The 72089-nt window shown below is 37.7% G+C and overlaps 1 protein-coding gene across 1 annotated transcript; it reads left to right on the plus strand.

Moving 5' to 3' along the window:
- The first annotated feature begins 1320 nt into the window (after positions 1–1320).
- Positions 1321–28270, plus strand: ugt8 (UDP glycosyltransferase 8). Its single transcript, XM_032563507.1, has 6 exons — positions 1321–1529; positions 10044–10876; positions 16472–16614; positions 21651–21727; positions 22429–22648; positions 23618–28270. Exons 2-6 carry the CDS (start codon positions 10046–10048, stop codon positions 23982–23984), a joined length of 1638 nt encoding a protein of 545 aa, XP_032419398.1. The 5' UTR covers positions 1321–1529; positions 10044–10045; the 3' UTR covers positions 23985–28270.
- The last annotated feature ends 43819 nt before the right edge of the window (positions 28271–72089 follow it).

A 72089-nucleotide genomic window follows, 5' to 3' on the forward strand; every position in this document is an offset into this window, starting at 1 on the left:
GCAAACTTGAGAAAACACAGTGAGCCAACTTCAGGAGGTGGCATGGCATACAACAAGAAAAAAACATCATTGTAGCCCATGTTCAAGTTATGTCTGTTTGTAGAGGCTCTTGAAGCAGTAATTTCAGCCAACGTCCAATCCTTGTGAATCTCAGTATGACTCTTGAATGAGGTTTTTTAATAATCTTCTCAAATGTGCTGTTATTATTGTTACTTTTTGCACATTTTTTACCACATTTTTTCCTTCCACCTAATGTTTCATTAATCTGCTTGCATACAGCACACTTTGAACATCCAGCTTATTTAGCAAAGATCTTTTGTATTGTTCTGTCTTAAAATTGCTTCTTTTGTCTTATGCATCAAATATTCTGATAAACTGAATTTTGGGATTCTATACGCTTTAGTTATCTAAGATATCATATATATATATATATATATATCTTTCCACTTGTTTCTTTAAATGTGCAAGAGCTCTCTATTTCAGGAGAATTTAATTGTGGCCCTCTGATCGATTTTGTACCACCAAAAACACAAGAAAAAAATACAGAAAAAATGCATGACACTGTATGCTTTTCTTTTAGTAAGGTATGACCAAGACCCTTTTGGCGTTTCGGTTCTGAAATAATTTGCAGATACAATTTCTGCAAATATCAGACTACTTTTTTTGATTTATTAAAATGTATTATATTGCTCAGCAGGTATATAATAATAATAATAATAATAATAATAATAATAATAATAATAATAATAATAATAATTAAAACATTTTGATTGTGCATGTGTACTTTCAGTTTGGTAATTTTGGCTCATATGGCAAACAGCTTGGAATCCATAATATAAGAGTTTCACTTTTTGAATTGAAATGATGAAAAAGTATTTTTTTTATTTTATTTTAAATATTGAGAAGCACATGCATGCCAATGCTGTTGGTGATAAACGGTTTAATCTGAAAATTACCATTTATTATACAAAACAAAAAGTGAATGAAAAAACACCCATAGTAAAAGAGAAATCATAAGACTCAGGCTAAATACTTTTGCATAGGAGTTGCGTGTTTCTTGAACAACCTGTTTGATCCCAGTCGTGTGGCTCAGGTAGAAAAGTAGCACTTTGGACCTTCTTTTCTTTCAAAGGAACTTGTGACCTTTAAGCTTATCCCAACTTCCAATATCAGCAGCCATGGAGTGACTTACAGAACAGCCTACCTGTGCGGGGTCTTACACCCAGCACTTACACCTGAGTCACCCAACCACTCAGTCGGTGTATGTTTTTTCCTTCTGCCACTCCCTTTGTTTCCATCTTGCAACACTGCAAAGTCCCGCCTTTCACCACCCCCCTGAAGAAGGAGAGCGAGTTTCACGCTCTCCTCTGCCATATTCGATTCTCGGGGACCCATTTAAACTTCAGCTAATGTTTTTTTTTTCCCACGCAAAGCCTATTCTTTGGTTTTAACACTTGAAACTCCGCACAGTAAATTCGGGACTGCAATTTTACCTCTCCTTTCTTTCTCCTGACCCGAAAGTCTTAAAGGTAAGGCCATTGAAAGTGCGATTTACAACAGGTGTACAGCACAGTTTGCCTATAGGTAACACAGCCAAACTGTTCGCCCCCATTCTTCTTCTTATCTGCTACGTTTAATTTAAGTAGTTATTTTGTCATGAGTGAGGGGAAACTACTTTGTTCCCATAACGCCTTTGTCAGTTTGTTTATTTTATTTATTTAAATTGCGTTACAACCACATCCTTGTTGCACACTCTCAGGTGGAGCCAGGGTCTAGTGCTGCGTTCAGGAACTTTGCGAATCATCAGTACCCGAAATTTAGCCATCAGCGATTATGTAGTGCTTTTGGGGGGGGGGTTTGTGTGTTTTTTTCATTTACCCTTAAAGACTTATGTTTTAGTCCATAACGATCACTGTCTTAAACATTGGTTTATAGTTTGTAATTTTTCTTTGTGTGTAAAAATCCCACTTACTTGACGTAAAAAAAAGTATTTTATGTCTGGTAAAGTGCCTTTACTTGACATAAAGGTATCTTAATCAGGGCTAATTGAAATTGTGTGAATTTTTTCATGAATGACACATGAGATGTTTTCTAACAGCTTTTGCCTAAATGTCTAGGTTGTTAGTTTTGTCACTGCATGTATTCGTTTAATGTTGATGTTTGAACGAAACAAACTGATAGCAAACGCAGCATTTTTGACGTCCTAAAGTCATCGGTAATACTTTCAAAACTACGATAGCGATCACCTGATGGTACAAACAAATTGTTGCTTTCCGTCTTGCTGGCCTATGGGTGTGTTAACATTTTCTAACATGCAACGAGAGTCGCATGTCAAAGAAATTAAACTGACACTATAAGTATTTCAAACGATACTAAGATCAGGGTTAAAAAATTGCCCTCATAAGAAATAAAAAAAAAAAATTCGTTTATTTATGGCCTTTGATTTACATTATAACCAGCGAAAATGTGAACGTCACAAAAATCATGTGCCTTTTACAACATAGAATATAGCAACTTTTTTTTTAAGTAAGATATTTCCGCTTGAATTCTTTTTTAGGTAAAATGTTACAGCGAGATCCTGAGATTAGGATACAAATTAACTTCCAAATTATTTCACTCAACAAATGATCTTTAATGAATAATCAACCCGTTTTAATGGTTGGACTAAATGCCACTGAACTGACACATACCAGACCTTTTTATTCAGTACAAAGGTCACATTCATTAATATAGGACATGAAATTTTTACCATTAAAATCTGTGACAAAGAACAATGCACCCTGCCTATATTATTTTTCAAGGGAAACATTACAGTTAAATCCCAACAGTAAGATATAAATTATTTACTATTTCTGATGGAAACCAGTCTTTGGACATGCTAATTAGGTATATGTTCACATATCAAATTCATTGTATTTTAGTACAGAAGTACATGAAAACAAGATGAACAAGCTAGTTGGTTGATTAAAAACAATCTATCTTCATGCAAGTTAAAAATGGTCCTGCCAAGCCAAAATCTCACAAATAAGTCCCTGCTTTTATTAACTTGATTAAAAAAAGATAACTTAAATTCTGAGTTTATTCATGTTGTCATGATAAATACTTGAAAGTGCAACCCGCAGTCGCAGATAAAACATTGTTTTTGTGGGAATGATGGAGCTAGTAATCGTAACTCACAACTTGATAAAAATTGTCTGCTGCTGATGCTCTAAATACCTACTAACTTTTTCTTGGTAAACAAGACACAACATTTATATGTTCAGCATAGGTCTTTGGAAGTAGCTAATGTATGGCTGGTGTACTTGACTGCCTGTAGTGACTGAGGTATTTCAAAAGTTTTGGCCATAATCACCTAAAAAGTGTTACTGTCAGTCTTGCTGGCTTGAAATGTCCAAGACAAGCAGAAATTGGAGTAAACTATTTATGCTAGAGTAAAATGTGTAATCCACCTACTTAGTGTGAGCCGACTTTTATCCTTTGGTTATTCTTTGTGGCATTACTTCAATAATAACAAATGTATGTCTCAGAGTCCTCACAAAGCCAATAAGTATTTTTGATAATATGAGTTAAATCCATCTTGACAGGATATTGACACAGGTATAAGATACTTTTGTTATGATGACCTAGATTAAAAATAGCACAGTACCACAGTAATGATAGATGGATTATTAAGGAAGTTGCGTAACTTGATCTAACTGAATTGCTTTTTCCAACAATTTGCCAGTCAGCTTTTAGCTTGTAGTTTTGCAACTGTGTTGCCCTAATAAGAATAATTGGTGGTGGTTCTTTAGTTTCCACGATGTAACCTGAAAGGTCCTCCGGCAGCTACGTTTCTCTTGTGAAGGAAACGTGCAGCAGCTTGCCGTCATCCTGCTAATTGACTGTATACAGTGATAAGTGGGGAAAAAAAAAGTTGGTCTCTCTGGGTTAGGGACATTCACTATCACCTACCTGAAAGGACTTTGAACTAGAGGATTAGCATGTTGGACACTTTTGGTAGTTTGGAGATCACAACCTTCTTAAAAACTTGTGTACCTCGGTACCGATCCACATCTAACCCTCACTGCTGCAGATGAGGAAATGTTTTTGAAAAATTGGTTTTGTGATGGAAGAGATCAGGGAAATTATTAATGTGCACCTTCTTCCTGTGTGCCTAATGCTAGCTTGATTGTATTCTAAAATAACTTGGGTTATTTTGCTAACTGACCTGGGTCACACATTGATTGATTCAGGTCTGTGTTAATTTAACACAGTAACAAAACTATATTTATATAGCTACATGCAGTCTGCAAATAGCAATACGACTACTTTTTAATCTTCCTTATCCTCTCACCTGAAAAACAGTTTGTGACCCAATATTTTGTTAAACTATTTAACTCTTATCCCTGAATCATAAAGCCACCATTCATTGGGGTTATCGATGTTACAAGTGATGCATCTTGGATTGACAATACCTGTTGGACTAGTTCTTGTATTTTGACGACTGGTCGTTTTAAGTCAGCAAAAAATATGTTAGGTAAGGACAGTAGATTTATAGATTTACGTGAGTGAACTCCTGCAGCTAAATGTCTAGTAGCTTCTTTCTAGTGCTGTTGTCTATCTTTGGACAATTTTAATATTTACAGTAGTTATTTAGCCATAGACATAGGTTGGCCTGTGGTTGTCTGTCTGTCAAATGCTGATGAAGCTTTAAAAGATAAGGGCATGCTGAGAGATCATGTTGCCATTACAAACAGTGTCTGATGTGCCATGGCATGGGAAAGTCAGGTGTTTTTTCTTTCCACTTCCATTCTGTTTTCAAAACTATTGAAGATGTTATCTGCTCTGGTGTCTCCTCGTCTTGCTGTTGAGTGTTTTGTAGTACAAGTAATTGGACACGCTGTCATATTGCTGACATATATGCTGCCGGTGTTTTAAAAACTGACCCTTGGAATAATTATACACTGGCATGTTAGATTATTTTTTAAATTAAATTTTCATTATACAGTCATACACTGATTGCAAAGCTGACATGATTTGATTCTTATAACCCACTTTGTATGTGTGTGTACGTGTTTCTACGTACTGTGAAGACACACCACACCTTCGATAAGTCTTGTTGAATTTATTTTACAGTACTGAAAAGATAGGAGCCTGCCACGTGTTTGATGTCAGATCTGACCTTCTCAGAATACACAAGTAAAATTCACCTTTTGCTACTGTGGAAGCAATTCTGCCCCAAATCAAGAAAACATCATTATGGGGTTTAATTATAGTATAATAAAACAGGTTATACATTTCTTTCTTTTAGTGTTGTAATAGATTTGCTTTTCATTGAGACAAAACAGGAAGTTACAATATGGGCCAAGTATTTCAATGGCTTAAATAGAAAAGGTTTTTAACATTCACATGTACAGTATATTGTATGCAGATTAAGCCTTTCTGTTGTACTGTTGGACAGATGTATATCATGGAGCTAAGGCAGAAAAACAACACAATTATGTGTCCTGTGGCTTTTTTTTCTTGGTACAAAATACATTTTCTGACTGCAGGGTGCTTGTGGGGTATATTTTGTTTGCTGACAAACTGGTCATTAGTTACACAAAAACTGCCAATTACTGTGAGATTTTTCTGCTCTCTCTTCGTCAGTGAATATGTCTTTCAGAGAGAGAACTTCTGCAATAATTTTATACAAGATTGTATGTTGCTAATGTTTTTATTGGTAGTTTTCCTTTTTTTTTTTTTTTTTTTTTTACATATATTGATTTTAATTGTTTAAATCCACAACTTTAACATACTTCCATTAAAGGAACAATGTTTAATGGTTAGATACATCTCTAACACAGTAAATATTTCTTCCAAACTGTTAGAAAATTCCACAAAATTTCTTATCAAACGATCCCCTTCATCCACATGAAGCTGCCTCAGGGTAACTAGACCCGATTGTTAGTAATTTAAGTCATGATGCATCAGAGTCCTGTGTAGATGGCGACTGGTTTCTATAGTTACTGTCAACAGTCTGGACTTTCAAGTGCTTGTTGCAATATACTCTGGACAGTGAAAAACAAAATGGGGACCCATCTTGAGTCCTCTTACAAGCCACAGCTGTTTGCAGAGACTAGTCGCATACTGTGCACAAATAGACAACTTATTCACTTCATAGTTTACATCCTACAAAATAGATATTTGGGTAGCAGAAATGATAATTCTGTCATTTCATGTAGATACAGATAAATGCTCATGCTAGTGATAGCTCTTATACATCTAGTACTAAAATACGAAAGACTTGATATGCTACTGGACTGACACAAAGAACTGATCATTAAACACTTTTGCTTTTGGTCTGAGTCTTGCTGACATATCATTAGTCTCTCAATAGATGCTTTAAAGAATATGCAAAGAGCTCTTTCAGTATTATTCATATGTTTCGAGCTGCATTTGTCACAACTCCAAACTTAAAGGTATTTAATAGAGGTTGGATTTGATAGACTGCAGGGTTTCTCACAGAAAACTTGCTAAACCCGGTGCTCAAGGTTTAGCAGTCACCAGTCATTGAGCCATCCGCCATGTTTTTGAGTTAAAAAATGTTTAAACAGGAAATTTGAAAATGTCATTTGATAGTTATTCATTTTTGGAAGACTGAAAGATTAATGCCTAAACACCAACTATAAAGTCTTACAAATGGCAATCATTAAAAAAAAACACCTAATAAATTAATAATGCGAAGCCTCATGGGGCAGAAGTAAAGCCTGGTGGCTTGCCAGGCTTAGAATACACTGAGGGAAATCCTGGACTAAAACCAATATAAGATGTAATTGAAAAATACTTTCTACTGTTCCCCAAGTCCCTATTTTGTGAAGTGTACAATTAACACTTTTCCTTTGAGCTGTTTCTACCTGAGCTATGGCTCTCTAAAGCTTTTCATGGACCTCTATCCTATCTCTCTGGTTAATGCTCTCCTTAGAAGGCCACATCTAAGTACGTTGTACTATACTCTTTGCATTTTAAAATTATGGATTGAACAGTGCTTTGTGAGCTGTTCAAAGATTGGTATGTTTGATTGTATTGTCTCTGATAACTCTGATTTTATTGGCTCCTTGACTTCATCCCAGACTTGTAAGCTGTGTTCCTTGGTTTCATTGATGCTGCTTCTTCTCTGATATTCTGTAACAAACCTATGATGCCTTCTTATAAAAACTGAATTTATGATATTAAAACATTAGATAGCTAAATGCTATCTAATGTTTAAGCATCTTCTGAATGCAAATTATCACTTTGGATTTTGTTTTGGGTGTATCAGAGTACAGGGGGCTGAATTCATATTCATGTCACATGTTTCATTTTCATTTCTCTCATCAAAAGGCCTTTTTTTCCCTGGTCCATCACATAAAATTTAAATAAAATAAATTGAAGAGCATTGTTTCAACATGACAAAATCCTAAAAGGTAACTGCAGGAAACTGTGAACATTTCCTTCTCATGTGGTGTTTTTTTTCTCTTTTTTTTCACTTTTGCTAAAATCAGCATGTCCTCTAAGGTGAAGCAACCTGTAAAAAGAGAGCATACAGGGGCGTTTAAAATAACCAGCATAATTGAAACTCGTCATAAGGTGGTTAATCATTAATACAAATGAGAGCCACAAGGAATGAAAGTGGGCCTGTAGGAGCAGTGACATGATAAAGGCTCTTTGTGGTTGTGTTTGTGAATAGAGCAGCCGGAGGTTTAACTGGAGTGACGTTGGTACTACCCACACCATGTCAGCGATGGCCCTGCACACACTGGAAGGGTTTAATCCAACGACGTCAAACCAAAACAGAAGCTTAAAAGTTCTGAGACATAAAAGCTGCACAAATCTAAATGTTGAGTCTGTTTGGAAGCAGTTGTTCCATTTTTATTTTCCAGTAACCATATTTGAGTCAACAGTTGTTTTTTGTTAAATTGACCAACGGATCCGATGATCAGAAAGCTGACAGAAAAACTTTTGATTATTGAGGGAGGTCAAGTAAATTAAATCTGACTAAAGGAAAAACAATTAGATGAATGATAACACATCTTCTCTGTAAGGCTGAGGTCTTTGTGGAAGAAACAGAAAATGCATAATTTACATTGACACCTTCTTTAACCTCACCCTTTAAATGATTAGATAATGATAAAAGACGTTTTTTCTCACCCTCGGTAGCCTACCTGTAAACTTAGCATTATTTATTGGGATGCACAATCATTTGCATCCCACAATCAACATACTTTAGTTAGACTCATTGTGGTTACACTATCATGATGCCTTTTAGCCAGTGTTGCTGGTCTAGCTGTGTTCATCAGAGACTGTGAAACTTGCTCTTTTATGTCAATATACCTATATAATATATATATGCGGAGAAGGCTTCATGTCAGGCTTTTTTTTACTTAGTTCATTCCTTTTCCACCGTTTTTGTGTATTGCTGGATTGATGAGAATGTATTCCTGCTGTTTTTCTTCATTCATCATAGAACATTTATTTAGAGGACAAAAGATTTCCAGGTTCTTCCACAGACCTTTCTGCTGCTAATTGCAAAGATGTTCTGTAGGGTTTAGTTGATGACCATTGAGGCTGATTTTGTAGTCACTCCTGTGGGGATTTGAGCAGCTTTTGGATCATGCTCTTGCAGAAATGCCAAATGACAATATGTTTACAGTTTGAGTTAAAACACCTGTAGTGTTTGGCAAACTCCACACATTTATGTTTGTATTTTGTAGAAAATATGGAGAGTTGTTTCAGTCGAAATGAAGTCATACTGGTGTTTATTTTGTGGCACTTATTTTGTAAAGCAAAATTAACTTAATTTTTTTTAAACTCCATTTTAATTTCTGGGTTTTTTTATTTCACATTTTTTATATTCAACCAAGGGGGCAGAGTTTCCTCTGTGTCTGTAGGTTTGGTCAAAGTGAAGCAAACTTCAGCATCTTCGTGAGTTTGTAGCTTGTCCTCGGGCAGCTTGCTCTAGTTATACGGACTTGAGCTGACGTACTGAACCGGCCAATGTAAGAGGCAGAATATCTTTGGAGTATAGGAACTTGTCTCAGTTTATTTATAAGCTCTTGACAACCTGAAGGGACTGATAAGAACACATGAACATAGCCTAATTCCCCAGCTTCAAAAGGAAAGAAAGGCCTGTCACCTGGCCTGCTGATGTGGCAGAAGCAAATAAAAATCAGATGATAAATGATGTCGCTCAGTTTCATTAGCAAACCAGCATGTCAGCTTCAAGTTCTCATGTTGCCATTGTCGTTGTCATGTTACCTGTTAAGCAATTTTTGTTACTGGTTACATGAACCCAACTGATTCATGATATGGTGCTGGACAAACCGGGCTTAGGGGAGGGGAACACTGTGCTATGACTGGCCGTTAAGGTTGCAGGGACTATTTGTTTGAATCAGATATGAATTCACTTGGTGAAGTTTTGCACCACCAGACTCACTCCAAATAGAATATCCCCCTGAATATAGGAATGTCAGCTTAAAAGAGCCTAAAATAAAAACAGTTAAGAAACAAAAGTCCATGAAATATGTAAAATAGCTTTTGAAAATAAGTCTCCCAAATAAAACACCATTATGACATGAATAAACAATAAAATGGATGCATAAATCCTGAAATAAATAAATAATTCCTGCTCGGAGAGAGTTAATAGGTTCTGTATCAGAGTTTGCCAGGTAGTTCTCATGAAAACCCAGTGTAACTTAGCTCCTTTAGAGCCAACTTTACCAACATGGATAACTTTATTGAAATTATGTCTTTTTCAAGGAAATACTAATTTTGTTTATTTATGATGAGCATTGTTCTATTGTTTGTAATTACAGCATTTTTTGTATTTTCTAAATTAAAATTTTGTATGACATCATCTTAGATACTACACCACAATGTAAGATAAATTGCATAATGTTGTTCTTCTCATAAATTCTGTTCTTTTCTCATTTTAAAAAGACTAGAAATTTTATGTAGGACATTATTTTTTAAGGATTTATTTTTCTGCCATTTTTATGTTCAACATTGCAAACATATAATCTACTTTTTTCTTATCATTTTTATAGCCATGTTGTTGCCATCGTCTCTGCTGCTCATTCTCAGCTTCCTCACCTGGAGTCCCAGTGCAACACGGGCCGCTAAAATCATCGTGGTCCCACCTATTATGTTTGAATCGCACTTCTACATCTTCAAAACGCTGGCGACGGCGCTACACCAAGAGGGCCACGAAACACATTTTCTAGTTTCAGAGGGTCGTGAGGTCCCACCCTCTCCTCACTATCATCTGCAGCGCTATCCAGGGATCTTTAACAGCACAACAGCTGACAACTTCCTCCAGTCCAAAGTCAGCAACATCTTCTCCGGCCGCTTGACATTTCTCGAACTGTTTGACATCCTTGACCACTACTCTCAGAACTGTGATGCTGTTGTCGGCAATGGTGAAGTAATGAACCGCCTGAAGGAGGCCAAGTTCGACCTGCTGCTAGTGGACCCCAATGAAATGTGCGGTTTCGTTATTGCTCATATCTTGAGCGTGCGATATGCTGTTTTCAGCACAGGCTTGTGGTACCCTGCAGAAGTCGGAGCCCCGGCGCCGTTGTCGTACGTGCCAGAATTCAACTCACTGCTGACAGACCGCATGTCCTTAATGCAGAGAATTGCCAACACAGGCGTCTACCTGGCACAGCGATTTGGAGTCCATTACATTGTGTTACCAAAATATGACCGGATTATGAAGAAGCATGGAGTAAAGCCTTACGCAGCCATGGCTGACTTGGTGCAGGGGAGTAGGCTGTGGATGCTGTGCACTGATATGGCTCTGGAGTTCCCAAGGCCCACCCTCCCTCATGTCGTCTATATCGGAGGCATCCTCACAAAACCCCCCAGCCCACTACCACAGGTCAGTACAAAGATTCGTGCTTATGGTGTGGAAAATCTGTTTCCCCGTGTAGATTTCCTCAATTTTGCTTTTTCGGCACACATTTTACAGATCATTAAACAAATAATAATGACAAACAAAAATCTCCAAAGTGTAGCTTTAAGATGATGATTTCATTTATTAAGGATAAAGGCTATCCATACCAAACTGGTCCTATGTGAAAATGTAATTGCCTCCTTAATCTAGAAACTGGTTTTGCCATATTTGGTGCCATCATGCCTTTTTATGGGGGAAATTTGTCCCACTGTTCTTTGCAGAGCTCTCTTATTCTTGATTACTGTTGAATCATTCACATTTCTCTTAACTGAGGCAAGTGACATCTGAAACTATAAATGTCATTCTGGGTTCTTTTGTGTAATTCTGGATGAGTTGTTGATGAGATCTTGGAATAAGTTTAGTAGACTGGCCGCTTCTGGGAAGGTTCATCACTGTTTTATGATTCCTTGATTTCAGGATGATTGCCCTCAGTGTGTTTTGCTGGAGTCCAAAAGCACCATAGATCCCTTCAACTTCTTCAAACCATTTTCAGAATAATAGATGTCAATGAGTTTGTTTCTAATTATTAATTGAGTTTCTGTTGATCAGGACATTATGTGCTGCTTTTTGAAAACTTTTAGCCTACTTCATGTCTGTCACTCGGATTCTATTAAACACTTTTCGTAGTACTACAGGTAAGGGAATATTCAGAAATTAAGCTCAGCTGTCCAGAAAAAAAAAACACTAATTAATGATTTAACAAGCAGAGTAGTTATATTATCACGTACGGCCAGATTGGTGTTGATTGCTCTTTTCTTTTATGAGATGAAATTATAATTTGAAAACAACTTTATGCAGTTTCTAATTTTAACCTTAATCTGATATTAAATTGTGCTTGATCCCAATCTGCAAAGGGTGAAATACTTTTTACAGCACCATATAAAGCATGCGCTAAAAAGTTACTGATTTGAAAAAGCTACAGTTTCTAAACCATTTGAATTTTTCATCATGCCATTGTTACAGTTCAAAGTTCCTTCATTAAAATGCCAGAGAAGGTTCTTCAGTGAGTAGAGTTTGGAGCAAAGCTGCTCCACACTTGCACCACTCTACTTGTTTCAGAGCACCACCAGCCCATTCTGATTACATTGAAGATAGCCGGCTGCCTGGGAACTTATGGGCTGCAAGCTAAAGGGCAACACCAATTACTGTTATTAATGTCTTTTGAAAGTAGAGTTGGTATAATTAATATCTGTAGTATGTCTGTTTTAACCAGAGTGCAGTCAATTTAACTGAACCCTGATTATTGGCCAACTGATATTAATATTACGCAGAGGCATTTTTATGATCCTGATAAATTGCGGACTTAGTTCAGTCCAGAAACAGGCACCTTTACAAGAACAGTAATATAGATTGTAAATAATTTCATATTAAAATAATATGGATCATACCGTTACCTGTCCTTGGATGGGTTTTTGTATGTTAAACAAATGAGTATAATTTTACTTGGCTGTTTTTATTGTTAGCAGCCTGAGTAATGACTAAGAAAATGTGCTAATTTGCTCAAATAAATCATTACCGCATTTTGTTAGTTATAAAAAAAATAATACTTGGAAGCTGATTATGCATCCTCTGACAGATTGCTCACAGAGACTCATTCTGCCTCATAAATATGATCACTTTATGTAAAGTTCCTGTTTAGCTCCGGTGATGTGTTTAACTCTTCAATTTCTAAGTTCCTCATGCAGTTTTGAAGCACACACTGTCCAAAATAGTGTCATTGTTTTGGTATAAATTAATTCACTATATTCTACAAAACGAGACTCGTTAGATTTTCTATCTAGTACACATCCAGTGATATGAGGCCAACGAAAAACCTCAGTTTTTTGTTGGCCTCAAGAAAGTCAAGCTTGTTGAAGGGAGATGAAAAAGTAAGAAGTTTTTAAAAGTACATATTTGTACTTTTTAGGATTTCCACATTTGATCTTGTTGGGGTTTATTCATTTGCTCTGTAAGAGAAGAAAATCTTGTTTTTGTAAATATCCACAGAAATGTTTTAGATCAACTTAATGAGTTAAGCTTAATAAATCCATCCATTCTGACTCTGCAGAGGAAGCAACTTTGCTTTTGCTTAAGTAACAGCAGAGTTGCTTCCTCCACAGATTGGGCTTTTTTCATCTCTCCCAGTTCCAGCTGGATCTCTCTGACTTAGGAAAAAAACCTTCTAATAATTATCTCAATGCTGAGGCCTGAAACTATCTGCAGAAGGAATAACTGTGACTTTCTGGCTTTTACATAAAAGTGAAAAGATCAATGTACAAAATTAATTTTAACATTGCTCTAAATACAGTAATACTTTGGTATTTCTTTACAAGAATATTATCCTGTGAGAATCTCATACTGGCCTGTAGAGGAACTACATACTGCAACAGAAGTTGTAGAAATGCACACTTCCTACAGGCAGTGCCATAAATATCCAGAGCTAAGTGCTTGTAACCATGGCACTGAAATATAGTGCTGCATGAAGACTTGAGTGTAACTATGCCATTTTGGAAATGTGTTGCCTCGTGTAAAATTTGTTTCTTGCTCCCTCATTGATTAAGGAAAGGTTCAATGTTTTGAAGTAGTACTTTGGAAAATACTTTTTTTCCTTCCCACATTGATTTTTTTTTTCTTACTGATATTTCTTTAGTATCATCAGTCCCTGCTGGTTTTAAGTTACAAAATATATTTACAATAAGGGCAGAGGCAAGAACCTGTTCTTGTTGTTTCACAAAACAAGCTAATTTGTTTCTTTATGTTCCTGAAGTTGTCTAGCATTCAAGTATGATATTTTTAGGTTTTTGTTTTAAAACACTGAATTTCACACCATTAGTAACTTATCCCTGTTAATTTTTTTAGGTAGTCCTTTTAGCTTTTCTTTCAAAACGTTGAGTATATTTCTTCTCATTGTTTTTTATCACTATGTATATCTTATCACATCCTGCAACAGAGTGAGCCTTCATGGCCGAGGTGGGGGTTAGGACGGGCTAGAGCTGAATGCATATGGTAAATCTTAAACAGATGATAATGGCAGCTATGGGGAGCAGAGGCGGGCGGTGACGGGAGTTAGTTCAACGTTTGGGCATTGAGAGCGCAGGCCGTCGGTATCTGCTGCTGGGGGTTTTAGGAATGCCACTCGAGGCAAATAGGGAGCATTGTGCCGTACTGTGTGGAGGGGGTTATAATGGAAGTGGACGGAGAACGCGCTCATTGTTCTGAGGAGAACTCTGGGGACAGTGGGACTCTTTTTAAGAGGTCACTAAGGCTGTGTTGTAGGGATGGCAGGGCCGTTCCGCAGGGACACTGGGCCCAGTGTGCCCATGAGGTTGCTTCGTGCCAGGGCCGACCTGAGCTGCTGCAGCTGGACCGACAGTCCCTTTCCTCTAATTGTCCTGTTCTCCTGTGACTTTAACATCCTTAATTAGTCTGTAACCACTGCTCATCAATACAAACTCCCATAACAATTTACCTGTGGTGCCCTCCCGAATGCTTGGCAACCCCAACCAAGAGGGACAAGGAAAACTTAAAATAAATTTGTCTTTTTTTGCTGTAGCTTTCTTTATGCAATCTCTAGAGATATTTGTATCTACCTCTCTTGACATTCTGCTCGCTAGGTGAGGTAGGAAGAAAAACAAAAGTTGTTCTTCAGTCTTGGTTGTCTTTGTTTTGATAGTTTTAAGACTTGAAAGTATATCTCTGACTGTAGACAGGTTTACACCAATAGACATTTCCCCCTCAATTCACATCCATCTTTCTCTAATCTGGCATGTTCTTTTGGATTTCTTGAGTTCCTTTATGTTACGGGGGACCAGGGAATTTACTGAAAAATAACTATTTCTTAACACTGAATAAACGGTCTCAAATCAAAGGTTGGATTTGCCATGAAGAGATTATACTACTGCAATAAAATGGTTCCATATTTGTAAAGGGTTTTAAATAATGTGGGTTGCCATGTATATTTTACTTGAGAAAATTTCTTAAAAATGTTCTAAAAAAATCATTCAGATAAATATCTATTCTCGTGAGCCGAAATGGAGAACCTCTTCAGTTTTCTTTGAGCTCCTCCTCTTATTATTCAGAAAGAATTCATTGTGTAATGACATCCTGTAATATGACAACCATGATTCCAAGTAGCGGGTGTGCTCAGAAATGAGAACAAGTCCCCTGATGAGATCGAGGAACCAGTCTTTGTCTTCCAGGAACACAACCTGGACAGAAGTAGTTCCCTGCCTTTATGTCCCAATGGGGCTTACTGCTCAAAGAAATCTAGTTCAATTAAAATTCAATAACAAATCTAAAATCCCACAAGCTTTCTACTTTGGTTTTACTTCTTACTATATACTATATATAGTTAAACAATGGTGGAACTTTACGCCAGATCTGACAAGTAAAGTTTTAAAAATGTATCCAGAACAGAAATCTTTTTATAAATTCTTTTTTAAATATCACAAATGTGCTAAGAAGCAGTTTTGAAAATATCTACAAAAATGTTTACAATACCTAAAAAGAAAGAAAACTACATTTTGCTTGTTAACTGGTGTCAGTTGAGCAAAAGCTTAGCATTTCGAGAAAGACAGATTACACACATTTGTTTGTCTTTTTTGACAAAAAAATACAGCTTGTCATTTTTCCTGTGAATATTTTGCTGTTCTAAACACAGCACTAGTAAAACAATTTTTATTTAAAATTTTTTTAAGTTTTTTGTCATTCATTGCTCTCCATATTTTCAGAATAACTGGAGATATGTCTTTGTTAGTTGACACTTTTACGTATTTTCCCATTCATTGTGCAGTTTCTTAAATCTGCTTGTTTTGTTTCATCATTACGATTTCCTCAATTCTCTCTATGAGCTTTAGGATCTGTGACACTGAATTATTAACCACTATCCACCTAAAAGTCCATTCAGTTTTTCAAATCTATTATTTGACCAACTGAAATAATAGATCTTCTTTTGCAACTGGACTTTAAATTTGATATATTGTGCAGCTCTTTTATGCAGTCCTTTTTTAAAATCTAAACTTGTGTAACGTTCACAAACAACATGATCTTTCGTAGACGGTGCATCAGAAAATGTATTTAATTTATTACATAGAGATGATCAGAGTAAAGGTTTTAAGCTAAAATTTAAATATTAAATTTATTCCCAAAAGAAATATTACTGTCGTTGGTACCAACTATAGACTAAACACTTACGCATTCCAACATCGCATTTGCTCTTTAATAAAGTTATTGATAAAATAACTTTTCTCAATTTGTAAATCTAGAAAAACATAACTGAGAAATAAATCCTTTCCTTATTTTTACTATCACTTTATTATTGTCCCTGTACGGAAATTTTCCTTGTGGTAGTTTGAAACATTTTTCCTTAATGTCATCAACAGTATCCAATCAATCAAACCGAAGACGGTAAATTGTAACATTGTTGCAGCTTCGGTTCTTTGGATGATTGTGAAGAGATGTAGAAACAAAGTTTGGGTTATAGATTAGCATTCTGTTCTGAATCTGTAGCTTATTGTGGCTTTTCTGTCTCTGTCCCCTCAGTATTTTCAGGCCCTGGTGAACGACACGGCAGAGCATGGCTTTGTGGTGGTGTCGTTTGGCGCTGGAGTTAAGTACCTCTCCCAGGACATTGCTCACAAACTGGCAGGAGCTCTGGCCCGTCTGCCACAGCGTGTCATCTGGAGGTAATGCTCACATGCACCCGGTCATCTGTCACAGAATAATGTTTGAACAGGATTTTTTTTTATACTCATCATTCTTGATGTCACATGACGTGGAGCCCCGTAATCAGCTATATAGCTTGTCAGGAGCGTTGTAAAATAAAGGCAATGCTTTGTTCCTCAGTGCCGGGCTATTTGCTAAGGTCAGAGTCCGGACTCACCCAGATGTGCGTAATATCTGGAGCCATCTCATGCGCAATGATCTCCTTTACTGAGACTTGCCTCTGCAAAATCTAATGACTTCAATTTATAACAAAGAAACAAACTTCATTTTAATTACTGCATCAGGTCACAAGAGTATAAAATGCTGGATTAGTTTATTTTCTTAACTTCCTCTTTGCTGGTGTATAGTAATACACATGAAGACTGATAACTACAGTAATTGCCAATGTGCTTTGGTAGGTATAACTTACATAGGCAAAGTAAGGTATACCTTAGGTAAACCGTTGGAATAAAAGCATGAGACCTATTCTGACCTTTAGTGTAAGTACAATCTAAAAGTTTTTGAGCAAAGAGAGAAATGGAGGGGCTGTGTTTTCTAACCTCTGAACATGTTAATGCTTAACTCTTATCTTTGTATATTTAGAAGGTTGTTAGTCATTGACTACAGTGACACAGATTTCTGAGTTGTTCTGATCCTGTACAGGATTGGGAAATTCATCATAAAATTGACTGGTCTTCAATATAATATCATCTCCCTAGAAATCCAACAGTAATACTCATCACTCTTCATGACCTTCCCATCTGAAATGCTCTGCTGACCTTTATTTAGGAATATTTGTGAGCACGAACATTATCAGCTCCAATTTTAGGGACAACCTATATCGATCATTATGTTTTCTTTCACCTTTTCTTTAATGTTCCATAATGAATTGTATTATAAGCAAGATTAAGATTAAGTTTTGTTGATGTTACATTTGTTTTTTGGTCAGCATATAACATACAATAACTAAATATCTATGATTAGGAAAAGTAATCCCATACTTTTCTTTCACTCACATTGTTGCTTAGTCTTTTTTTTTTTTTGAATGAGTGAATCTTTGTTTAGACTCCACACATCATGAATAAACACACAAGAAGCAGTGAAAGGACAAAGTTCAAAGTTGACAAACCACATTCCTAACTTTGCAAAGATAGGAAGGACGACAGGGAAGAGAATGCCTTTTCTGTGCAGGAGATAAGAGAAACAATACATGTTAAACGTGTTAGTGTTGCTTGGCTTGTGATTTAAGAAGCTGATATCAATAATCTTGAGACTAGATGTGCTACACATTATTTTTGTTCTTTTATATGTATAGCAAGCTCAGTAGTTCTCATAATTAAGATGCAGCATGCTGTCTTTCTCTATTTTTAATGTAAATATCAGGTTTAAATGAGCTAAAAATTGTTTTTCTAGATTACTATAATTTAGTCAACTAAACTAGGGTTATTTTGGAAACAGGATTCCAGTGATAAAATAACGAGAAGCTGATGTCAGTTACGTAGCACCCAAGGAAGTTGACTGTTTGTTGTGAACATGAGACAGTTTTTTTTATGGTGCCACAGGAGAGAAGTATCCCAGTCACATGGAACATGACACCTTTTATTGCTCCAATTTACTAAATGTTCCCATATTTACACAGCCAACCCTCACATCCACATAATGGTCACATATGCCTTATTCAACTGCAGGGTAGTTTTTGTGTGGCTGCATCATATTTTAATTTTTTTCTTTTACATACAATCAAAATTAAATCCATGAACTCATGCATAAATAAAGACAAAGAGAAGATGTTGTTTAAAGGCTTTCAGTGTTTATTTAAACCAAGAGGATGTAAGAGATGGAGGACCAATGTGTTTGAAAGGAGGATCAAACCAAATGAATTGTTTCATTGATAAATGCCTCCATGAATGCCGGCTTTGATTGGCACGACAATGAGACAAGGCTTTGTTGACTCTGGATAAAAGACTTTGAGTCAGGGAGGGAAGCAGACAGAGATGGACAGATGGAGGTTGTTTTGTAGCATGCATATGCATCATTAACGGAAATGCTTTACACGCACACTCTTACACATCCACCGATCTTGCACTCTGCTTGCTTTCACACAATGACAAGTGTTAAGAGTCTGGGTCATGCAGTTCAGTCACTCTTTGCCAGTTCAACCTTCTGCAACCTTTTGTTTTCTCAGATTCACCCATTAATAAAATGTGTCTATTTTTACTATTTAAACATTGTGACCATTCCAGGTATTTTTCAGAAGAGCGGCATACTTTAACAATTTGATTTGATAGTGGCAAACATAACAAAAAGTGCTCAGCTAAAAAAATTTTTTTGTTATATTCCATATCCCTCTATTATGGAGGGATAGGGTTACAATCATGATCAGTTCCAATGTGATCAAAGATCTGTTGATACCTGTGGGTACTGTTACCAGTGCACAACACCTGTGTGTATTGCTAAAAGCTCCAGTAAAGTTGTATTGATGAAAATAATTTATATGCTCTGAAGAAACTTTAATTTTCCCAGAAATGCTTTGACTGCCCCAAAGAGAAAAGACTCAACATTTTATGGACTCATCAGACTAAGATCTTTCTTTTAATCTCTAAGCAATTTGTCAGACAACCTGACAACCTTCAAATGCTGTAAAGCTTTCTGGCTCAGGGATCATGGTATGCTGGTGTTTTTCGTACTATGACGTTTGGCCAATTTGGAGTACTTGGAATACCAGGAATACTTAGTTTGAATAGCAGGATCATTAGTCGATGTCATGCTACTTCAGCACCCATTATTCTTCACCTGTAGCTTGCTGAAAGAGAGTAAAAAATATATTACTCTTTATCTGGTCAAAAAAAGCTACATATAAAACAACAACCTTATATTTTAACTTTAGATATAAATAATAGTCAAGCACAGCAAAGTTAATTATTTTGATTTTACATTTTTTAGTTTTAGGTTTTAGAAATGGTAGAAAACATCATGATTACTTTATTTTTGCAATTGTTTTGAAATAGAAAAAACAAAAACAGATTGATTATGACATTGTTCAAAATTTTTTACCAGGTGCAGTTTGCAATATGAATAGTTGTTTTTCTTGTTTACAATGACCCAGACTTTATACATCAGTCCTCTTCCCCTCAGAGCCAGGGAGCTCTGAGGGGATCCAGATAAACTATTTTAATAGTTTGTCTGGATGTTATGTAGTCATAGACATCCAGCATCTGGTAGGATGGCCGGGAATTGCTGGAGGATATTTTTAATTTATATTTTATTATTTTTATTTTGTATTCTTTAAATGTTTCAAATACTTGATGAGCAATGTCTTTTGTTTAGTAAGTTGAATTTTTGTTTGTAAGCCATTAAATTGATGAGAGTCCTGTTTGTGTGTTGTTTGTGGACCAAGTTTGTGCATGCTATCAAATTTGTGCCTGTTTTTTTACTTGCAAACCTTTAGAAAATTTGGCCTTTAGATTGTTAATAAAAATAGATTGTTAGACCAACCAAAGCATGTGCATGCTCTATAATACATCCCATAAGCTGCACGACAAAATATCCCACACACCTCACTGGCAATACCGTAGATATAAAATGACAGACATATTATTATCAACAGGTATTAGGAAATTGCTGAAAAGACTGCTGCTGTTTACAGTGCTAGTTAATATTAAACCCTAATACTTAAGAGATGCATTCCATTCACAGTTCCTTCATAACTTGGGAGTCATCCAATTCTTTAACTAAATCTTTGTGAAACACTATTTTATGAACAATGTATTTGGATAGGCAGAATTTTTTTTCTTATCCTATTTTTATCTAAAGAAAATAAATGGTGGTGAACACTGCATGCAAACTTTATAAGTTTTTCACATGGAAAACTATAGAGATATTTTTAGGGAGTAAAGAACTTCTGTAAATATAATAAAATCCCTCATTAATAATTTAAAAGTTTACACTGTGCTAATTTAATCAAATAGGATTATGCCATGGTTTTACTTGCTCACATGCACCACCTGGTGGCTTTTGGTGGAAAAAAGTAGCTACAAAATGTTTAATATTGATATCAAAATCCATCAAGAAAATGTATATAAAAACATTTGACAAAATGTAACATTTATTGCTTGTTTCATCATTGATGAATGTATGTTTTTTACGATGCAAATCACTTTAAACTGCATTGTTGCTGAAAATGTGCTATACAAATACATTTGACTTGACTTGATACAAAACAAAAAATCTTACCCAAGTCCTTTACTCACTGATTAAATAAGATAAGGAGACACTGACAATATCCACAAATCGTTCTGGCATTGTTTTATTGTACGTACATAGAATCTATTAACTGATACATATGCGGCTGAGCTGACAGGCTTGTTAGTGGTTGGTCCATGAGGCGTGTGGTTATGCGAACAATATGACATCATGAGTTATTACTTTAGAACTTGCTTCTGATGTGAGTAATGTATTAATATTTTCCTCTCTTTGCATATTGAGCCTCTGTGTGAATATATAAAAGGATGTTAAAACAACTGTGAACTTCATTGAATTGCAATTTACCTTGTTAAGAAGTTTTGTTAGAGCTTGCAGAACATAAATCAGTTTAATTATATTGTGCACAATAAGGGGATTAATTTAATGGTTGCTTGTTTGACTGTACATGGAAACCATAAAAACACATGTCTAAATCTGAGTACTTTCAACAATATTTACCTTCTAGACATTTTGGATAAATACCTCTGCTTCAAATCTGAAACAGAGATTTATTTAAAAAAAAATAGAAGGAAATTAATTTTTAGTTTGTATTGTTAGGACCTTGATTTGTCTAACTCTCAGCATCTCACATGGCTGAAAAAGTTGGCATTATGCAAATAATTTCAGTTACTCCCATTGTGTTGTATGTGCCACAGACATGGTACATTTGAAAAATATTGCAGGCTGGAAATGAACCAAGTCCGAGTATGTCTCTTCTGAATTACTTGTATCAGTGTCGGGTCCTTTCACTATGATTTTCTTTCTTTTCTTTTAGATTCTCTGGAGTTGCACCCAGTAACCTTGGCAACAACACCAAGCTTGTTGATTGGATGCCACAAAATGACCTATTGGGTGAGTGCATGCCATTTATGTTTATCCTGGTTTTGTGTACTGTGTTGCATGGTCCCTGAAAAGAACATATCATCATAGAGTTGACCTGAATTCAAAGTCCAAATAAACAGACGCTGTAAAATACTCTTGTCAAACGAGCTTGACAGCCTTGGCCATGCTGACATCTCTATGAACTATGGAAAACCCCAGGAGTGCACTAGTAAAAAAAATAAATAAATCAAGTAATAGTTCAAATAGAATTATAGCTGGATATCCAGATAGCTGGATAAGGGGACTTGCCCGGTTGTACCTGATGGACGTTTCAGAGACTCATTAGCCGCTTTGGTGGTAAAATCTAAATGTGAATGCTATCCGTGTTCTAAAGATGTGTGAACAAAGGCAGCAAATATTTACACATTTCCATGTTTGACCTTTTCAAAGGTCAGAGTAAGTAACTGTGTTGGCACAAAGGGAATACATGCTTAGGTTTGCTTTGTTATTACAAAGAGGTGACCAGGTATTCAAACAGGCATGCGATACAATTAAGATTTTATGGAGAAACTTTTGAAATAATGTTTTTAAAAGATATGTTCTACTTAAAATGATGAGTCTCTGTTGCATGGCCTGAGAACTGTACATATTTATATCAAAACAGGACTGCAGGAAACACAGCATGTTAATAGTTACTAATGATTTCAACACCCATGCTTCCTACCATTCAGGCCAACCTCATACTAAAGCCTTTCTGAGCCACGGGGGCTTAAACAGCATCTATGAGGCCATGTATCATGGGGTGCCAGTGGTGGGTGTGCCTCTCTTTGGAGACCACTATGACACCATGACTCGTGTGGCAGCCAAAGGGATGGGAATCATGCTGCACTGGAAAGACATGACGGAGGAAGATCTCTATGCTTCCCTCAGCACTGTCATCAACGACCCCAGGTTGGACTGATTTAGGTCTTCTCTGTTGTGTGTTATCCTTACTTGTACATTTCTTCATAAGCACCTCATGCAATGCTTTGAAATGTATTACATTTTTTTTAATTTTGATTTTATGTGATAGACCAACACAAAGAAAATAATTGTGAAGGAGAAGAAAAGTTATTATACAAATAAAAATCTGAAACCATTAGACAACTATTGGTTTTGTTCTCCAAAAATCTAGGGTTTCATTTATAAATATGGCATATGCAACAACCTGGGCCTGAAACATTTCAGGCCTGAGGTGCCGATACACTCTTCAGGAGGCAGTGGCTACTGCCTCAGGTGTAGCCACTGCCCAAAGCGCAGAGAAGGCACATTTTAATACCACTGACACCCGTGAGCGCTCCATTGTGGAGCGAACCTTCTGCTTCCTAAAATGCTGGCGGCAGTCTGTAACTTGTATTTGTCATGCCACTACTGTGGCTACCAAAAATGATAGCTTTTCAACTCTCCACCTCACTCACATCAACTTCTGCCTTGTGAAATTGTGTTTTACCCATTTCTCTGCGGTTTCCATTGTTGACCATGAAATAACACTGATTTGCTGACTCATTTAAATGCACCAACATTCATGAAGTAGTTTGCATTCGCCTTCCATGGTTGAACATGGGTGTGTAGGGGACAGAACCTGAGGCGGATATAGCGAACGAGTTGCAGCTGTTATTTATATAGTTGAAATTGATTTCTGGTATGTGTGCTCATGGTCTCATAAATCAAGATTTATTTTGCTGTATGCCATTTTCAGCTTTTGGGTGTAGGTAGACTTAGACCCTATGTAAAGTTCTATGAATACCCTTACATATAGCTAGCAGAACAAACTTCAATGTTTAAAGAAAGTGGAGGGGTGTTCTCTGCATCTCTCTTTTTCATAGTAGTTGTCCCCATGTTTTTTGTTAACCCCCAACTCTGCTGTCCTCCTGTTCCCAGGTACCGCCAGCAGGCTCGTCTCCTCTCCAACATTCACAAAGATCAGCCAGGCCACCCAGTCACCAGGGCTGTGTACTGGATCAGTTACATTCTCCGTCACAATGGCGCTAACCACCTGCGCTCGGCTGTGTATGAAGTGTCCCCCTACCAGTACTTCCTTGTGGACGTACTTTTTACTGTTGCAGCTGCCGGCGCTCTCATAGTGTTTTTACTGCGTAGGTTGGTACGTCGCCTCAGGGGCAAGGCCAGTGACCACAGCAGAAGAGTAGATGGCAGCATGACCAATGGACACTGTCACTCTGAGAGCATCGCCAACGGGAAGCACAAACGCAATGGTTCCTTGAAAACCGAGAAGAAGATGAATTAGTGTTTCTGAATGGTGACGTGAGGAAGAAGTTGCCCTAAGGACTCAGTTCTAGGTTTGGTTCATTGCTTTGATAAAAGCGTGGAGCAAAAGCTGTTCTTAGGTCTGTGTCAACGAGGCAACTGCTACTCAGAGCAAGCACAAGGCTGTAGGAGGATACACTACGTTGTGCGGGGACAGCAAGGCATCGGGTGCTCCAAATCTGTGTGTATGTGTGTGTTTAGATGAATGTTTGTGCTATGAGGCAGAATTAACAGATAAAAAAAACTATAACAGCAGCTACAGCGAGACACTGCAAGTTGTTTTTACGGATGAAATAAAGGAAGGACACATCTATACGAGCATCTCATCTACTCCATATTTTCTGCTGTCTTCCTCAGCAGAGGGAGGACCACAAAGCTTTCATCCTAGGAACAAAAGCAACAAATCAAACAGCTTTGGATTGATCCTTTGTTTTAAAGTGTCTGGTGATAACTGTAAATAGAAGAAAAATCTATTTATTGCTGCTCGAATGCATTTTAATGATGCACCTTTTTAACCTTGTCTTATTGTTTAATTTATTTCATCCGTCTGTCAGAGATGTGACAGTATGACGGTGGACGTACACTCCTTATTCTGAGATCACATCTCTCTTCGTATTGGTGAAACAAGCAACATTGACGGGAGCAATCATAAATGTGCTCTGGGTTTGTAATGTAGTTGCATTGTTCAGTGCTCGTGTCTGACTCATCCTTGTCAACATACACAATTTTCCCTTTTCACATGGTAGTGCCAGCTTGTGCATGAAAGGAGCTCAGTGTCTCCCAAACTCTGCTTGACCTCACTGTGTGAAAAGGTGATTTTATTAGTTTCAGCTATTTTTTTTATCCCATTAATTCTGTTAGGCGATTGTGTATAAGTGAGCAGAGCCACTCAGTCCCATGCAGGGGAGGATGAGTCAGAGCATTACTCATTTATGATTGTTGCTACTGTAGTCCCGTTTCTTCATTCTGCTTCCGTAATCTATTTATTGCAGTAAAGATTTCTTACCCTATTGCCATTTTCAGGGCTACACTTGACTTTGTACATCATTTCTCCATTATTTAGTCGTTTCTTAAATTCTGTGTACTAATTTCAACTCATCACAATTGCTAGCCTTAAATTACTTTTCCCACAGTTTCACTTTGATAAGCCTGGAAGACATTGCTGTTGCCGTCCATGTGCAAACCAGCAGACTTTAAAGAACTTATTATAATTTCAACGCTTGAATGAAAGGCTTTATATAAAATCTACAGGGCTCTCTAGATTATTGGCACCTCTACTAGATATTTTTAAGCAGCTGTTGAAGAAATTATTCTTACGCTTTACCATAATTTCTCAATATATGTTTGTCATTCTTCACAATTTTTGTATAATTATTTAATAATCATTGACCCGTTTCCCTTTAGAGTATGTGTATGAAGTCACAGAGGCCTATTTTAATACCTGATGGTGTTTTTGTTTATTTTACATTTAATTTCTATGTATAAGAACTATTCATAGGTAACCCAAAACTTTGTGTTTCCCTGGAGAAACAACTATATCACCAAGATGCCATTTTCTTTTTCACAGTACACAAAACTCTTCCAAATGGAAAAAGAACATGTTATTTGAGTAAGACCAATGTGTTTTGATCTATGCGAGTAAGAAAATAAGCAGAAGAAAACGGCTACTCATTCAAGCTTGAAAATATCAGCACAGACAGTATTAAAAATTTGAGAAAAAACTCAAACTGTGACAAGCAAGGTCACTTAGGAGAAAAAAAGCATTAAGCAGCGCATATCATGCTGCTCATCCCAATCGAAGTTGACCAGTGTTTGTAAACTTCACAATAATGAATGACTTCATACTTTCTAGGAGAATGTATACGTAAAGCAGGGACCCATTTCTCATGGCCACTCTTCCAAATGGGAAAGGGGGGAGGGAAACTACTCCTATGTCAGAAAATGGGCTTTAGTTGCACCATATTTAACCCAAACTCATCTTCCCACTCTGCAGTGGAAAAGGTTGGTAAGAGAAGAGCTACCAACATTTGTCAACAGTAAACTTTTCATGTGTCTGATTATGCTACTTACAGTAAAAGATCAATTATTTTCTAACTTTTAAAAAAAAACCTCTTTACCAGGAGTGCCAATAATTGCTGAGTGCACTGTATGTTTCCCCGTCTTTTCTGAGTGTTTCATCATACATCGTTAATCTTATTATGGGAATGAGATGGCTCTACTTTTAGCCCTATGAGATTCGTTGACATTTTTGTTCTATGAAATTAGAATGTGCAAACAATTGTGTGTTTTTAAGCTGTCTTCTGTTACTTTTTTTTCCCTTTGTCTTGTTTCTTGGCCTTCTTTAGGAACAGATCAAACGAAGCCATAGTGTAAAAGAATAACGATTCTTTTACAGTTTCTTGTAATGTGACACAAGCTAAAAGTATACATAGAGCTGGGAATATTTGGGCAACAGCAACCTCTGCTCATTGGCATCCGGTATAGTATATGCTTTCCGCCCAGACTCGTATAAGCCTCAATCGCAGGTAAAAGCTGGGATCTGTGACACCCTCCTTGCTTTTTGTAAAAGATCCCTGAAATAAATTTCTCTTTCGTTTCAGTAGGATAATGTCACTCTGAACATTTTCTGAAAATCCAACCTTTAGATTGAGAGCATTTATTCAGATGGGGGCCAGGGGCGTGGGAACACTTAACTGAATTATAGCTCCAACAATTTTTGGCACCCCTAATATTTCCTATATGATTAATTTCTATATTTGATTTACTTCCTTAAGAACCGTTTGTAACCCCAAGCTTTTTGTTTTTCTGCAACAAACAAATCTGACACAGAAGCCAATTTCTCTTCAAAGTTGGAAAAACGACAGAACCTAACGCTACACTAATCCAGATAAATAAAAACAATGATTACAAGATGATAGCTAATCAGCTAAGTTCTTATAAATACCCAATCAGAGCAATAATTAGAGTATTTTAAAAACATAGAATTGTGACATATGTATTGAAATGAGGATCCAACTTTTATGCAGAGTGAAAAAGACAAAAAGGAAAATAAAAATAAAAATTCTCCGATACCCACAGTTGTAAAATTGCAGCAAATGTTCAGAAGTTGTTCTAAGCGTCTTACACAAATTTACCCGGGGTGGCAATAGATTTTTTAGGGTGCTGTAAGTATTAAACTAAAGAAAATTTTCATTTGAACAACATAAAATAACCAACTTAAAGGGGGGAAAAACTTGATTTCTCTCTTTCTGGTTCTCTCTTTCTCTGTGAGCTACATTTACACTTGCAACACACATCCAAGCCCTGCTGAAAAACAACAGACTCTTATACTTGAATCAACTTTCTCAATAATCATCTGTCATGGTATCAGCAGTCAGGCTCTGGTAGTAGGTGGCGTTGTAGGTGCTACACAGGCTATGAACAGGGTCTGAAGTTTAGAAAATGTTTGATATTTCTTCCTTGTCATGTTTGCAGTATTAATATTGTAGCCCCGACCTGTAAAAGAAGCCGTTGATATTTTTCTTTAATGTCTAGATTCATGTCACTAGTTCTGCTAAGTTTGTATGTCATCAGCTTGAATACTGCCTCCGTTGGTGCACATACTACCCTCTCTTCTTGGACCTCAGATGTAAAAATTCTCCTTTGTCTCTCACGCTGTTTAGATTTTGTTTTACCCTCTTTATGGAATTATATCTTTTCTCTCCTGCCCCCACCCCCCTTCCATGCGTGTCTTATGTTGTAAATAGAATGTGAACAAAATACTAACGCTGAATAAAAGTCAAATATTTTGTTCACAGACCTGATGGAAACCTTCTTTCCTATCTCGCAAACATGGAATGCAAACTTTGGGTGTGGAATGTCGGAATGTGGCGCTATCTTCACTTACAGTAAACCTGCAGAAATTATTCACAAATATTGCTTCACTGCAAGTAAAATACATGTGGTTTAAAAAAAATGTAGGGCTAAAAATGTTGTTTACTCAATGAAAACAACTGAATGTGAAAGAATATTTTAACCGAATGCAACTTCACTAACAACGAAAGCTAAAACCGAGCATTTCAGAGTAGACTTTCTCAGTTCGTTGTTTCTCTCTTCTTCACAGACTTTGTCTCTGCCTTACAACAGTTGATCGATTGTTTTATCTGATAAATTAACAGAGAAGCAGATAATTAGGATGCAGTAAATCTTCATTTTCAAAAATGTGTGCCTCTAGATGTCTGAATATGTTCTCTGTCCTACAAAAATATTAAACCTCCTCCTCCGGCTTAAGTCTTCTCTTTCAGGATTGTCTTATATTTTAGCTCCATCTGTCTGCCCATCAGGTCTCACCACCTGTCTTGTCCCTTGTCCAAAGCTGGAAGAAAGTATCCCCACAGTTTTAAAACCTTAAACTGCTTTGAATTTCTCAACTGCCCCCCACCTGTTTGCTACATTCCTTGGTTTTCATGATGTTGCTTGCTCACTAATGTTTTCTAACAAACCTCTAGGTCTTCCAAGAACACCTGCTTTCACACTGAGTTAAAGATACACACAGATGGACTGTTACAGACTCCTGAAGACAATTGGTTCCTCTGGATTCTGTTATGTATGTGAATTCCAACAAGCATTGTACTGCTCTGATTCACAGTGAGGCACTACTTTGTGTTGGTCTGTCACGTACAATCTCAATAAAATGCTTTAAAGATTGTGATATTAACATGAAAAAGCTGCAAATGTTCAAGTTACATGAAACTACATATTCCTTCTCTGGACTAAAAGCTGGTTTCCTTTAATATATTGACGGAACAAAAATATTTAACTTTGTGAGACGTGACAAGATGTTCAGTGGCTGCAGCTGCTGGAGCCCATCTTCGTCTGACAAGGGATGTCTAGGCTTTCTGTCGGGAACTGTTACCGAGCTGCAGGAGGCTTTTGAAGGTATCAAATGGTTGAATCATCTAAAGTGGCCCAACTGCGCACACACATGCACACAAGCCAGGCAGATAGAGATAGGCTTATCTAATGCTGTTTGCTCGTGCTGAGTGAGGCAGGGGTAACAAAACACCCTGCCTGGTACCCTACTTCACTCACTGGCCCTGTTAATTATTCACCCTGCCTGGAGGGCCCTGTAGACCTCATACACACACACCCACACGCCTGCACACACACACAGCATGTCAAATGCATCTGCAGTATGTTTAATTTACGTTCTTGAAGTTGTTTTCTTTTGTTGCTGCTGATGGCCAATTCAGACACTCCTGTTAACTGAGACAGGAAGGGGCAGGGTGGGGATTAAAGGTCTGGACTGTTAAAGAGGAATGTGATATCACAGAAAGCACAGAGGGCATCATTCATGACATCCTTCATTCATTCTTGGCCACACTCCCCTCCTCACATCTTCTAAGTGCCTATTATCTGTTTTTCCTCCTCAGACCAAAGCAATTAAACACTTTGTGCGGAGCTAAGTGGGCGCACATCGTACGGGGCGAGTAAAGTCCCCACTCCTAGCAAAAGATCTGAGTCGTGGATTTACCAATAGTTTGACAGCAGGGCGTGCTGCAGTCCTGCAGGAGGCCAGGCTTTAAGCTTTTGTGTGGGTTTGTGTGTTTTATAATGCCCAGGTGGTGTGGGCCAGATTTGAAATTGTTGACTTAACCAAAATGGCCCTAAATGAGTGATGGTTTTCCTTCAGTGCTTATCTGTCTCTGTCGCAGTATATTCCAAGAGCTCTACTTATAGATCCAGCCAGAAGTGTGTAATATTTCTTCAAACGGGTTTGACGGGACAGAAAGGCTGTCTCAGCACCCAACTGACCTTGACAATGCATGACAGCAAAAAAAAATAAAAATGACAGGGAAATATTTTGAGATGATTTTTGAAATAAAATTAGAGCTTTTTATATTATACAAGTCCTTTTAATATTTAAAGATGTATGATGAAACATTTTCCTTTTTGCCTATTTATTGTCAAAACTAATTTGAAAGATTAATTTTAATGTACACAATAAAGTTTCAAAACTTGACTCTTCTTGTCAGCTGACAAGAACAGTCACTCCTCGTGCACAGAGGAGCTGGCAGGAGGTGCAGGTCACTATGGAGGAGTTGCAGAGACCCACAGCTCATGCAGGTGGGAGAAACTGTCGAAACAAGTGAGACGAGATTTGGTTTGCATGGCACAAAAAAAAAAAGCCACTGTTGAAAGAAATTCAAAAGAAGATCCATTTGGGCAGTTTCTGGCAGTGCAGAAAACGTGTGGAAGAAGGTGCTCTGGACAGATGAAACCAGGATTGAGGATGATGAGCCCCATCACAAAATTCTTTACGTTGTAGAAAACTTAAGACTGTACATCACTTAACGCAGCATGTCTACCATGAATAAGGTGGTTTCAGCATCATGCTGTAGGTCCTTTTGTGTTGGTGGTCTCAGTTGTTAAAAGAAATGGGCATCTAAATAATCCATATTATAAAATAATCCATTTTAAATCCATATTTAAAATGTTTTTGCATTACAGTACTTAGTGTTTTCTTGCATATGACTAACAGCACTGGACAGAGGTGTGGCAGTGCGTTAGATATGTAGTGTGTTCTGATACCTTGTTCCCTTCCAGTAGAATTTTGCAGATATAAATTTACAATAGTATAATATAGTAATAGTTACGTCATCATGCAATAATGAGACTCACTGTCATTAATAAGAACACCTTTTCTGTGGATGTTAGGTTAAATGGTGATTTTGAGCTGATTAGGGACGACGTGTAAGCAAGCATGGAGTACATGTCACCCCCTTTACACTCATCCATTATTCTGAATAAGATGAAGCATGTACTGATAATGAAAGCACGACTTCTGGTGCATGTACAACATTTTAAAATAGAATCAAGTCAAATCCTGCAGGCTGCTTTCATGTCCACTAGAGGGTAGTAGCATGTCATAAAAAATATTGAGTTGTAGCACTTAGATTTTATTTATTTATTTGATTCATTTCTTGACTTCTCTAATAACTGCTTCCCTGGTTTGACTAAATATCTGAAGAGCCTGTTGACTAAACTTCCAACTCAGATGCTAAAAGTGCAAAGATCTTACAGTAGCTGTCATGAGAAAAAGTGTGGCACAACATGTGAAGTGTGCCTGTTATTGCCATTCTGCTCCTGCGCGTCAACAGCTGTAACTCCAATTAAAGCTCCCCTCCTCCTGTAAAACACTCTTTGGACCCACTCTCAGCATGACAGATGTGTCCGTCGTTGGGCAAAGAGAAGCCTTCAAAATCAAAGGGCCTTCAAGTGAAGATTTCAAATAAAAGTTAAATGATTCTTGTGGAGAAACGGGCTCTCTTCGGCTGCTTCAAAGATAAGATTGAGCCAGAAGGAGACGAAGGAAGGTAATAAATAATTGCAGCCAGAAAAATATAATTAGCATGTGCTATATTTGTGCATGCGGGCCTCATATATGGCTATATAGATAAATAAATCTGTGCATGGGGTGAAATGTGTACTTTTTATGCACTAGCACGCATGTGTTGGTGCACATTTGTATGTATGTGTTTGTGTCGGGGGTGTTTGGGATGGATGAAGCCCTGTCACTGTGTCTCCATGGAGATAAGAGAAGCCCGACAGGCTGGCAGAGAGAATGACAGCTTTTATATCAATCATGCTGACTTATAACTGTACGCGTGTGGACAAGTGTGTCTGAGCGCTAAGGGGTTAGGGAAGGGTATTAGGCTGGAATCAAAAATAAATCAATGTCATGTGGTTTGTAAGTCAGCAACTGTTGTCAGTTTGGCCTCACCTCTTGCTGTAATCTCTAAACTCCAGTGACCACGCAGCCCTACACACACACACACACACACACACCCCCACACACACACCCACACACCCACACACACACACGCACGCACCCCCCACGCCCACACACACACACCCCCACACATGCACACACACGCTCATCCCCGCACACAACAAACAGATGCCAGCATGTGTCACCCATCTCTAAGTGCCTGGACAACGCCCAGCAGGAGACGCTCAGCCAAATGTTGCCCTGGATACATCTTTTAAGCTTCTCTGTGATTCAGCTCTCTGATTTACTTTCTGTTCCTCTCTGGATATCTCTTCCTTTTTGTTTAGTTTTTTTTTGTTGTTGTTGTTTTTTTGTTTTACTATACACCCACGACATCTTCCCACTTTCTATCTCCAGCCTCTCCAGCCTCCATCTCCAAGCATCCTTCCAACCCCGGAGCCTGGCTGAATCCGTAAGCTGATGCAGCGTATCTGTGAGGAATTGGAAATTCAATTGGAGAAAATCAGGCTTTTGAGTTTGCAGCCAGATATTTAATTAGGGGAGTGAATTATAGCTGTGTCGCTGCAGGGACGAGGCGCAGAGGTAATGTGACCGAATAAACAATAAATAAGAAAAAAGAGAGAATAATCACAGTTTTCCCTAACATGCTTGAAGAAAATCTTAACACCTACTCCTGATTTGCAGAACTTTCCATACTGCCTCACTTAAACCAAGAATAAAACATGTTATTCTGCACTATATGTGTTCGTGTGTTTAAACAATCGTTCCTCTAATATTATCTGAATTCTTTCCCCGGTAGCGGGTCTCAGCCCGAGAGGCCCACAGTCAGACAAAAAGATAAAGAAAGAGAGGGGACTCTGGAGATAAGACGGGGCTGAGATAAAAATCTAACCTCCACTGTGATTAGGTACTGCCCTCGTAGGCAGATCTGCACTGATAAACACACTCACCTAGAAAATCACCCACACACCTTCATACCATTTAAATTTTGTATTATGTTTGATCCTTATCAGTTTCATTTTGTTTCATTTTTTTCTTGGTTTTCTATCTGTTTTTGTTTTATCACACAGTGGCACTCACATTTACTGCCTGCTGTGTAAGAAACCTTAAAAGAATGCTGTATTCCAGGAGCAAAATATGTATTTGAGTACATTTACATCTAAATCCAGATATTTATGTGTGATGTGTAAAAGGAAAATACATTTCACCGTCTGACATTTGAGCTTCATTCAAATATTTTGAATATCACTTCTTTCTGCTTGATGTCTTAAGATATTCAATGCTCTCAAATTATGTTATTTTCTTATTAAGCTATCAATTAGTGAAGTGTACCAGTTATTCCTGGAGTAAAGCATACACACAGCATGATGCTGCTGTACTTCAGTCTTGATGCTGTTTCCAGGATTTTATTGCTAATGGTAGCAGTAATGCTACCATTATCACTATGGCTTTACACTTAAGCTTTAATGAGTGGAGGAAAAGGACTCAAAGTAGTGGAGAAAGTAGTATAATATAACTATAATAAAAGACAAACTACTTCTGCAAGTACTAAGACTTCAGTTATTTAAACCCCTACTACCAACCAACTTGTCTTTGCTCTTCTTCAGAGGGCAAGGACAAGGCTGCTGCCTTTTGCTTTGTAGATTATTTTTGATTGCACATTACAACACTTTAACCACATCTTCCACTCATGGATACAATGCACCACCAATTTTACTGCCCTTACCTCCTGTTAGAAACTTTAATTTAACCTTAAATAAATACATACTTAAGAAATGTTTATATAAAGGGTGTTGTTGTGGCCTTTGCGCCGGATAATAAGAATTGGGCGTTTGTCCGGGATAACCAAAAACCTTACCAGGTTCTCAGATGTCCCACATTGGTAATCAGCACTGCAAAGAAAAGATAAATGCCCAACCTAACCACAAAAGTGTTAACAATTGTTATATTTGGAACTGATTCATAAGTCCTGAGATGGTAGTTAGTGTAATAAAAGTTGGAGAACCACTGCTCTGAATCTCTTATGCTCTCATCTCTTCAGCTCCCCCTACAGCTTTTGTACTGAATTTATGTATGGGAACAGAGGTGCTCGTTAAAGTAGATTAATTTATAATCTAGTATAAGGATTGCCAACAATAGTCCTAAACGCACATTGCCCTGCATGTTTTAGGTGTTTCCTTGCTTAGCACACCTAAATTAAATTGATACCTAATTAACAGGCTTTTGCTTAGAGGTAACTATCTGAATCAGGTGTTTTAATGGAGAGAAACATATAAAACAAGCAGAAGTGTGCTTTAAGGAACCCAAGTTGGGTATGACTGGCCTATTGAACATGCTCTGTATTGATTTGATTATCTGCTTTGGATGATTATCCTGTCAAAAAAAAACTAAAACAACTGGCCACTCATTTTAAGTTTATGGACAGACGCTAGTAGATTTTTCTGAAATCTGGTGCCCTGCAGTCTTCATCTTCCTAAAGCTTATATGTCAAAGCAAAGAAGTCCATAGCATCATAGATCCTCTAAAATTCTTAACAGCGAGTTTCCTTTCCACATACATGTCTTATGTTACCCAACAAACCCACCCACCAGTTTGTTGCTGAAAAGTTCAAACTTTGTCTCATCTGATATAAGGCTGAACAGCTGAAATGAAAGTCCCAGGAGGATTTTAGCAAAATTTTCACAACAGAGTTTGAGATGGTAAGATAGAAAAAGGCCATTTTCATGGCATGTCTTCTAAAACAACTAGTTGGCATGTAGAGTGTGCCTAATAGTTTCAGTGGAGACTTAGTGACTCAGTTCTTTAATGGTAAACTTTTGAAAAACAAGGATGGCAGTCGACATCTATGCATATGGAAGGTGTAATGCTCTGTTCTGTCATACTGCCGTCTTCAAAGAGGCCCAGACTGATATCTGTATTACTAAACCTGTCCAATGCAAGGCTTTCAAACATAACTCATTTTACTGTTCGGCGGTAAAGCATGGGATAACGTGGTTATCTTCTCTTATATCATAATCTGTTGCTCCCACACACTGATGCGTCTGCGGCGCATGTGCAGACATACGTCCATACATACTGTCGTTCTTCCATCCAGTCAGTCAGCTGGCTCTCCATCATTGCCAGCAGTAGCCCCGGTGCTCTTTGGTTGGTTGCAGGTTGATGGATGAGTCTCCCCTGAGCAGCTCTGTTAAAGCGCCTCTCTATCAGGCCGCGAGCCCGCATGGACCCTCACATTTGATTAGATCCCAACGGAAGCCAGTTGCTCCCCGTCATCACTCATACAGCACACAGGCACGGGAATGCAGTGGCAACGGCTGCAGCCAGTGGAGCACGGAGCTTGACGCGTTGAGGAAGCCATTTCAGTGCGAAGAAAAGATATTATGTGACTCGTGTACAACTCTGTTTCATATGGGTGGCAGCAGAACTTGGGTGGAGATAGTAGGTGGAAGAAGAGTGTCATTTTCATTCTTTGTAGGTCGTGTTTGAAACATAATGCCTTATGCGTGATTCGATCAATCAAAGTTCTCCACCTAAATGTTTAAAAAATGAATGAGAGTGAAGACAATTACAGCACTTCTAAAGTAAAAAGGCTTCTGGCGCTCTGACTCTCTCTCCCTCTTTCATCTTCCATCTCCTCTCTGTTGGTATTTACATGTCAATGACTTCTGTGTAAGTGCCTTTCTTTCTTCTTTTCTCTTTTTTTCTGTCTGCTATTTACATGTCATTGCCTTTCGCTGCTTGGTGGCACTGCGTTGAAATGAAAGTAATTTGCTCTCTGACAGTCGGGCCATTTTACCAGCTATTACGCTCATCCATTCTGGTCAGTGAATATTAATGACAATGAAATCATGGAGCTGTGAAGAAATTTTGCGAGCTCTCGTGTTAGTGACGCTGGTGTGGCCTCCGCAATCACTGCCCCATTTACTTCCATTTACATTTCTTTAATTTATATGCAGAATTTCCTTTCCCCCTCCCCAACATCTTGTTTTGTAGTGAGTTAATTGTGTCAGCAAGAGTGTGGAAACTGAACAATTCTTTGACATCTAAATTTGGTAGCAGTTTGGATAGTGGTAATAAATGTGTTTATGTTTGTTTTAATGCTCCACAGTCACCAGCAGAGCATTGAAGTTTTCATTGCGCTTCAACTTTATTGTGTTTTATCATTTTACAACCACACAATTTGATGAGGTGATTTCAATCAAATTTCATGGGCCAACACTGGGTAGCTTATACTTGTAAAATAAAAGTAAAATGGAAAAGGGACGTGACTTTGCATTCAACCCTCTTTACTCTGATACCGCTTAGATAAACTCTAATGCAACCAATTGCAATCAGAAGTCACTTGATTTTTCTGTTCTGTGAATGCGGCACATCTATGAACATCAATTGTATGTCTTGTCTCATACCTACAATTTAGCTACAATGTAACACAACAGCACAGACTATGGAATCAGATAAAGTGTATGATACATTTGTCTTGAGATTAAGATCCACCACTGACCAAAAGGACATTGACATGTAAAAGATAGACATGTGAGAGACACTGGAAAGCGTACCCATAACTTTGGTACTTGTATGTGTATGTGATCGTATGTATGAAAATGAGATTCCTTGACAAATTTTTCAGCGCTGCCTGAGCTTTAACCATCACATTTTGTCAATGACATTGGCAGAACCCATTGACTTAATGTATTTTTAAACTCCACTACATCTGCAATGAAACAGACGAATGCACATAGAAATAATCCATGACTCATCTAAATGTCTTGTTTCCAGTTACATAAACACGTCTTAGCTTAAAATAAAACACCCTGGCAAGAATACATGTCTGTTTTAGATTTATTTATTTTTTTTGCACCTATGTTTGTAGACAAAAGCAAAAATATCAAAAACATCAGTAAAACTAAAAAAAAAACTGTGAAAGCAATTTGGGGTCACTTTTGTTGTGAATTTCATATAGAATTAAGCCATTTAAAAGCCTCACTGTGTCATGTCCACAGTCCAAAACCTCTCATAAAAAATAAAACCATCCTTCCTTGAGGTTTTCTTCTATTTCTTTTTCTGTCGCTCTGTACCTTTTATCAACCACCAGATATACAATGCTAGTAAGTGGAACTAGAATGCTGTGTTATGAGACAATAGTGATCATTCCTTGTTGGATTTAGTTCTACACTTTGAATAAGCAATGCTTTCATCTTAACATGGTACTCAACCCATGGTACAATTAACACTGGTGACACTTGGGCTGCACTTGTTTCTAGCTACTTATGAGAAGTTTTGGTGTCAGCTCTTTACAGGGTAAACAAAAATGTAAGGTAATAAAGGCATAAATAAAGCAAATAAGATATGATAAAGAGCTACGAAGTCAAAGCATCCAAAAAGGGAGTAGTTCTAGTTCATTTATTTTTGCTTCAGATACCCTACCATAATGGTCTCGATACAAGCAGAGCGAAGAATGACAACGAAAGGTGAAAGTTTTCTGCCACTTCACATGATGCGGCAGCACCAAAAGTTGAACATTTTTCAACTTTCTTGTGTTGCGTTACCTGCATGCAGAGAAGGAGATGTGACATCACATTTAGTACGCTGTGTTTATGGAAACAAATACTGATGTTACACATGATGGCATATATATCTTCATAATGAAACTGCTGAACAATTTATACCAAGAAAAATTGTGACCAGCTCTATCAGGGTTCTTGGCAGTAAAATTTGTAAATATGGCTGTGGCAAGTTTTTTTCTTTTGAAGAAGACCAACGTAGTAAGTTCCTTGTTAATCAACATCACTTACATGTAAGAAGCGTTGCGTTACACAAAGTGTGATTAAAGAGTTAGCTGAAACTAGCAGCTCAAAACAATGGAGGGAGCAAGCAGTTATCAAATATTAAACATGCTTGTTTTCCCCCACTGTTTACATTTGATCTCACAGCTCCCCGCCTCCTCCAGTGCAAACTTGTCACAACCAATGATGTAAAAGTTGGAATAAATACAACATAACTGTTCAGACTGAGGTCACTTGGAAAATCATCAGGTAGGGCAACATGTCTGACTGAGGATCACATATGAAAAATGCCTGGGACTGATTTTATTGATTTATTTTTTATTTATACGTATTTGTGTCGTCAAATATGGGTTGAATATGGGAAAAAAGTCAGATTGAGCCACTCAGTGTGAATGTAACCATAAACATTTTGTTCTTTTGAATGACCTGAAGAGCTGCTAACATCTGGAGGTCATTCAGAGTTGCCATGGTCCTTCTTGGGTACTTCTCTCAATAATGATCTTCCACACCCCTATTTTACTTAGGGGTCTCTACATAAAAGGGGCTCTTAAAATAAATGCACAGCACAGAGAACATTTGTATTGGGGAAAATTTTTTTTAAATCATGTGCAATTTTTCTTCTACTTCACATTTATTTGTTGGGGTCTATGAGAAAAGATGAGAACAAAGAACTTAAACTCAATATATTCCACAAAATCACAATTTACCGTTGTAATGTATCAAAATATGAAAAAGTTCAGGGGGTACTAATTTCTGAAATTCAATGTATGAGATCTGAAATAATTTATGGGCCTCAACAGTTTCAAAACCTTTGCATCTCCAGCAAATTACTCCCAGTAACAACCATTTCATGGCGAAAATTAGACACCTCCCTCTGTGGGAGTGCAGACAAGTCTCAACTGATAATCCAGTTTAAAAATAAAGGCTAATTTCCTTTTAATCAGTGGACTGGACCAACAGTGATCCAAGGTGTTGGATCACTGTTGCAGAAGTGATTTGAGGATAGCTGCACACGCATCAAGCAGGATTGATGAGGAGGAGGAGGGACCTGCAGTGTCGGCAGCTCACATGCCTGGATGAAGAAACGTTAACACACACTTGCACACCAACTCTCTGCTGTGTTGTTTTTTTTAGAGTTCCATAGGTCATTAATGATTTAGTCTTACTGGCAGGACAGAAATAAAGACTGCTTATCACTGAAATATTGATGGAATTTTATGAATTATTAATGGGGCTGATTTCTGAAATAAAGATGCAGTTGACCTGCTATTGTCAGAGGTGAAGGGGATCAGTCCAGCAGCTGTGTTCTACGGATGGTGTCAATGTTTGTGTTTGCTTCAGGTTTCATATATATTTTACTTTCTTTGTGTGTGTAAGTAAAAGTGTGTCTCCGTGTGTCTGATCCAACACAGAAATAGTCTGTTGAGAAATGCATTTTTGAATGGGAGCAGGTTTTACTCTGCTCATTCATTCTTTTGATGTATTTACCTTTGAACTATAATCCAGATAAATTGTTAGAAGTCACTGAGTCACAATCTGAGTACTATATGTCACAATCATGTTTCCAAAACAACATGGATATTATCATTTGGTTCTGAAAAGCAGTCTCTGACTGAGAAAAAGAGATACTGGATATACATTTTGAAAAGGATTTTAAAAAATACTTAAGTTTTAGCTCCCCTAAGATATTTTGTTTTAACAAATTAAAGTCTTTTTACTTGACTCAAATAAAAAGCCTTGATGATTTTTATAATGTAAAGTCTTTGGAAATTCTCCTACATTTCTGTGTTTTCCAGGTCTAAAAAAGAGTTAAATATTTTTCAGTAACAGTTGTGGTCAGAAGATTACCACTTATCATGGGAATAAATATAACATTTAATTTTGGGCTTTAATTATAAGGAATGGTGTTCTTAAGTTGCAAAAGCTCACTTTGTCTCCTGCTAACATACTTCTTGTCCGTGTAACTGAATATCTTATATATTACCTTTATATTTCTTTCATCTGACCATAGAACTTCTCAAAAAAATATTTGTCTTGTTTATGTTGGCAGCAGCAAATTTCAGCAAAATTTGCTGAAATCAACATGTTCAAGTAAAGCTTGAACATGTTGATTGTGGATCTGTGGCTTCCTTCTTGATTGGGATCCTGCAAGATCATAGAGTGAGCAAGACTTACATCGCCAGATAAACCAATTTCCATTTAACTGAAGGTTAAATTTCAGATTCTGGCAAAGTGACAATGTGTCCAGATAATCTGTAGTGTACTGCATAATTTCTCAAGCTGCATTTGTTGAAATGATTTTAAAAGAGTTGTCAAGATTGGTCATTTCTTTCCCAATATGACTTTCCAGTGAGTAAATCGTTGTCATTCTGGCAAAGTGAAACTACCAGTTGTAGTCTATCACATCTAATATTAATCTGCAATAACTTAATGTAGATAAAACAAAGCAGACCTAGTTAATAAATGGAGCAAAACAGTTAATTGCAAATGACACTCTACTTGTTGATTGTGTATTAAAACAGAACCACAGCCTCTACAAAATAAAGCAAATTCAAATCTAAAAAGTTATTTTAAAAATGTGTTTAATTCTCAGATGGCAAGAGAAGTGCTGTTTCTGTGGTCTACGTCAGAGACCATATAATATTACCTAAAACTGGCAACAACAGCTGAAGTTTTGTAGATCCTCTGATCCAACCATCTAGCCATCACACAGTATGACAAACATTATCATATCCTTAAGTCTGCACATTTTCCTGCTTTTGACACGTGAACTTCAATGGCAAAATGTTTACTTGCTGTCTAATACGTCCCAACTACTAACAGGTGCCATTTGCTGTGTTGCTGTCTTCCCCTGTCAGTGGCCATAATGCCAACCTGGATAAGTGTTCTCTCTTACATCAGGTAAGAGCAAAAACATGGTATCAATATATCATCAGGATCCAATTATCAGTGACCTTAGCTCAGTTCATTTTAGCTTCCTTTCTAATTAAGGCTGTCATTGTCCCCTCTAAACACCTCACCCTATTCCATTTCTATTTTTACAATAAGCTTATTAATGCACTGATTTTTCACCTTCCAATCTTATCTCTCGCTGGATTTATATTTGATGATGTGTTGGCGATGTGATACATCGACAGAGAAGTTAAAGGGAGGAGTTTGGCATGAAGATGGAAGCAAATGAGACAGTAATACATGTTAATGACTCACAAAAATGAGACCCTGGAGGTGAACAAAAAGGTTTGGGTGACAGGAGAAATGGCAGGTGAATGTGCACTTCAGTGAAGGACAAAGAACAAAAAATATGAATATTCTTCAATATTAGGCCTGCAAAAAACTTTGCTGACTTATCCTTTTAATAGGTCATGGATGGACATATGATATTTCTCCAAGGAAATGTAGAAAGGCAAAGAATAGAGAGATAAGAAACTTTAGGAAGTAGAGATATGAGATAGTCATATCTCAGGAATATCATTGAAAACATTGCATTTTAAATTAAAAGAGAAACAGATTCATTTCACACAGACTGTCATATTTCAGATCAAGACAATGGCTGTCATGAAAGCCTGAATCTTCCATGGGTTTCTTAACCGTGCATGAAAGAATCACAGCAACACTCCAGGTATGTTTTTGATGAGGGAATGTCATTATAGTAAAGTTCCATAAAGTCCCTTTAATGGAGTTATTAGTTTTTCTAATATGGACAACTACCACACACTTAGACCATGTGCTAGCCATTTGGGTGCCCCAAGCACAAATGCTTTGCATAATCTTTGCATAAATTTTGTTCCAATACCTGGTTACAGCACTCTGAGAACAACCAGCTTCTTTAGCATAAACCTATTGTGGAGTGTCATCCTCTGTGTAAATGGCTGTCTACCAGACAGCTATCAAGCCTGCAGTGGTTCCCATGATTATTTAGGTCATGACATGACCATGACATAACATTTCTATATTAAAAATCTGATTTTTAATTCACTTTACACAATATTCTAATTTTCCGAGAAGTTGAACTTTTGTGTTTAATAAGCTGCACACCATAATCATCAAAATTAAAATAGGGAAAACTTAAATTGGTATCGCTCCACTTGAAACAAATCTAAGCTTCTGGTTTTGATTAGAATTACTTTTTTATTACCTACTTCACTGATATGCCCTGCATTTGTGTTTGAGCAATATAAAACTGAGTCATAACTGTAAGAGTTTGTCTTAATCCTATTTAATATAAAGTAAGCCCACAATATATTGCTGAAAGTCAGGCTTTTGAGTAGCATAGATCCCAGTGGAAGGGTGCAGCATTTGTAACCTTGTGCAGCGCGGTAAAGTATGTGTTTCTAAGTGATGAGGATGAATCCCAAGCCACCAGCTAATGGTTCCCATAGATTTATTGGAAGCACTGGGGGTACTTAGTTTTAGCCTCATGAGACAGGTTGTAATACATCATCTGCTCAACCAGGCTACATACCTCAAACTTTACATCAAAACTCTTAGAGAGACTGTCGGAATTTACATGGGAATGTGTTTGAAAAAAACAACCAAAAAAATAAAACCCTTCTCAAGCACAGTTGGTGTATAGCATCCAATTCTGATTTCAGATGATGTGAAAGCCTTATGTCAACCTGTGAAGTCATAGCACTGAGCATTTGGAGCTTTCAGGTGAAGTAGTTGTCTCTCCAACAATAGTGTTTTCATAACCAGCCAACTGGGAGGAGATCTAAAGAGGGAGGCAGGAGCACTAATCAATAGGAGAGGGCGGACTGGTGTCAAACGGCAAAAAAACAAACAAGCCATTATCCTGACACACACTCACACACAAGAGATACATTGGGTATTTATTTTAAGATAGGTCTAAATGCATGTATTGCACAAGGTGAGATTGTTGTTAAATTTGTAACAAAATGTGTGCATGTATGTGAGGGAGAGACATTCTGTTTTTAGTCATTCTTCATCTTTTTATGCTAACTCTGATTACGATAGCATAATGCCTAATTATAAGTGTGTTACATTAAACCCTAACCTAAAACAAAAGCATTTAGGCTGCAATCCAGCCTTTATAAAGTCATCAGACTCCAGAAAGACAAAATCTTCTTACAGTTTTTGTCAGGATCTGTGTTTTCTGTGTTCATTTAGAGTTTTTTGTGTCCTTAAGTCTCTTCGTTGTCCTGTCCTCCCCTTGATTAGTTCCCAGGTGTTTCTTGTTCCCTGATTACCCCCAGTGTATTTAGTGTCACCTGTGTGTCTGTTCTTTGTCGGGTCCTCGTCTACCAACAGTCAGTCGTTTGTTTGTTCCTTCATGTCCATTCGTGTACCTGTGCTACCAGTGCTGAGCTTTGTTTTCCCGCTCTGCTGTGCTGACAGGGTTTTGGACTGGTTTGAATATTCAGACATATTCATCATTAAAACCATTAATTTACCACATCCTGGGTCTACAGCGTCTGCCTCACCACTCTCACCACCCGCACTTCATGACAGTTTTGGACCAAACAAATGCAAATCCACACATACTCAGTGTTAGAATTCAGAGGGATACCGTTTAAAAAAACCCCGTAAACTTTTAAGAATAAAAAGTACCATAAATCGACTGCTCCTTAGTGAGAAACCAATAATACATCATATTCAGAAGAGTCAGGTGTTTTTCATTAATGTAGGAGTATTAAACATCTCATAAACAGCATACTGACCATTATATCTAAATGAGGTGTTTGGCTAATGCTCTGGCTAATGTGCTGTTTTTCAATGGCTTAAAAAATAAAACAGCAGAAATAAGAAAACCATGTCTCCAAACAATTTGGGAAATTAAAGATGATCTTATTGCTTTGTAAGCTTCTCATGGGTAAATTTAAACATCTGAGTTAAAGGAAGCTTGCGGCTTTGTTTTAAGGCAACACCTGAATCATACTGCTTTGTTGTGTGATATCAAAAAGAGAACTGGGTCATCCTTGGATTCCTGAAAGTCCTAACTTCGTCTGTTCTAACAATTATATTTAAGTATAAGCACCACAAGAATGTCTGGACAACATTCTGAACAACATTCAGAAAGGGCACGGGTTCTGTGTCCCAGAGAAGAATGTGTACCAACACCAAAACAAGAGAAGAAGACCTTATGAAGATGCTAGCTACAGCAGGTATGACAGTGTTATCCACAGTGAACACAAGATTTGTACCAACATGGGCTGAAAGACAATGCAAAACAGAAGAAGCCATTAATCCATAAGAAACAAAGCAGACATACTGCAGCCTGCCAGTAAACTAAAGGACAAGGACCTTCCTTTTGGATAAATGGATGTTTTGCTGCAGGAAGGACTGGTGCACTTCACAAAATAGCATAAAGCTTTTCTTAAAGCACAAATGCATCTTTCAAGTGAACATACCACTAGGTTAGTTCTAGAAAATGTTTGGAGGTGACCTTCACAAAGTCCTGATCTCAGTCCCATAGAAAATTTCTTGGCACAGCTGAAAATGTGTGTGGGAACAAGGCATCTCACTAATCTGAATTAGTTACAAACAAACTGCTGTAAAAAGCGTGTGTAAATAGGATTTTTTTATTAGCAAGCAGAAATGATTTTTACTGGGCTACTAAAGTGTACGTAAAGACCCAACACATTCTCACTCCCGATTCGTCATATATTGACGAGTTGGGACCATGCATATTGACGCATGGTCAATATGTGACGACTTGGGAAGGTTCCTTCAGCGTCACATGTTGACGACTTGGAAAGGTCAAATGTTTTACGTGGATTATTGACGCGAAGGGTTCTCGTAACAGCTGCCGAACCTTCAAAATCCGACGATTTGGTTAGGTTTAGGGCAAAAATTACGGTAAGGCATAGGGTAAAACCCCTCGCGTCACATATTGACGTGAAAGGGGTACCCCACGCGTCAACATTTGACGCCGACACACCTTCCCCTGCGTCAATATATGACGAGTAGGGAGTGAGAATGTGTTGAATTCGTATATGTCATCACAAGCTGCTTTTCTATTGACCATAAAGTTGTGAAATTGGAATTATGAAAATAAATGTGATTAATGGAAACACTGCAATTTCAAAGAAACTTAAATTTTTTTGATGAACAGTTTTTTGCTTTAGGTGGCTTTTCAGCCATATTGAAATTTGTGTATTTTGCAAAACTGCAATGAAAACACCTTTTGGCATCACACAAGTCATGCCAGTTTGTATACAGCAGCAACATGCTTATTTGTAGGCATTAATCTCTTTGGAATATGTGTAGCTGGTTCCACAAGAGGTCTCACAGGATCTCACAGTTCATCACAAGTTTAGTTTGCCATTCTAAAGTGTTGAATCCATTGCTCTGCAAAATCACCATCTGCAATTTTCCAAAAAATGCTGCATACGTCGAGGCTCCAAAGTTTAAGGGACTTGTCACTCCATTGCCAATGCCATCATCTCCTCTGATGGCAGATGATGAGCACTACTGCTGTGGCTGAAATATGAACATTTTTCAAGCAAGTGGCATGGTACATCCATTGATTAGAGAAAAAAACTTTAAACTTTCCACTGGCACAGTCATCAGTCAGAGTTGGGCAAACCGATTTCTCTGAGCCTCTCTAAAACTAAATTCCTTCATCTCTCCTACTTGTAGACCCTCTGCTTGCATGTTTGGGTTCACACTTTCAAAATGATTAAAAATTGAGCATGCGTGTAAAACAAAGTTGATTTGCATGAGCAGATTCCAACTCACTCCTGTGACTGCTCTGCATCTGTGTGGGCATCTGTGCAAGAGCCGTTCACATGCTAACCGGTATGTATGTGTCAGCTTTTTTTTTTTAGCAGTGTGGGTGTACATTTTCCCTTTTCCAAGAAAAACATGGTTGAAATAGCACACATCAAATGCGATCAAATGGCATAAACTCTGATATTACTTGTATTGATCGAATCTATGTGGTGGCACTTGGAGGCCCCCAAGGCATGAATCGGTGCATGAGCGTGTTTAAGTGATTTGTGCTTTGTCTGATGTCTATGCTTGTCTGCATTTGTCTACTTGTGTGAATGTGTGTGTTAAAGTTTGTTCTTAGCAGTGCTGGTGACAGAAAAAGAGAAAAAGAGAAGCGTTATTGATTTTTAGCCTAGCTGTGCCACAGCGAGAGAGATCTGTTTGGGTGGAACTGTGATTACCTCCCTTTCCCCATGTCCCTCTCTTCTGTTACCTCTCTTCACTTAGCATACGAGCAGGCGCTCTCCATCCGTACAATCTCAATCGTTGGGTCTAAACAAAGCGTATGATGTGCTCTTGCTGTCGTCTATTTCTGGATGCCAGCATGTCTGGGAGAGAATATGTTTCAAAGTTTCTGCAGCTTAGAAATGAAGTGTTTATATTCTAAGTATACCACACTTTCCACACAGGGATTTGTGGGTCTGGGTTTGTGTGTCTTTGCATTCGTGTTGCTGTGCATACACTTTCTGAAACAATGACAGCAGTATGTAAGGTTTTAAAAGATTTTGGAGCGTATCAGTTGCTTGGTTACCAGAATCTGTTTGGTAGGTTGCAGTTTTTGCACCTGATATTGCAGAGACATTCATGTATTAGTGCTATGAAAAGGCATGTGGCTTCTAATAGGTTTCTTTTGTTGTTGCTTTTTTTGTAACATATTTTTCAGCTCTTCAAGTTCTAATATTGGACAAAGATAACAGGAATAAATACAAACAACAGGTTTTAAATTCTAATTTCATTTGCTAAGGGGAAAACATATTCATACCACCCTTACTAAATCTGATTAATAACTTTTGTTGACAAGCCGATCACTAGCTACAACCAGACCTACTTGCTGTCTGACCAATAGAATCAAGAAACATAATGGAAAATTCTAATTGAATACATCTGAACTAGCCTAAAGGATCTTAAAAATGCCCCGATCCAATAAAATTCCAGAAGAAGAAATTTTCAAGGCTTTGTGACTTCAGTGAACCGCAAGAAATGCCATTATTCAGAAAATGTGAAACCATGGAACAGAGGGGAACCCTCCCAGCAGTGACCAGCCCACCAAGAAACCTTCTGGAGCACATTAATGACTAAACCAGGAGGTCACAAACTAACCCAGGACATCGTAAAGTACAAAAGGCCTCTGTTGCATAAAACATTATCTGGCATAAAACAAACATTACATTTATGAAAAAGAGCATTATACCAAGAGTCAAACCTGTTGATGAAAGTGTAATGATATGGTGATATTGCTTCAGGACTGTGATGACATCCTGTCATGGAACCATGAATCCTGCTTTCTAGCAGAATGTCTGACCATCTGTTTGCAACCTTAAGCTTGAATGCACTTGGATCATGCAGCAGGATAATGATCCAAAGAAGACCAGCAAGTCTGCTTTTGAAATGTTTAAAAATTGTGTAAAGACTAGTGAGCCAAAATTGATCAGTGACATAATGTGGATTGATCATTGCCACCAAGTTTGGTCCAGTTTTGTTTTGAGGGGTAATAGTTTTTTTTACATTGGGCTACCTGGGTTTGTTTAACTACACCAGCATTTTAAGTATGACTGAAAATCCCCACAAAACAGAAATCTATAAAGGGGCAAATACTTCTTCACTGCCAAAAGTATGCTGCAAAACTTAAGCCAGTCTGTTTAACACAAGGGAAATGACGGAACCGAAATCAGCGTACAACAGTTTCTCAGCACATCTGTCTTTCTCTCTGTTCACCAGCCTCTTCCCATGCTATTAAATTGGAACAGACGGCTACACAAAGCCAATCTGTGTTTCTCACTATGCGTAGTCAGATAAACAGATAAATGATTAGTTGTAACAGAGGAGAGGGAGTCTTAGTGTCATCATTATGAGTGAGAGAGGGATCAGGATTAAAAGAGCAGCATTGTGTCTACCAGATTATTGCTTCAGTACGAGTGTGTGTGCATTCTGCATGTGTGGTTGGCTGGTTTTCTCATTACAGGATTAAAGAGCATCTGGTTCAATGTTCCCACTCAACCCTGCCATTCAAAATCACCGGGGAAATAATACTCTGTTGTCTCGCTTAGGTGTGCTTGAGTGTCTGTCATCCAGTTTCCTACGTACCGGCCTTCACACATGCTGTACACATGACTGTCCTTGCATGCCATCTGGGAGATCAAATATGGATTGGATTGAATTGAACTGGACACAAGCTGAAATGAAATTGCCGTGTCTTGAGGCTGTGTCAGGGAGAGTTGAGACGATGTGTGCTCTTGGCTCTCAGAGCAAAAGAAAAATAAATTCAACAACCTCTTGACTCAAATACATTTCTGGTTATATAATAGAAGATTCAGCAGGATCTGCTGGCAAAATCAGACAGACAGACAATTTTTGCTAAAAAGCAAGCTATCAAATAAGATCATTAGTGTATAGTAAAGCTCTTTTGATGAGGGTCCAAACATCTGGAGATGAAGTGCATTTTGTAACACATCCAAACCTGACGAATTATTTAAGATGTTACACCATTACATATCTTGAACATACTGGGATGAAGTGTGTAAGTTTAACAATTTTTCTACTGCATAGAAATAGAGCAAGCACATTTTTGCTGGGGTACTATTTCTCATATTTTGGCAAATGTTTTGGGTCAGATTCAGCTCTGCTGCCACTGCCTAGCCCAAACACAGCGTCCATGTGCAATGTCAAAAGTTATCTGATGCCTTGAAATTGGCCTCTGTTTCTTTAAGAAGCTCCTGCTCTTTCCGACGTTCCACTTTCAGCATGACATCGTAACAATGTCTTCCCTGATGCCATTTACAACCATTCTTAGGAGCGTTGGACTGAGAAGTAGCTCATATGGAGATGAGTGTGGACAGGGGTGTTCTGTGAGGCAGAAGTTTGGCTGGTGACTGCAGCCAAATGTCTGCTGCAGTCTCCAGCAGCTTTGTGGAACTATGAAGCGCTTTGTGAGAGCAAGCATTTAGACTCCCTCGACTGGCTGCCACAGGAGGTTTAAGGATTCCGCAAACATGAATGAAAGAATCAAAGCAGCACTCCAGGTTTGTTTTTGATGAGGGAATAATATTATAACACAATAAGAAGCTAAAAAAATAATTATCCTACATAACACCTCCCTTTAAGAAAGCACTATTATTTTTTTTCTCATTTTCACTCACCAACAGTAAATAAATAAGAGTAACTACCATTTCATTTCATTTGCACGAACTGTATTTTTGTTGGCAGTCTGCACAGCAGTGATACATCATAATGATCGCTGATAGTGGTGTCATGCTAAAATCAGTATTTTCGTTTGTTTGTGTACTTGGGAGTGTTTATTGGTTTGCCCCTATTAATCAGAAGCTATCACTTGTGGCTAATGGAGATAGATTATCAAGCGCAGAGACGTGACTGTCTCTGACAAAGCCTGCTTTCTGTGTGTGTTGCTTTGTGCTGCCGATATAACACAACAACTGTGTGACTGTCTGCTTGATGATTGGAGTCACCACGGTTTGTGTCACCTATGCTCGGCAAAGATGGTGAGGGTGTGTTTGTGGAAACACAGGGGTTAAACACAGTCATTTATTGCCATCTGTGTATGTGTGCGTGCGTGTATGTGTGTGGGGGAATATAATTAGTTTAGACAATGCTTGCACTCACTCTTCACATTTATTCTCTAAACACGCAAGGTTTTAAGAGCACCTGTTCAAGCTACTTCAACATGCCCCGAGGTAGGAAAGACTTTGCCTGACTTTAATTCCTCAGAGATACCTTTACTATCTTTGCTGCACAGTGTAAAACATAAGCAAAATACTAATATTATTTCTCTTCTGCTTACTTGAGGAGTGTCCTTGCAAAGCTTCCCACGATACTGCTTGCCCCTTTTGCATCATGGAAGGGGATTATTCAGTCCTGCAAAATTAGCACACTGAATAATAATTTTTTTAAAAACTCAGCAAACTCAAAATCTCATTAATTCAACAGAAAAATGAATGTTTGCATTTGAGCAACAAACTGTGAATCATCCTTAGGTGCACACGATCCCTTGCAGGTGCACTCTCTTAAGGAAACACGCACTTGTGTAAAGCCATTTTACTTTCATTAAGCGTCACTCAAAATAAATGAGAGCTCTCATTTTATTGGGTTCTGCCAGACTTGATTTGAGTGCCTCTTCAGCATAGAACCTCACATCAACAGGTGCATTGGACACTTGGATATCCTTCATCCTGACACCAGTGATAAGAGAGCGAGAGGGTGAGCTCTACTTCACCCATTGCTCCTACATCCCACTTCTGCTAAAACGTGTGCATTCACTCCAGAGGTAATTTATTTTTTTGCCATAGGGATGGAATGCAAAGACAATGTCATGTGGAACATCAAATGAAGATTTGCACACAGCAAACACTAAACTAGGGTTCAAAGTGTGGCCCAGGTAGCATTTGCAACCACAATTCAGGAATGATACAAATTTGTCCAAAGTAAGTGGTAAGAAAAGATTTAAAAACATTTATGGCTGAATTTTCATTGGTTTTGTAAGTGTCACTAAAATGATTTATGTCATGAAAAAATGTATGTTTATTTCTAACAGTTAGGATAATGTATAGATAATGTAAGTAGTTTTGTAGATACATATTATTTAAATGTATCTATGTCTAAAGCTTTGTGTTTTATTTCTATAGCTTTCACGGCATTTAATAAAGAGCCCGTCTAAAGATAGCCGTGCCAGTGTTGTCACTTTGGAGCTACAGGTCTTATCAATAATTAAATACAAATAATAGTTAAAGACAAACTAAATCTTAAACAGAAAATGTTAACTACAACACAGTGTATACGGCAAGTTTTTATTACTTATGTGTATTGTGTATTTAGTTTATTGCTACGCAGGTTCAAGTGAAAATGTTACACTAAAGTTTTTATGGATTTAAATAAATTTGGTCCACAACTTTTTTAAACTTGAAAAATGTGGCCCCTTTGGCAAAGAGTTTGGACACCATTGCCTCAAACAGAATGAAAGTACTTAAAGTTTTAAAGATGTTCTAGTGTCACAACAGTTGTAACAGTTCTATGTACTATGGTGTGTTATTTTTAGTGTCACTATGGATTCTTTCCTGCAAACAGTAAAATAGCCTCAAGTTCCTCCCTTTGGAAATAATGTATTGCCAACGGCTTTGGATCATCTCTTTTAAAACATTACCCCCTCTGCTCATCCCCACAAGTGACCATGTCTCTTAGCTCCTCTCACTTTTCTGGAATTTTTCAAAATTTGCCTGTTGTGGGATTTAGCTTTCAGAGAGAGGTTAGTTACACTTTAAACAGGCCATTCATACTTGCAATTAATCTGGCAACAAAGCTAAACTAAAATAATTATGCAAAGAAGAGTGGTCAAAATTCCTCTACGGTGTAAAAGAGTCATTGCCACACTTGATGGAAGATTTTGCAACCAAAGGTGACATTATCGGTTATTAGGTTTAAATTGAAACAGTCTTTTTACACAGAACTAGAATGAAATGAATAGCTTCTTTACATTGTTAAAGAAATTGTGTGTGTGTTTTTTTTTAAATTACTCAGGTTAGTTTTATCTGAAATTTAAAATATGTTTGTGGGCGTTGCATGAGGCTGTGGTTAGAGTGGACAGTGTATACAGAGGTTACAGACTTTGATGTGGCCCTCTTGAGTTCAACTCCCATCCTGGGTCCCTTTCCCACATGTCTTTTCCCCTTCTCTCTGTCCTCTTCCTAGTCTGGTAACTTGCACCTGAAAATGTTTTTTTTTTTATATATATATATATTGCACTTTATGCTTATTTTTGTGAATTTGTAAGCCAAAGCCACCCTAAACAGCCATGTGATAAACCTAGTTTCAGTTTTCATTTTCTGTTTTATGAACACCACCTGGACCTATTTCATTCCAGGATCCACCCAAAAATTTGTGATTCTAGAAGATGCAGTAATATAAAATAGGATTTAACTGTATTGAAGAGGCCTTAAGATGACAATAGATTTACACACACTAGTCACACCAGGAGCATCTTGACTATGGATAACATCTCAGATAAAACACAATGTAACATATTTAAAATTGTGAAGATTCTGCATCATCAGGCAGAGTACAGGCTGTCAAAATATCCATTTGACATTCTACTCATGGCTGCACAAAGAAGAAGCGTATTAAAAAGTTCTCCAATGTTGTTTGGATCACTAATGGTATTTTAAGGTCATCTACAACAACAATCAAGTTTTCTCGTCTCTAAGCTAACAAAGTAATAATAATAATATATCTAAAAAAAACAACCTCCTTACTTATTGTTCTGTTGTCTTCTTTCAGCTATTGATTGCCAGCTGTCTTGAGGGTATAGGCAGACTTAGTGATGACCTTTAAAATCTGTGTGTGTGCTGTAGATTGAGTATGTTTGTGCGTTATTACCTCCGTGTCCAACCTCAGCATGTGCTCTTTATGTTCTGTCATGTTATCATATTTTCTCCTGTTCTCTTCATCGATTACCTGCCATCAGGATGAAAAGTGGACTTTTGTTTCTCGGAGTTAGCAAATAGCATGCTCTCCCTCCTCACCCGTGTCACTCTGTTTCATTTTGTCTCCCTTCTGCTTGTCTGACTTATTTCTCAAATACAGGATTTCAAATGTCAATCTCTTCCGTCTTATCTCAATTTTCTTGGACTTTTACACTCTCTTTCTGTGATATTTAGTCACAGTGGTTCTTTATTTTGTCTTTTGAACTGTAAAGTTGTTACAGGGGGCGGCATCACCTTTTTAGTGCACTTAACTGTTTGCTACTTTTTTCAGTTCCTCAAATCCTGGAGAGTAAATCTGACCTGCCATCGCACATTTGTTATGCATGGCTTCACTTGTTTGTGTCTGCTTTCGCATGCCTGTGTGTGCACACGTTTTTTTCCCCTTTCCCTGCATGTTCTTAATATTGCTGGTATGCACGGCTAAGCACGGGGCAGTTCTCTTACTGGGATGCTAAACAGTAGCAAAAAAGAAGGTTAAGTAGGAAGGTCACCTGAGCATACCAAGGGAGATATCCATCACAGCAAAACAATAAATTCCTGTGGACAGCATGGTTATTTATTTTTATTTCTGTGCAAAGGAAGACAGTTTCTGCAGGTAAGCTGGCAGCCAGCCTGAGGGCAACTTGACACATCCACTGCAGACATTTTAAGGCGAACACAGAGTCCCAAAGTAAACAAACTGACTGGGCGAATCTGTTTGAATAGTTGCTTGTTTGGTTGCTGGGACAAGATTTGCGAAACTCTGTTAAAATTAGAGGAATTCTAATCTGCATGCTCTTACAGAGTTTTAGTAGAAATGTAGAAAAAAAAAAGCATCAAAAGTCCTTTTCTAGTGCATACAAATTGTTTTGTCAGTGCAGTGGCTACAGTGTAGCAAAGGCTACCAGGACTCTAGGGGGCAACCATAAAAAGAGGCAAGACGAAAAAAAAGATTTTCACCATTTTTTAAAAACTAGTAGGTGATAATATGATTTCCTAATATGAAAATGTCTGCACTAAATTAACTGCACATCAAAAAAATTAAATACTGCATCTAAAAATAATGATTCTTTGCTTAGTTCCGCCCACTCCTTCTCCACTTGTTGGCTTGTTCCGGCCAGCGCCAATGAACGATACGGGATACGGCGCTGGTTGCTACACCGCATGCGCCCCCTTCCCCTCACCTCTTTGTTATTCCTCACTGACATTCCCGCTGTGCGCTCTTTCCAGACGATTGGGCGAATTTTGTTACGCAAATATCTTCAGAAAGCATCATGTCGAAGCGTCCCAAGTTGCCTGGTGCCCAAGGAAGAAACGAGAAAATAAAAGAAGAGAAAAAAACGTGACAGAAATAAAGGTAAAGTAAAACTAATGTGATGGAATTACCTGTAGCTTTAGGTGTTCAGCAGTGTTGTGTAGCTATTTAGCAGTGTAGTGTAGCAGCTAGGTTAGCTAGCCAGTCAAACGCGAAGCTACAGCCTAGCAAGTTTGTTTTATTGCTTTCAGCTGTCAGCTCAAAGTCCACATTTTTATGATAGTTGTGCTGTCCTCGCCCAGAGATTTCGAGTTTTCAGCAGCTAGACAGCCAGACAACGACGCTCCAATAACCAAACTTGTTTCTTTTCTACTTGTTTATTGAAGAGTGGCCTCTGACCACTGCCATCACTTTGGCCATCGTAAACTGAAACATACAAGACTGAGTATTAGCCAACGAACATAGCAAATTAGCTATTCTAGCTGCTAGCTAAAAATAAAAAAAACTTTTTCCTAAATGACTCCAGCGTACAATTATTTACACGAGTTATATAAAACAAAGAGACAATTATTGCTTTTACAATTAACCAATACTTACGAACAAATCTTGTCTGAAACACAACGTATAAGGATAATAATCAGCTTAAATCATGGACTGTTCGGTGATGCGTTGCACCATCTTGGATCTATATTCTGTTTTAGCGTCACCAAAACATAACAAAATATCCACCGGGGGGCGTTCTAGTGCGGTTTTCAACCTTGCTGGTCCAGCTTAACTTACAAAAGGCAGCACAATAGTTAACACACAAGCCAAGCAACACTAGAAATCAAAATTACACCATTTTTTTTGCATTAGGTTGCAACTGTGCCAAAACATTTAAAACGTGAAACAGAACAAATTGCCTTCATACAACACAACTTGCAAACAATGCAGCACCATTGCTTGTCACTGATCCCAGCATCTTTAAGCAGGTTAAAGCAATCAAGACAAGTCAACTGTGTGAGCTCATTTCATAACAGTATCATTATGCTTAGCATTATTATAACTTTCCCATATACTATTGAAGTGCATTTCTTCATTGCATCTCAGAAGAAAATCACTTTGTATTTTACATGTGTAGTGAAAATAGGACATTTCTAATGTTTTTACTTTCATTTATAGACTCAAACTCCTCTTTTTCTCTTCAGATGCATTATTGAGATATTTAAATCACACCCTGGGACCTTCTGCAGCATTTCAAAGCACTCTTACTGTTGGCTCCCCCTCCCAGGAGCAGCGTCAAGTGCTCATTCATCGAACAGAGATATAGGCTGCATGCACCGACAGACCCTGGTGATTGGGTATATCCTCTGAGTGATCAGGTCAGAATATTTTTGGTTGGCAGATAATTTGTGTTTTGGTGAACATTTTCTAAATAAGAAATACATTTCAGTGTTGAGTGTACATAAATGAGTGAAATGACTGTTGGACACAGGGGCAAAGGGACACCACACAGAGTCTTGTGTAGGTGTATTTTTTGATCTTTTGTGCATTTATTGTTAAGTCACATTGTTTTATAATGTTGAGCAAGAAAGGTGAAAAGGGAGATGTCTGTTAATGAAGTAATGAAAGTTAAAACAATGATTCCCCTTAAAAAGGCTATAATATTATATGCAGTTATACTGTAATATCAAATGGTAAGAACCCCTTTGGAGCCAGTAAAGTTGCTTAGAGTTGTATAATTTGAAGAAGCTACTGCAAACATTCCTACTCAGCTTATCTAATTGTGTACACTTTTCACATGATTCTAACTGAACGGTTTGTTAACCTGATACTAAGTATTTTAAATATAATGAAATTCTGTTCCCTCTTCCAGATGTATTCTCTTTATTATTTCCCAGGTAATTATCTAAAACATTTTAGAACAGCAGGATAGCCGATTCTGAACAAAATCTATAACCTCAATCAAACCAAGTCTAAACATAATTTCCCCCTGTGTGTGTGCGCGCTCTGATATTCTACATAATGTGCTCCATGAGCTGCTGGGATACTAAAATGTTAGTGCCTCTAATTATCTCTGAGGCATCAGCAGTTGACTGTTGTGGATCTTTTTAATGACAGTGAAGCAGCCAATTATTGCAGGATGAATTCGACACCCATATTTTACCGGTCAGGTGAATAGGATCCCCTATAAAGATCTTAAGGCATTAAATCTATCATGTCAGATTATATGTGATGTGCGATGACAGTGTGCCAACATTCAAATGGTCATATCTTCTTCATATTTTTTATTTGTCTGTGTTTGACATCATTAGAAAGCTTAGAATACACACTTTCAGAATCTGTAAATAACTCAAAACGCCCCTGGGTAGACTTCTCCTGGTTTTATCATGCCTAGTCACATATGCTTTGTTTCAGGTCTTGGTTTCAAATTCTGTTTAAATTTGTTCTCAAACATAATACCTTTTCTTCATCATGGTGGATTTTATAGCTATTGTAAATTTGAACATTTCATAAACCTATCTCCTGCAGTAGTCTTTTCATTTTATTTCATATTTTATTGACTTTATCTCTGTTATCCTTCCTCTCATGCTGGTGCTTTCATCCATCAGGTTTTTAAACCTTTTTTCTGTTTGCCCATCTTCTCTAACAGTTCTAATCATTATGGCTTACCCTGTTATAACAACCCATAGCTCCATATCGCCTTTCAAACTATTACATCTTTATTGGCTGTACAGACATGCCCACATATGCCTGCTAGAAGAGCATAGAAATGGAAACGTATATAAATATGTGCAGGATCATAGCTGGTTTAAATTTGTCCTCCAACATTAAAATTTAACCACCTGGCAGTATGTTATTACAAGCCTTTCATGTTTCTAGAAATGATAAATAAGAGACATGTTTAATATGAAATGACAGTGGTGAAGTAGCATCTGACTAACAGACAAAACAGGAGTAAAATCCTACAAGGATTTATATTGACATGAACCAACCGCTTATCTTTGCTTTGATAGCCTTTTAGTTAGTTCAGGGTTTCCCCCAGTGTATTGTAAGCATGGGTGAGGGAGTGCCTGGTGTTACTTGCACCCCAGCCAGGCTAAGCGTTGCTTGTTTGTTTTAAATAGGGTTAGGCCATTTTCCCATTTTCCACGCTCTGAATTGGCTTCGTGTGCTGCAGTGTCTGGTAATGCACTTCTGAAGTTACATACTTTGGCACAGACCTTTCACTCAAACTGGATGATTTGGAAGGTGTACTTGCAGAGCAGCTTCACTTATACCGGCTTTTATATGAACTCTCTATGAGGACTAATTTCCAGGGAATATGGCTGATGTCAAAAATAAAAGCTTCACCGCTTGCTCAGCCTGCAGGTGGTCAAAATGTCCTGAAAATACAATTCAACATACTGTATAGCCGCGCTTTTAGTGGTTTGTGTTGAGCATGCAGTAAGACTGATGTGAGCGCACATATTTCTGTAAACAAATAATTATGTGTGGGGGGGTCTCCATTTATGTCTGAAACATGCTAGCTCAGTATGTCTTCTGCCACATACTTGGTTCTATGTGTACTCTTGCAACTTGATAAAGTTGATGTAAATAAACCGAACAAGCAGTCTGTCAGGTCTTTTGCATTCAGAGTATTCCTTATACTACATTTGCTACCATAACCAGCAAATCAACATACTGGACCAATGTGCAGACATTATTAAACAAGAAATACTTTTGCCCTAAGAAAATTTAGTTCACCAGATCAACACAAATAATTGTCATTGCTAAGATGATGATTTTTTTTCAGCAAATTGATTCATTGTCCATTACAGGTGTTATTTTTATTTATAATTAAATCACCCAAGGTTATATGGGGCCATACGCAGAATATGGTGTAGGAGCCCTTCTTCCTGTTAAGAACATCCCCACCACAGCATCTTAATACAGATTTGTCGGAATCTAGGAGAGAGAGCCAAGTTTAATTGGCTAAGCTTAAAAGCAATTAGTGATAATTGGTTATTATTTGCTGAGATGTATTTGTGAACAAGCCAAACTCAAAAATTAAACTCATAGCATCAGATTATAGCTGTGGTAACACAACAATTAAACCATGAAGATAAGATTTAGCAGGTCTCAAATGAGACCGCAAATCTCAAGAGATTTTTCTGTATAAATAAATGACTAATAATAATAATAAAATAATCTTTGCTCTTTTACAAAGTAAACTTGCCAACTCCTATAAATCCTACATTTAAATTAGTATTTATTAGTGAAACATGAAAATGACTATAAGGTGGAAAGACAATTAAGTAATGGGTTGTTTTTGTGCTTTTATGTCAGAGCTTTCTAGTTTGTGACTGGTGGTGTGTGTATATTTCCCCTTGCCTTTACTTTCTTATTACATTAAAGAGAGACCCTTCAATATTTTAGATACTAAGTACACATCATGTATTGGAGCCAGGCCCTCATCATGGAATGTCTTCACCCAGAGACTCCAAGCACCAGAAAACTGCAGCTAGATCTTCAGAAACCCCAGTGGTTACTCTTATCCAGACTACACCATTCTTATGTCTCTGCTTTGCCCTCTATGGTGCCATCATACTTCACTATCATCTTTGCAAAGATTTGATGTGTTTGCTGTCTGTGTGACTGTGTGTTTATGAAGGCAAGGCCCCCTGTGTGGCCCAGCCAAAAGACAGCACAGTTTTCTTTTTTGACCTCGCTCATACCTTCCCTCAGGGGCTAACGATCCAATCAGAGCATAAGCCTATTTCCAGACCCTGCCCTTGGGAGCAAGAGAGATCCAATCGGATAAAGGTTCATCTTGGATCAGAATTAGCAGGGGAGTCGGATAAGGGACCACACCGACTGTAAAAAACGTCCAAAGAAATACAGGAAAGGATGACATAAATCTCTTATACTGCATTTGCTACCATAAAGTTTAATCAAACATCACATTTAATGAACGGTACTTACCACATTATGAGTGAATAATTATAGCATTTCATATACTCAAGAACACTCAACATGTGGAAGTTTAGAATACACAAAATTAAAGATAAGTACAGATTGTTTTATGGATTTGTGCATTTGATTGAATGCAACTCATCTCCCATGATGATTGAAAGCTAGCTGGATAGCAAACAATTTGAAATGACAAAGAAAAAAAGCTTCTTCTCAGATTTAAACAATAGAGCCACAGTAAAGTAATGTTGTTCAGTTAAAATACACAAATGTCAGCCTAATAGTTTAAAAACTTTTTTGTAAGAAACAAGTAAAATTCATATTTTCTTAATTCCTTTTGACCTTACTCTTGGCCTGAATTGTTATAACTTGCCAAACTCACCATTTGAATGCACAATGTCTAAAACATTAACGATGAGAGGAGTCGTTGTGGTTTCTGAACGGGTGCTGCAATATTCAGAGGGAGAAAACCAGTAATTCTGCAGGACTGTAAACAATTGGAGCTGAATGTATTATAATTTGCTGAGTTGATGGATAAAGAAGCTCTGACATTTTTGAGATTCTGAAAAAAAGATATCGTAATGCTACCCAACTGTTGCAGCCTTGCTGCCAATGCTTTCAAACTTTCAAACTTTATATATACAGTATATATATATATATATATATATATATATATATATATATATATATATATATATATATATATATATACAGTATATATACGTATATATATATATATACTAAATTTGAGTGAACATATTTTGGTATCACGGTATTTGAACACAATTTCAAAACATTTTTAAGAAAAATACAATTACATAAAGGGTGAGGGTGGCTATTATGTAAAATTAAGTTAAATTTTTTACCAATAGCGACTACCCTATCTATGTTGAAAATTTCAAATCAATTTTACTAGTATTCCTTCTCAATAATGCAAACATTTAGACTTGTTAAAATTTAAGCCTTTGTAAAATGTCCCTCATGTCCCTGCTAAAGAGCAGCTTAGTTTGCTTATGCATTGGGCTGGCTCTGCATGGGAGTGATGGATAAAATTGGCATAACTTACCCTCAGCTGAAAAGTAATCCAATGCTTTGAATATACAATTTTTTTTGCTCATTGTAACACCAAGTATGTTAACAAACCCATCTTATTTTCCACCCCTAGTGTTGATGCTGTTAAGCTTCCTCCGTACCTCTTCTGCTGAAATTGTGATCTACGAGGCATCTTCTTCTGTTTAATTGCTTTTTGGCCTCAGGATGTAATAACTCTACCTGGTGCAACATGCCGAAGTGTCTTTGTGCATGTTGATATGTCTGTTAAACAAAAGATGTGTTCAGATTGGGCTAATGTGAAAAGATGCAGTGCTGTGGTTCATAAAATCTAAATCTGCTGAAACTTTGCTTTGGATCAACGGTCCATACTTCAGCTGCTTCCTGTCAAATTACTGCACATGCCCTGGAATCATGTCAGAGATATGGGCAAATAGAGATGCTTTTTGGATTTATAAATGTATTTTAGAAAGCTCTGACTGCCAAAATGATGCATGCATGTATATTTGTGTGTTTTTCTGTATTGCCAAGGGCAACAAATGTCCTTTATCACTGTCAAAATGCCAAATAAGTGATCAACACCTCTCCACCTGCTGTTGTGATATCTATGCCCACACATATACACACATAAGTCAGCAAGCAGACTGTATTTTAAACACCAAGAAGCAGCTCATGTAACACAGTGTACTGTACATCATATTCATGTGACAGGATGGATTTAGTTTTATTTTTTCTAAGATTTGTTTTAATCTGTGCAGTATATCCTGTTTTTACAAATGTGCTGTCCACATTAATGCATTTGGCATTTTATCACCAGTTAAAACAGTTATTTTCTGGTATAAATGGAGATTTTCACCTCTGTGACACACACACACACACACACCCACACACACACACACACTCACTCAGCTGTATTGACTGCTGTCTTGGAAAGCCTTAGGCAGTTGAGTGGGTTGTATTTCAGTAAATTCTCTCTGGCAATTTATTATGTCTACTTTAGACAGTGATACAATGAATTAATTAGCAGTGGCAAATGAAAGGGAACTATCATGAGACCAGGCACATGAAGAGAGAGAAAAACTGTTTTATGGACATGGAGAAGCACTGATAGGCTATTGATAAGGAATACAGTGAAGGGTGTATTCCAAAAATACAGTTTAGATCACATTTTCTAGATTGCTGTTGCTTTAGATTACAGTGAGGTAAATCCACTGCATTTTAAGCACTATGCCTTTAAAATTTTGTTTTTTTGTGTGTGTTTGTTTTTTTTGTTTTTTTTACCAGTTATTTGTTATTTCTTACATTGTGTGTGAATTGTGAGACAGTTATTTTTGTTTTTAAGCATATGCACTGACTGATGGCACTTTTTAAATTTCGTTGTTCTTGTGACAATGACAATAAAGATTTATCTTAGATTTATCTTAAAATTCAAGCCATTTTAAAATACAACACATTTATTTTCTAAATGAGCTTTGTCCCATTTATACCCACATACTGGTTGGAAGCCCACTGCAACTGATACTGGTCAGGGGTATAAATGGACTGAACTTATATAGCGCTTTTCCAGTCATTTTTGACCACTCAAAGCGCTTTACACTAGAGTCACATTCACCCAGTCGCACTCACAAACACGCACACATTTATACACCGATACGCAGATCGGTAGGCAATTTGGGGTTAAGTGCCTTGCCCAGAGGCAATGTGGCAGGAGGAAGCTGGAATCGAACCTACAACCTTCCGATCGCAAGACAACTACTCTACCAAAGAGCCACAGTCGCCCCACAGTACACTTGGACAATTTGTCACAGACCCAACACAGAAAAAATACAAATAATTATTTGCACACCTAAAGTAAATAAAGAGGTATATCTAGATGCATGTTTTTGGACTGTGGAGGAGAACTGTGGTAACCAGAAACATTATTGAAGTATACAGAGATGATCTGGAACTTTCTTGATTTCAGATTGCAGCAACTACAATCTTTATTGGGGTTTCAAGTTGCAGAACAAACAAAATGGTACGCACATGTGAATTTGAAGGGAAAAATAATGTTTTTGTTTTATTATTTTCAAGTAAAAGTTTGAAAAGTGTAGTTTGCATTTTTAGTAAGCATCCATGAGTCAGAACTTTGTTGAGCCACCAGTATGAATTGAAAGTTGATTGAAAACATACATTTTCAAGTTTTGTCACGCTTTTTAAAATGGATTTAGGGCTTTGACTAGGTCATGCTAAAACACGAATATGTTTTGTTTAAACTTTTCACTTGTATGATTATCATCATCCAGCTGGAATATTCTGCTAATGAAAAGTGGCCCCACTGCATGATGCTGCCAATTCCTTGTTTCGTGGTGAACATAGTTTAATTTGATGAGTATTTTCTTTTTCTTCCACTATAAATAGTGTTTTGCATCTACATAAGCATCTGACCAGCCTACATTCTTCTATAGGTTAGCTGTGACCTGTACTTGGCTTGTGACTCTTTATTTTCTCCATCACTGCTATTAAAGCCAGATTGTGGACCTGTACAACCAGTAGTTGTCATTTTAACAGAATTTCTTACCTGAGTTGTGGATCTCTACAGGTTCCAAAATTATGATGACCCCTCTGTTTAATGATTTTTTTGCTCTCCATCTGCCTAGATGGATGTGAATGTTTTTGTAGCCCTTTCATGTTGTTAAAAGCAAATGGTGCGTTCCATTTGTAGATGGAACTGGGAAATTCTACAGAAAAAAAAAATGTAATGCCCTCTGTAGTCCGAATTACCACTGGGGAAGTGGGAGCAACTTCAACTACCCCCAGTTATTACTTGTAAGACCAGCTTAACGTTTCAGTATGCTGTATAAACTGTGGTGGAAACGTGTTTATTTTACGAAACCCTCATATAAAATGCGTCTGAAATCAGTATTACAGGTAGCACCTGGTACTATAAACAAAATGAAAGTTCTGTTTGCATGTGAAAAGAAACTTTAAAGTAAAACTCACCCCCTAATCAACTTTTTTTACTGATAAACTGGATGCCCAACCTTAGGATGGTTTATCACATTCGGGTGAGAATACTTTAGCAAGGCAGTATGAACTATACAATTCTGCATAAATACAAGCACTATGACCTTGCTAATGAGTGTGTTTCTCCACAATTGAACGTTGACTGAACTGACCTGACCAATATTCACTGTAGTACTTTTAAGGTGATGTTAAGATAAATAATGCAGCACTATACTTTCTTCTTGAAAGGGATTTCATTTGTGTAAATTTTGAAAATCAGAAGTAAAGATACTTTTAATGTGGTGTCAGTCAAACGAAACAGGCCAATCCTGCCAAATGTCCACAGGACATTTCCTGTCTTTAGGATGCATTTCTTTAAAATCTCTTTAAGAATCAGGCTCAGTCTCCCCAGTCTGCCTTCATGAATACATGGCTAAGTCATGGATTTTTTAGCACTCTGCAATGAAATTCGCTCTGTTATTGATTAATAAATTAAGGTCTTTTGACATTTCACACAGGACCCTTCTGGCTTTGAAAATTATTGCTTAATTATACTATTGTATTATTAAAGGCTTTCCATCAAGATTTTAATACGTCCTTTCATCATAAATGTATGCATTTGACGTGAGCATCTTAATAAATTCCAGAGTGCTTTGCTGGTGATGCAAAATCAATGTAATTCAAGCTTGAATATTTAGCGGGCAAGTAAGACGTGAAGCTTTGGAAACCGCACTTTTAAACACGCATACATTTTCATTTTCTCCTTCTTACAGCAATTACCAGGTCCTTCGTCTTCTGCACATGAACAAATGAACATCAGGCACGGCCTCTCAAAATCTTTACGGTATTTGAAGTATTTTTCTAGATTGTTGGATAAGAAATAAAACCGACTTAATAATAGCTTGGTAAAATTGAATGAAAGTTGTCTCATTTATTTGTAAGATAAATGAAAAAGAGATAGTTATCTGTGTAGTGGTGTGTCATAACAAACCAGGCAGATTCATTACAACACCAAAAACAGATACTATGAGCACATTTATAATTTAGATATATAGGTCAGATTGGGGCTCATTAGTGGTTCACTTCAAGTGCCCTAACTCTGCAGGGAATTGTAATCATTTAATATATGTTCATGAATAAGATTTGCTGCTAGTGTGCTTGCTATGGCTGCAGCAACTCTCTGTCCAACTGCTCATGCAAATATGGTAAATTAATGACGAAGCGATGCAGCCAGGGTGGCGGTGGTAAATAATTCAAGTCTTCTGAGCAGCCTTCCTTGGAGATTTCTGACTTCAGAGGGGAAGAAGAAAGGGACAGAAGCAGGGAGGAGCGAAAGTAACTGAGCGAAAGATTGCAATACATTAGATGATGGGAACTAATTGTGAGTTTCCCCTTCTTTCTTCCACTAACTGTTCTTTGTGTCTTTTCCTTTTGAGTTCAATCCCTTCTAGTTTTTTGCTCAGTCTTTCAGTTTTTTTCCCCCTCCCAGTCACCCACCTTTTATCTAAATGCTTTACTGTCAGCCGTAGCTTGCACTCTGAGTGTGTCAGTTCTTTTTATTTGAGTTCAGGAGCTGAAAAGAAGAGGAAAACAGAGGGTAGAAAAAGACAGAATACAGAAGACAACAGCTCTCAGAATTTAGCGAGAATATCACTGTTAGGCTTTCAGTAATGGAGTTGGAAGTCAGATTTCTTTGTCTCTACCTTTCTCTCAAGGACTTTTGCCATCAGGTTATGTCTTCTAGTATGGGGAACAAGATTAATCACCGGTTTGGGTGCTAATCCATCTCTGACACACAATACTGCTTTACTGTATGAGTGGGAAGTTCCTTTTTGGCTGACTTCACACAGGCACAGTAGTATGTAAGTCCTGCTTCTAGCATATTTTATTATTAATTCAATCTTCTATGTTAAAACATCGCAGCTTTGCACTAGCTGCGATGTTAGCTAGTGTTTCATGACTCACTTACAGCTTAAATAATGCTGCAGATGTACAGAACCTTTCGTTTCATTGTTGTACCTGTCACCCATGCGAGATAACTGTCAAAAATGTAAGAAAAAAATTCTCAAAAACCTAAAGTATTTTATAAGCTAATGTACTTTACACCTATCATTCATTTATGGTTTTTGATGATAAACACCACGACAGTCACAAACACTTTTTGAAATGAATATTTCCTGTATCATCAGTAACATTTGTACAAAAGAGGTTTGTGGAAACAATGATGCAATTATGATCCTCCTATCATGGATTATTTTGTTCTTTTGTATCAGATAAATCAATCTGCTGAGATCATGGGCACTGTGTGCTTTACTTGTGCGCTGCTTTACCTGCTGTCTGATGACTCTGGATGTTTTGTTTTTTTGTTTTTTTTCCTGCAGTGAGCCTTGATATAGCCACACTCTCAAGTGCTTGTTTCGTAAATGTCATGTTAGATTCGTTTGTTGACGTGTTTCACCCCTGAGGTATTTTTCCATCGCAACACGCAAACTTCCCCATTCACTCTCAGAGCGTTAAAGTTCCTCACCACTTTGCTTAGCATTTGTTGCCACGCGATTGTGCAGTGTAAGGGAAAGAGGAGATAAGCTGCAAAAGCAGGCTGCGAAGTGACATACAGGTGACCAGTTTGTGTGATCAGCAACAAGGGACAGTGATCGACGATCACTGATAATGCAGTTTTTCACGGAAATTGGCCGATTATGATCGGTGGCTCATCGATCGGCACATCTCTAATTAAGACCTATAAATCCTCCTGCCTTTTGTCCCCCTGACACATCACCCACTATTTGAGAAGTACTGCATTAGATCTTTAATCAGCAATTTGGTCAGAACTCAACACATTTTCTTCATCTTCTTTGAAACTTATTTTCATTCTGTTACGTTACCATCTGCAACTTTTCATTTTATGAGAACTTTTTGACATACATAAATTCAAAGTGCATCTTTTTTATGATTAATAAGTAAACCAGAAAATTAACAGCCAATTTGTGTGATCGGTATCAGTGATCGGCACCCATGAGTGATTCATATCTGCAGCAATAATAATAATAAAATCATTTCCAAAAAATTTACCATACTTTAAAACTGACTGTTTATCATCAGTCAGTTTAATGCCAATAAATCATCTTGCAACTTGCCCTTTTTTTTACCTTTTTCCTCCGACTTGTCTGTTGACCTCAATCAGAGGCCAAAGATGACCTAATTAGAACGGAAAATTCAGAATGCCTGCATTATGCCATTTGTTCAATCTACTTTACACTTTGAAGGCAACACCGAGTCTTCTTTTGACCTTGCCCATTTAGTTATGGTGTGTGGATGTGTTGAATTCCATACATGTGTAAAAAAGTATGGATAGTGTGTTTATAGATATGCATAGTGTGTGTGTGTGTGTAGAGAGAAAGAGAGTGAAGAAAATTGGGACATATGGCAGTGAATTCCCTGAGATCCCACCCAAAACACTGCAGTATTCAAGGCATAAATCACCTAGATTGCTGAAACAAGGATACCGGATAAGGCTGCACTTATACCTGTGTAAATATGTGCGCACACACCCCTGTATGTCCACGCACACCTTTCCCACAAGCCTGCTAGTCTTTCTTTGCATTCACCCAGATGATCATGATTGTTAATGTGCATGCATGTACAATTTTGTGGACATTATGTAGCTTTTAAACTAGGTTTGTTGACATTCAGACTTGCACACACACACACAGTCTCTTTGTGTGTGTAGTGATTTGCGTACCAGCATGCTATAATGGGGCTGCACTGCAAATCCTGCCCTCCAGCTCAAGTCCAAACTACCCCCGTCTTTCTCTCGCTTGCCTCTTTTGCAGGTTCAGCGCAGGTTCTCTAATGCTATCAGTCAAACCATATGGTGAAAGCATCAGTTAAATTGCTGCTGTTTCAGTGCTGCCTGGCCAGCACTGAAAGCTCAAATGCACATGCACTGGGTGGCTTCCGTACAGACCCAAACAAAGCCATATGGCCCTTTTCTTTTTTAATTTACCGTAAATAACCCCGGTTCAGCTAAAGGACAAGAGAAACCAACAAGACCTGTTATGTACAGGCTATGGATTACAGAGAGATGGCTAAAAAGGAGCGACAAAATACTAGTACTGTTTTTTGATCTGAACTCAACAGATTTTCATCATCCCCTTCAAAACCTTTTGCATTCTCTTATGTTGCCATCTGAAACTTCATTTTATGAGGACTTTTTGACATGGACAAATTCAAAGTAGCATGCAGTTGTGAAGATTTGTTTTAAGAGTATCAAAAAATTAGAAAAAAATGTTCTCTGGTGCCATTAAATAGTGCAACTAATTCCTTTCTGATGTCACCAAATTAATGATTGTGTATAGTTTATTCTCAATATAAATGCAGATGTTCTGTGAAACCTTCAGAAATTTGTTTGAGAATAATAAGGAACAAACGGTGTCATAAAAACTAAGGAATAAACCGACTGACCAGGAATAAACTTGCAAAGAAGATTAAAGTTTGGTTAAGTTATATAAACAATATCCCAATGGCATCTCTTGAGAAGTTGCAAAGATCAACTTATCAGGTGCAAGCATCTAATGACTTTACAATTATTATTTATCTACTACACAAATCTAACCTTTAAAAAAATGAAACGAAACCCATTGTTCAAAGAAATCTGTAACCTATTTAGTTGAAAATTTGACACAAGCCTTGAAGCGGAAACCTTATAATAGAGGTTGCACCAGCTAGTTGATTTTTACATTTGTTATTTGGTTTTTTATGACTTTTCATGTTTCAGGTCGACTAGCCACAGTCATGAGACAAAACCAATTTTTCTAAGATGAAAGATTAGAAACTGGGTGGAGAATGTCAGATAGTTTAATTGCATAAACAATGTGTAACTAATTTCTCGACGAAGTACTGCAAACCTTGGCAAAAGCTACCGGAATAATGTGCGTCGTGTTCAAAGTTGGACTTTTTGCACGTTGAAGCTTCTAATCTAGCAGCTTTACACTTGCATAAAAACACAGTCTAACATCTGGAAACATAGTTCAAGCTGCATTCTGAGATTCTGACAGTCTATTCCTGTTATTGTCGTCACATATTGTCCATCCCACAAAGTCAGAGAGTTGCTGCCTGGAGTCACCAGAGCAACCTGCTGCGCATCAAGGGTGAGCCGCCTGGAGCAGCCAGTGGGTGTGCTGAATTTAACTGTACTTTAAAGCAAAATTCTAGAAGAAATGTAGTTTATAGTGGTTTCAACATGCACATTTGGTCACCCAACAGGCAGAAATTCTACAAAGTTTTTGTGCAACTTTGTGGACCCTTGTGACAAAAGATCATCACTCTGCTCCGATGCTGACAAAGAAGCCCAGGATAATGTTCTGGGGTTTGTTTCTATTTTTATGTGACTATAACCAACAAGTTGCTGAGAAGCATTCTGTCCTGTGTTTGAGATATGGTGGTGGTAGTAGCATGATGCTGTGGAAATGCTTTTGTCAGCAGACAGATAAGCTTGTGAGTTAAAAATTAGTAAAATTCAGAATAACCCTCAAAGAAAACATGTTGGACTGTAAAGGACTTGATGCCATTCAGGAGGAAATTGATCTCGATACAATACATGAAAGTCAGTGGTTGTAAGATGTCATACCCAGAAAATTCTACAGTTTTAAAAGGGTGATGTAGTTTTCAGGCTTTCCTTCTATCTGAAACAACTTTAATGTTGCCACTTATAGCAAAGTTAAAAATTATCAACTAATTTATTGCCCTACTTTGAAGCATGGATTTATCCTGTCTCCATGCTTTTTACTCACAAAAAGGGTCAGACTTGTACCCAATGAGGCCTGCGTTCATACAAAACCAGACAGGACAACTGCATTTCTAACTGCCTGATCCGGTACTCATGATTGTGCACTCAGGAGTGTGTACATGACTGGGTGTCTGTTTTGTGAGAACATGACTGTAGATGTTTCTTATGCTCCAAGCCATTAGAAGGGGCTCATATAACCAGCCTTTGGGCTTGAGAGAGACACATGCTCTATAAATACACACCACTTAAGGGCCTGTGGGGGACGTTGTATACACACCCACGCCCGCACACGCCTACACACGCACACAATCACACACACTACAAAGCAGTACATCCTCTGCTCCCTATTAAGTCTTCAAATGGATGTTTATGTTTTTACTTAATAGCAGCAGACCTCAAAACTATGCTCTTCAAATCAAAAACTTCAAAAAATACATTGTACTTCCACAAACCCCTCTTATTGCTTACCTTTTTATTTCATAGTGCACTCCTGTGTGTCTTTGATCAACAAAATGAATACAATTTGTCACTTGTAAAAGGCTTCTGAGAGGCCAGGGTGGCATTTTTAGAGTATCACAATAAGGTTTGTTGTTTCTCTAGTCATAATTCACCACATGTACTGAGAAAATTCTGCTATAAAACCATTAAAAGTGGAACAGATGCCCTTTTTGTGTCCTTGTGTCCCACGTGTTTCTCTCCATCTGTGTGCATACACACACATTTGTGCACGTTATGTCCATGCTGTCGATGCATGACTGTACAAATCCTTTGGCATTTGTACTTTTAGACTTTTAGCACCTTGTTTTGGCAGCATGTTCTCTATTTTCATCCAGTACTCCAGTAATGGCCAGAGTAGTGTTAGACATGCTCAGATACGTAAACACAGGCACACACACCCACATAAACACACAAGTGTCTGGGCAAATGCACACATCTGCATACACTTTAAAGTTGAGTCCTTCTCTGTGTCGATGGTCTTCAGAGATACAATGTCCTCTCCTCACCTGGCCCCAGGCATCTAAGCCCCATTTCTGTATCAGAATGTCAAAGCTGTTCTTTTCTGCTGCCCATTTAGAGAATCCCAGTAGAATTTCTGCCTGTTGGTGGGTCTCTCTGCCAGTCGAATAGTCTGTTAAAGCTTGCATTTCCTAATAAAAGCTCCATCTGTCATTCTGTCAGTCTGCTCAAACTGCCTGTCCATCTGTGCCTGTGCATATGCATGCTGGTGTCTCTTTGCCCTTTCTTTGTCTCAATTTCTGTCTTTCTGTACATTTATCAATTTTTTGCCAGATTGTCAAATAGTCCCATCAGATTGAATGCCTAACAGTTTAACTGAGGAACTATTTATGCCGCTGTCTGCATGAGATGTATCGAAATGTTTCTTGACCTACACAAGTTATCATTCAGTAGATGACCAAAAAAAGATGTCAAGAAGCTGATGGTAGACGTTTTTGTGGCATGGTGTGGACAGCAATCATCTTACTTTGAATGTGAACAAAACAAAGGAGATATTTTGAGATTTCAAGAGAAACAAGATTAGGTCAAACAGTAGTTTCCGTCATAGGAGGAGTTACATAAGTGGTGGAGGAGGATAAATACCCCAGGGTTAACCTGGACAACAGACAAGGCTCGAGTTGCAGCGAAGCCATCTACAAGAAGAGACAGAGCAGACTATGCTTCTTGGGGAGCTTGGGTTATTCAAGGTTTACTGCAACATGCTGCATATCTTCTATAAGTCTGTTGTAGATGGTGCAATCTCTTCTCCAATCATCTGTTGGGGTAGCAGCATCAGGACCAGGGTCTGAAAAAGGCACAAAAAAAAAACCTGATAAAGAAGGTTGATTCTGTTATGGAACATCAAAAGATTATTGTGCAGGATTCTTCACAAAGGCAATACAATTATGGACAATCCCAAGCATCATCTTCATGAGATTGTTATGCAACAACAATTTCTTCAGTCAGATGCTTCTTCAGAGTTGCTGTAAAACGGACTGCTACGCGAGATCCTTTCTTCCTACAGCTATCAGCATCTACAGCAACACTTTAAAGATCAATTAATATGAGTTTCAAAATGATTTGATTTTCCATTGGGATTATTTATTTATTTTCAATTAATTAGAGGATAACCCCTTGAGATATAGCATTTCAATTTCAAGAAAGTCCTTACAAATAAATCTGAATTGAATTGAAACATTCAGTACCAATTTTGTACAAACCACACACAGGTGAGAGGCAGTGTACACCGAAGACAGGTCAAAACAGAGACAAATAAGACAAATAAAGCATGCACATTCTCACAACTTAGGAGAATTTAGGAAGACCATGTTTTTAGACTGTGAGAGGAAGCCAGAGTACCCTGAGAGGACCCACGCACGCACAAGGAGAACATGCAAACAGTTCATAGCTAAATGTTATGGTTTAGCCATGAACCACAGACATTACTGCTATCAGAGAGTTGCTCTGTGCAGAGTCATAATTATAAGCTTTCACAAGCAGCGTCAGGAATAGACGCATTAAGTTTTGGAGCTGAATGATTTAGCAGACGGGGATTTAGCAGACCTGTAAGCAGTGAATTTCTATAAGAAAAAGTGAAATATCTGGGCTTGCGTCCATCAGAATCAGTATCTCGACGTTTCTATTGTTGAATGTTGCTGCAAACATCAGCAGAGAGTTGACCACACCTGCTGAATACCCATGTCCCACCCCTAGTAGTGAGGAACAGACCACATAATGGAGAAGCTCACTTCCTGGGGTAAAACTGAACCACACATTAACTTCTCGGTGCACGGCTTGCCAGTGGAAAAGTGACTTTTTTAATTCACTCTTACATATTCTGTAAATTAACATTCCAGAAAAGTGCATCTGTAATCGATGCACAAACAGGCGACTTAACATCTGAAACACCAGCAAAATTTCTTTTACACAGGATTATGATAATCCACTACATTACCCATAAATTATTGATGCCATGCCCACCTGGTTCAACCATCATTCCATATATTCAGATTTTTGTGCAGTGTATTCAAGATACACTCCATATATTCAGACTTTCACTCAATATATTCAGATTTTCATTCAGTATTTCAAGGTTCACTCCATATATAGATTTTAGATGTTTAGCACTTATCTTTGTACTAATTGGATAACCTCTTTGTTGGGCAATCCCATTAAAAAAAAATGCATATCATATCCAGAACAATTATTTATATTTCCTGTTCATCGTGCTACAGATCAAAACAACCAGAGAGAATTTTAGATTTACATCTACAAACTATATATCCCCTAATTATTTTTTGGGCTTGTTGATTTAAACATTGCATATTAAATGAAGCTTAGAAGTGTTTGAGACATAGCAGTAATAATAATAGTAATAATAATAATGATAATAATAATACGTACAATAAGAAACTTGGGTAAAAATGATACAACTTCAGCTGCTTACTTGTCTTCAGGGTCAGGAGTGTTTTGAGCTGATCATAGGTTATTCAGGAAAACACTGTGGACAGAATGGTTATGTGCTGCGGGCTGATGCATAAGCAGACAAACAAATTCAAACCTCAGGGCAAGTTTGAATTTTCACTTCACCAGATGTGTGCATTGTGGGAGGTAGGCCAGCACAAACATGCGAGCTCATTAAACAAACCAAGGTTAGACTTCAGACATAGCTGTGAGCTACTGAACTATTGAGCCAGACCACACATTGGTTCACTTCTGTTGGGGCAGAGGGGGAGGAATAGAGGTCTGTACTGTACTGGTACACCTTAGGATGCACTTTGGGGTTTCAACACAGATGCTTTGTGTGTTTTGAGAATCCATGACTTTATCTTAAAGAGCATCCTTAACTATATAAGTTTAAGAAAAGCTTTTGGGCTCTCATGCACCTGGAAGGAATCCTACATTCATTTCATGGATTTAGTTTTACTTTCCCAATATGCAGATGTTAACATTTCAAATGCAGCCTGGACTTATCAGTACTAATCTAACCAACTAAACAGGATCCTAGAAGACGAAGAACTGAATGTATGAGTTTTTGTCTTTGCTTTTGCTCTCATTGTCGCATTCTGTGAATCCAGCATGGTATGTATGCATGTGAAATATTTGTAA

The sequence above is a fragment of the Xiphophorus hellerii genome, chromosome 5 (genome assembly GCF_003331165.1).
Source record: "Xiphophorus hellerii strain 12219 chromosome 5, Xiphophorus_hellerii-4.1, whole genome shotgun sequence".
Classification (NCBI taxonomy): Eukaryota; Metazoa; Chordata; class Actinopteri; order Cyprinodontiformes; family Poeciliidae; genus Xiphophorus; species Xiphophorus hellerii.

Excerpts from the sequence above, each read along its gene's own strand:
- ugt8 (XM_032563507.1), top strand. The coding sequence starts at position 10,046 with ATGTTGTTGCCATCGTCTCTGCTGCTCATTCTCAGCTTCCTCACCTGG. Across the intron at positions 10,877-16,471 it reads CCCCCAGCCCACTACCACAG|TATTTTCAGGCCCTGGTGAA; the intron begins GTCAGTACAAAG and ends CTGTCCCCTCAG. Across the intron at positions 22,649-23,617 it reads ACTGTCATCAACGACCCCAG|GTACCGCCAGCAGGCTCGTC; the intron begins GTTGGACTGATT and ends TCCTGTTCCCAG.